At 33.0% G+C, this 72,089-nt stretch overlaps 1 protein-coding gene across 1 annotated transcript; it reads left to right on the forward strand.

Annotated features, from left to right (window-relative positions):
- Nucleotides 1–9,633: 9,633 nt before the first annotated feature.
- Nucleotides 9,634–24,606, forward strand: LOC147391265 (small G protein family protein / RhoGAP family protein). Its single transcript, XM_086457998.1, has 9 exons — nt 9,634–9,739; nt 10,035–10,309; nt 14,438–14,500; nt 14,589–14,607; nt 15,872–15,970; nt 16,184–16,261; nt 16,339–16,583; nt 23,087–23,249; nt 24,194–24,606. The coding sequence occupies exons 1-9, from the start codon at nt 9,679–9,681 to the stop codon at nt 24,328–24,330; spliced, it is 1,140 nt and encodes a 379-aa protein (XP_086314124.1). The 5' UTR covers nt 9,634–9,678; the 3' UTR covers nt 24,331–24,606.
- The last annotated feature ends 47,483 nt before the right edge of the window (nt 24,607–72,089 follow it).

Genomic DNA, 72,089 nt, shown 5'->3' on the forward strand with positions numbered 1-72,089 from the left:
GAAGAAGGTTATAGGTTTAATGGTGAAAAAAATGTTACTATTTTTTTTAAAGGGTCGTCTCAAAAACGTTTTTTCTCCTTTCAATGGTTACTTTGATCCTCTTTTATGGTGGTTCTACCATCAAACATGAGAGATGGAGAAATGTGAGTGATGGTGGAGGACATGGGTAGTTATGAGAAGTTGGAGAGAGGGAAATGGAGGACATGGGGAAGAGAGAGTTTGAGAAGAAAATATGTATCCACGTTTTTTTCTTTCTCTTTTTTATTTTTTTATTATTTTTTTTATTTTTGGAGAATGAGGGGTAGTGATCCCACGCTATTCGCCTTAATAATTTCTCATAGACCATTAAATTGATTGGTCAGTTGGAACTCAATTTTAATTCAATCGGATTTGAATTTCAATTTGATCGAGTAGATTTTTTTTTTTTGTTGATTGATTTAATTTTGAATTCGATTGGTCGATTTTAATTTTGAATTTGGTTGATCAATTTTAATTGATCGATTGGATTTTAATTTCAATGTTAATCGATGGATTGGATTTTGATTTAAAAGTTTGATGAATTTTAATTTTCACTTTGCTTAATCAATTGAATTTTAATTTGACTTTTGTTTGATTATGATTTGATTTTGAATTTTTTAAATTTGATTTTGATTTTATTTTGATTGGTTGATCGATTTGATTGATTTTAATGAATTTCAACTTGATTTTCAATTTAAATTTGAATTGAATTTAGATTGATTTTTGTCGATACTTTAATTTGATATTTAAGTTTCATGTTTAAATTTTGATTTGGATTTTGTATTTCAATTCAATTTTAAAATTTGATTTGGTTGATTCAATTTTAATTTAATTTTGATTGGTTGATCAATTCGACTTAATTTTACTTTTTAATTAATTAAATGATTTTTAACTTAATTTTAAACTTGATTTTGATTTTGTATTTTAATTGGTTTCTTGATTTTTAATTTAAACTTAATTTTTATTTTGAAATTTAATTTGATTTTCGATTTTAAATTTTTGTTAAATTTTAAATTTTAATTTGATCTTAGTTTAGTTTAATTTTCAAGTAGAATTTTATTTTGATTTTTGGTTTAAATTTGATTTGAATTTTAAAATGATTTCTTGGTTCAATTTTTGTTTGATTTTTTATTTGAATTTTATTTTCCTAGATATCAGAGTCTCTATGTTAGAGTTGGATATTAAGGGTCATTTTGGTGATTTTTTATAGATTTTTCTTAAATCTTTTGATTTTCATCGATTTGGGTCTTGTTAGACTCAAAATCATATTTTGAGTGTAATGGAGGTACTTTCGAGATTTTTTAGGGGTCCAAATTTTATGAGGGGTATTTTCGTCATTTTGATGATTTTTTACAGATTTTTATGAATTTTAGTATAAGGTTTTTTTTTTCAGTCACTGTGTAAGTATTTCTAAATTCCAAAGTTATATTTTTCTAATGTAGCGAAGTCTCTAAGTTGTCAAACTATGTAGCGAACCTAAGCGTACGTGCTAAACAAATCGAGTGTAAGGTGTAGCGATCCTAAGTGTGCGTAAATTTTTATATCGAGTCATGACGAGTAGGGGGGACGAAAAGACTAGAAACAAAATGAATCAAGCAGTACTCACAAGCCTTCGAGTTCTTTTATGTTCATCATTAGGAATCCACAACAGTCGGTGGACGAATTGTCGAATTGGGCAAATGCAAAAATGGGGTGTCTACAGGACACAAACGTCATTTTTGCATTTATTTTTATTTTTATTTTGATGATATCTTGACGCTCAAGAATCAAAATATCACAAACTTATACTTTATTTTTAATAATTTCCACAACAGTTCTAATGTTGTGATCATATTTTTCAAATTCTAACTCTAACAATCATCCCCCCTTTTTGATACAAACTTGACATGTAAATCAATGATGTTATAATTCTTTTGTTTAACCTCTTATTAATGTGTGTTTATAGCTAAATTATGCTTTTCGACTATTTTGAATCTATGGGCAAAGTCAAATTTTCTCAAAAGTTTGTGAATAGAAATCTATAAATCTCAATTAGTCAAATATTCTATAATTCAAATTTCAATTTTTCTTTGAGATCTGAATTGAATATTCAGGACATTACAATGATGAGGATGTCACGATTGCTAAAATTATTGTTGCTCCTAATGGTCATATTGTTATTAAGTCAACAGTTGGAGAGGTCTCATTTTCTCCTTAGTGCGTGATTTGGGGTTGGTAATCAACTAAACCACGCATGTGTATAACAAATGTAAGTAGGGGTATTTGTTTTGGCATGAGAAAATGTTAGCATGTAAGATTATGCTTAATAGTGATACATCTCTATATTGACTATTAATAGGTGGTGTAGATATGAGATGTTCATCATAGAATCTCAATATTACGTTATTTGGAGTCACCATCGTCTCTTTTAGAAATGGGTGTGAATGAGCACTTGAAATAATTTTGAAATTGATTTTCATTATAGTGACTCATACATGGAAAATGCAAGGATTACTTAAGATCTAAGTAGGGAGGTCCGATTAGAAGATGGGGAAGGTGTTAGGCACCCCATCCTCTCTGCCAAAGGTAGTTACCTTGAAACTTGACTATTTTTTTTTAAAACTTAAGAAGATAAATAAAAAAAATGCATGTTAGAGGTGATGTGTGCAATAAGTGAAAATATTCTTTTAGAAAAGGGTTTGATGTCAATGTAACATTGGAAACATCCTCTGGAGAAGGATGTCCCATATAGTTTACATTATTTTTCATGAGTATGAATATTGATTTGGACTTTTTAAAGAGATTTCATGATGGAGTTCTGTAAAACCTCGAGCTTTTATTCGTATAAAAAATATATATAGTGAAAGTTTGAGAAAAGCTTGAAAGTGGGAATTAGGGTAAAACTCTAGGATGTTTCTGATCATTTTTAATGGAATTCGACCTTACCATTGGATTTAAAATGATTGAAAAGCATACTTTAGCCTGTAAGCACGCTCAAATGCGAGTCCGAATAGAAAAGTTGTAAAATCTTCGATTTCTAAGTCGAACCAGGCTAAAATAATAACTTTTTGCTAGAGTAAGAATTGTTAAAATTTGATCATATCTTTAGGTTTGTAATGAAAAATTATAGAAAATGAACTATTTGCTTGTCATTTTTCAAGTTTAGGAAGTTGAATTATTGGAAAAAAATAAAAACGTCAATTTTAGGGTCCTATTAGGCTAAAATAGTAAATTTTTGCTAGAGATAAAATTTGTAGAATTTGACCACACCATTAGATCTGGAATAAAAAAATTAGACAAAATAGAGTATTTATTCGTTACTTTTGAAGTCCGGACGGTCAAGTTATTGTCAAACAAAACAATAGGCAAAATATCGATTTCATCCCAAAAATTTATATAAATAATTTTTAAATGAATTTATTATTCATCATCATGTAAAATCATCTAGAACTTGCCACGACTTTTTTTTTTTTAAATTTGATTTTTTTTCAAGTTTCAACCGTAGATTCACCGTAAACGGTCTATCTTCGACCTTCGATGTAAAATGGAAAAACTTCCGTAGCATCGTTTTCTACCAAACCCACTCAATTTTCCTTTATTTTTTCTTCTCTTTCGTCCCGTATCGTCAAAAATCAACCACATGTGATATGGGGGTTTTGATTCTTAAACCTCGGATTTCATCCATTTTGGGGCCAAACCTTCATTGACCACAAAAAGGAGAAATGACAACGATATCATGATCTTTGAAATCATCGGGCTAGATTCAAAAATCAGTCATCTTAACATTTGTCATGTCTCAATTTTAGTATTGATCGTCTCGATTTTCGCACTCACTTTAATTTTATTGCATAGAGATAGTAAGGACTCAATTTCTACTAGTAACTGTAGATTGTAAAAATCGCATTAGGATTTTAATGAAAACTTGCGATGTATTTTCAAAAATATAGAATTCATTTGGTTGTTTCAAATCACGTTAGAACTTGCATATTTGATATGTTTAATTATATTTTATAACAAATTTTACGTGGGTAAGATATTTCATTGGATTTTTTGTTAGCTAGTTGGGTTCTGTGCTTTACTCAGACCCCATGTTGATATAAGTTTTGTAATTTTTTAGTTTAATTGATAAAAATGAATTTTAAGATTTGAAAAATATTTTAATAATCAATGAACTCATATTGAGTTGATGAATGTCGAAAAATGAATATCGTATTCAGAAGAGTGAAAACTATAAAAATCGAAAAAAGAAAAAAATGGTATGAAACGGTAAAATGTCCAAGTCACACTCGATAGGTGATGTCTGCATTTTACATTGTGATGTTATGTGTGGATTGATGAATAGATATTCAAGGATAATGATACTGGTTGTATGTTTATTTACTTTCTGTTAGTGCGAGGCGCTGATTAATTTTCTATTTTATTATTTATTTTAGACCGTGTGCCATAGTTGCATGGTAAGAAACTGGATATCCATTCTCAACTCTGTAATGCTAATTTCTTATTTGTTTTCAAAAGAAAAATGATATATATATATATAGTTATTTCGTGAACTGTTAAAGAACGTGTGAATACCTAAAGGGATAGTCTGCCATATCATCCAAAGTGATATACTATCTTAGGATGTACGGTAGGGACAACCAAACTCATACGTGGTATGGGACGCGTATGAGAGTGGGTCACTACTGAAAGTCAGGTTTATTTCTCTCTATCTTTACCAGTAAACTTATAATGTAAATGTGGTCATATAGAAATAGATTATATGTTTGGGAATTACATGCACGCCTGATAGGCATAGACGAAGATGATTAGTTAGTGCTCACTAACAATCTATAATAGTTGAATGTTTTGACAGATTAAAAAGAGACTCATTGCTTACGGTTACGTCAAACGATCAGTCTGAGTTGAATAAATGGACAATCAAGTATGGTAAGTACACCGACCACAAAATCAAGAATTGAAAGCCAGTAAGGAATTGTAACATCATGTCCTGACTGGAAGTGATCTAGTCATGAATCACAACTCTTTAATTCTACTATTCCACCATTGTGTATTATGTATATGTTTCCTTATTTTGATATATAAAATGAAATGCATATTTAATATTTTCATTTGATCAATTAGATTTGTATAAAAAAATGTTATAGTGAGTATTGTTGATTGATGTAATGTCAGTTTTAAAATGTTTAGTTGCTCATCCCTAGCTATATGTACCAGTTAACGTAGTTTTTTCTGTAAAACTTTGCATATGTTAAAATGATTTAGTATGTTTATTTGTTCATGTTAAGAGAAGATTATTAGCAGAAATTGTTTGTTTTCTTACTGGATAACCATTGTTACTCATCATTTCATTCTTCATTTTTTTTAGTTTCAGATTCGAAGCTTGGCAAGACAAGTGTAGAGTACGAGTGAGGATTATCTGGTAGGTCAGATAGACAACTAGAGTCCTTTTCATGGTAAGCACTGGACTATACCTAGCGACGTCTGGTTGTCCAAGTAGTAATATAACTTTTGGTTTTGAGCGTTATGGATTTTGTTAAAGTAAAGAGTTTTTGTATAATTCTGCATATAAATTTCTTCTTCTGCATTCTGATTTATCATACGTTATTAAATGTATATTTGCTTCTGCTATTATTCTATTTTGTATGTATATATGCAAAATATCGTGTATGTCATTTATCAGGTGTAGGTATTTAACGCTTTGGAATGCTAACATAAACAAATGAGACCATGCCTTGAGATCTGACATGGGGCTTTGTGTTAGTGTTTGGTGGGATGTCACACAATTTATGAATTTTGCCACGTAGATTTAATAATTTTTTTAGTTCCTTAACGTGATTTAAAAATAATTTTTATTATTTGGGAAATTGTAGTTATAAGATTTATTCAACTAATTTTGCATAATATGATGATGACCTTTGACCATAGGATGATCTTGACTTTAGTACTCTTGAATTTGACCTTATATTGACTTTTGTCTTTACCCGCTGATCATAGGATAGTCTTGGATTATAATAGAGACCGATTACCTCTATCAGATAGGATCGATGTCCAACACCTTCCGAAACTCGTAGCTCGATCCCTTGTCCATATTTATTACTCGTGGATCGATCCAGATCCATGTAGAGTTATTTTTTATTTTTAGACCTAAACTAGGTGGCAACTCCCCAATTCCCAAAAAATCCCTCAATTTATTCACCAATACTTTTTTTTTAATTCTTGAAAAATATTCAAGGCGCTTTCAATTGTTATATATATGTTTTTAATTAAAATTTTCTATTTTGGTAGTTGGGAAGGTTTGGACCCAACCTCTGATTTCTTTCCTTTTTTTTTGAGTGGTTCGCTATCTTTAGATAAATCGTGTGCAAGTCTTCAGGAAGGTCTCCAACATGTCTAACACATGTCTTTCTAATAAAACTTGTTGAGAGAGTTTTAAGGGGCTCATTGTTAGTGATTAGGTGGGTTGCTACTTCTATTTAAGGAGTTTTAAGCACAAAAAAATACAACACATAGAATACTCAAAGAAAATTCTCTTCTGAGAGTTCAAAGCTCTATTGTCGTGCTTGTGAGAGGAGGTTGTTCTGTTGAAGCCTAGGGAAGGAAGATTGTATAAACCTCAAATCACCTGGGCATGGCGATATTTTTCTTCAAGATAGTTTGCATCACACGTGCCTCAAACTAAATTTTACTGCAATATCTATTATCTTCTGTTGGTATTTCTCTATAAATTTTAGTAGCGGTTGTTGGGTAGCTAGGTTGGTTATATTCAATCCGTATTATTTATATTCTTGACACTACATCTATCCAGATCAATTTGTTCTTTTAATTTTCTGATTGATTATTTGCTAAAAGCTTAATATTGCTCAACTCGAATTAATTACTACCATTTTATTGTTGTTGATAAAGGATAATATTTTCATCAATTATTCATCATCAAAGTCTTATCTCAAAGATCTAAAGTCCATTGATCAAATCACGTCTTTCCGTTCCACTTCATTCATGTGGGTAGTTTTGTAAATCTTGGCAACTCAATGGATGATTATGAAAGGTTTTAGTAAAGAATAAAATATGTTATAAATAATTTCATGTGGTAGAGCTGAGGTCTCAATGTCAGCAGCATGTGTAGTTTTCTTAGTTTTTATTATATCTAACCTATACTTGCATATTGAAGAAAATTTAAATGACTAAATATCAAGTGTTATTTATTAAGAATAATGATTTTCGAACTCAACTAACTCATTGATGTGCCATGTGCAAGAATTATAAATTTATTTCATCGAGATACACAACTGCACATGTTTATTAATGTTACTACATTTGGGATTGACATGATACAAAATATTAGTAAAGTCAAATACAAAATATCTGCAAAATATGATTATATAATTAACCCCAATAACTCAAATAAGGTGTAGACGATCACGATGAGGATGATTGTGATTGTTTGACCATTCCACCATAATCTCATCACCATCCAAATAGGAAGAGAAAAGAAGAGAATTTTTTTTTTTTTTTTTGTTGAAAGATTCCACCCTAGTATTATTATTAATAATTTTATTTTGAACTATTCCACCAAAAACTTAGCTTGTTGAGGTCATTGGACAACTAAATTTTGGAAATCCAACTTTCAACATCATATGATCCATAATTCAACGTGTTATTCTTATAGTGGATAAGTTAACAATTACATTCAAACAGAGCCAAGTCATAATAATACGGCCAACGTGGATAACTCCAAAAATATATCGGTTCTACGCACTCCATGGAACAGTTATTCGTTGTCCCTCTTTAGAACTAGCCAACAAAATCTGTTACCGAGTACAAGAAAAACCAGACACGTGGATTCATTTAATGAGTAAAGACTAACTGACCTAAGGTGGGCCCGTGCTCCCACATAGATTCTCTCTCTTTCTCTCTCTCTCTCTTGAATAGAGAAAGCGAGCGGTGGACTCTCCTCCATTTCTCTCCCATCTTCCGTTCGAGAAATAAAAAAAAGGGTAGGAAGATTTCAGATTTTTGATGAAATTTTGGATTATTGTTCTATATTGTGTGTTTTCTTTTTTTGCTAATTTTCTTCTTCTGTTTATTTATTTATTTTTAATTTTTTGGGTTGTGTTTTGATGATCAAACCGATTGATTCTTGCAAAATTGAATTTTTATTGATGGAGATTTAGTTTAGATTAAAGGAAAGATTTATTACGAGTTTCTGATATCTGTATAAGTTTTCCTTTTTAGGTATTTATGAGAGAAATTCTTTAGAATCTGAAATTAGGGTAAGAATTGACGCTCGTGGCTGAATTTCATGATTGGTTCTGCAAGAAATGATCTATTGTTGAATTTTGATTAGCCGTTTAGGTTGATTGAGATTGTGTTCTGTTGTTATGGAGATTTTGAGAATTTTAAGTCAAGAAATTTGAGTGAGCGGTTAAACATCTAATTTGTGATGGTAATAAATTGTCCTTTTTTTTTTTTTTTTTTTTTGATAATTTATAATATTTATACATTGAAGTCACACATCATGTATATATATAGGGTCCCGTTCAGCAACAAACATTTTGACAAACATTTTGGCAAAACATTTTTCAAAACATGGGTTAGAGGTTTTTGAATGGGCTGATTTTTGGTGAGGATGATCTCTACTGTGAGGAGATCATCCTCACAAAAAATCAGCCCATTCCAAAACTTCTAGCCCCAGTTTACAAGTTGAAAAATCGTGGACCGTCCATTTTTTGTAAACCATTTTTGATGGGGTTAGAAGTTTTGGAATGGGCTGATTTTTGGTGATGATGATCTCCTCACCGTAGAGATCATCCTCACCAAAAATCAGCCCATTCCAAAACCTCTAACCCATGTTTTGAAAAATGTTTTGCCAAAATGTTTGTTGCTGAACATTTCCCATATATATATGTCTATGTAAACATAAACATATATATGTCTATGTACCTCGATAAGTACATAATTCTTTTTTTGATACTCAAAAGGAAATGTACCCAATTCCAATGCCATTGTGTGTAACTGAATTGATGCAAATCAAGTAAACCCAAAATGAAATATTTCATGAACAATTTGATGGAAGCTTGATGAGAATCAGAATGGTACTCAGAAGCAAGGTTTAAAATCTCTTTTCAATCAAGAGAAAATTTGATATTGTATCGACCAACACAATGATATTTTTCAAAACATTCTGATACAATCCAATAAATTTTGAAATATTCCCAAACATTCAATGTTTCATGTCAGCTTCTGATATTTTGAACCATGTCAGAAGCATGCATCACAATCTTACCAATAACTGGAAAGAATAAATAATCAATAATCAGAAGAAGAAAAAAAAGCGATAGTATTGTTCCTATCCAAAGATAAAGATATATATATTTTTTAATTGAGAGTAATTTTTACAAAGTAATTCTAGAATAACTTTTACTATTCAATGTCTTTTACGGAGCTGAATCTATTCAAGACCTTTAAGATATTGCTTTCTAGCATTCCCATCTTAAATTTTTGGGTTTTGATTTTGATATATATGGACTAAACTAAAGTGAGTAAATTTATATTTTCTTTTTGTATTTTGGATTTGCTTCATTATAGTGCAGGTTTCTAATGCATGCGATATATTTTGTTTGTTGTATGTGGGAATAGGTTTCATTACGTATAGTTTGGGTTTATCCAACAAGAATTGTTTCCATGTCTTCTGCTTTCTCACCTCAGTGGAATGGGGAGGCAAGCGACTTCTTTTCTTCTTCGGGTAAGCTGTAAATTTCTCGCTGCAACTTCTTTGAAGCATTAGGAGTTGTGGATTAATGTCTATGTTATGAGTACGGTTTCGGAGGCCTATTCTCATTGGTCCATGTGTATTGAAGGCATCTCAATGTTGGTAAAATATGGGTATTTGGTTAATTCAGATGCCCTTCAATACATGTGGGCCAATGAGAATGTGGGATCTCTTAGAGGTCTCCAAAAACAAACTCCTATGTTATAATTTCTTTCCCTTTTTTTTTTTCCTCTCATCCTCTGAGTGTGTGGGAGAAGTTCTAATGCAGGGGTCAAACTTAAAGAAGCTGGGCAATCGGCTGGAACATTTGTAGGAGAAGCTGCAAAAGATGCAAAAGGAAATGTGGCCAATGTGGTAGGACGAGTTGGGTCATTGGTGAAGAGTCGGTGGTCCATTATTCAGGAGGCCACACAACGGCCAGGATCAAGAGATGCCGTGCAAGAACGCCTTATTTCTGCTGCTGCTTCTACAGGCACATTGCTGAGGAAGGGAATTTCTGAAACAAAGGACAAGGTTGTTGTAGGAAAGCTGAAAGTTGAAGAGGTAATCTTCCATAGAAGTAAAAATGGTGGATATTCTGTTACTTAATTGAATGATCAATAACTCCAAAAGTTACAACATAGTTAAATGTAGTTTTGCCAAGGGGTTTCTTTAATTTTCCTCAACAAGGCTTTGACATGTGCATATCTTGTGTATCTACAACTATTTTGCATTCTGGTAAGGTAGTTAAACTTTCTTGACTTGTTTGAAAATGTAAGAAATGATGAATTTTCAAATATCAAATTGAGTAAACTAATTATAAAGTTGTTATGATTTCCTATTAATTATTTGTTTAGTAAACTAGTAGAATTTGGTGTTTTACTTACTTTGCTAGTTGAATTTTATTAGAGCCTTTTTGGGGTAGTGGTTATGGTGGTTTGGGGTTGAGAGAGGGAGTCTTTGGAGGAAAGTGATTGCTTCTAAGTATGGGGAAACTGGTTTAGGATAGGAGAGTGAGGAGGCAAAGGGTACTTTGGTTGTAGTGTGTGGAAATGTATTTTGAAGGTTTCTCAGCAGTTCAATAAAGAGAGAAGATTTAAGGTGGGTAGAGTGGAGAAGGTGTGGTTTTGGGAAGATAGTTGGTGTGGGGATTCTCCTTTATCAATGTAGTTTCTTTCATTTTATGCGGTATCTTTGAAGCGGAACATGACTGTTAAGGAGTGTGCTACTCGTAACGGGATTGATCTTGGTTGGAACTTGGGTTTCGGGAGGAATTTCAATGATTGGGAGATTGCCGAGGTTGCCATTCTTCTAGATCTTCTCAATTCTCATCATCTGGCAACTAATGAGGAATCAATGAGGGAGGGGTGGAAGTAAGGATCGAAATTTCTCTGTGAAAACTTTCCATTGGGCTCTCTTGCCTTCTTGTCCTAAGAGCTTCTCGGCTTCGTCTTTTTGGTTGTCCTTGGTTTTGACCAATATTTCTTTTTTCACTTGGTTTGCCACTCTCAATAAGATCCTTTCCTGGGACAACTTAGTAAAAATGGGGTTTCAAGTCCAAATCTTTGCCATCTTTGTAAGTCTAGTAGAGAAATGGGTAATCACCTTTTCATTCATTGTGCTTTGTCTTCAGAAATCTGGGTTCAATTTCTCTCTCTAATCCAGATCGTATGGGTCTTTTTTTTGTTTGTGGAATCTATCTTTGTTGGGTGGAATTTTAATATCTTTTCGAGTAGAAGCAAGTATCTTTGGGTCACTCTGACCTTTGCCATATGTTGGGATCTATGGAAGGAAAGGAACAGAAGGATCTTTTAGGGAAAGGAACAATCGATTCGTGATGCGAGCTTGGGCATTCTGAGACTCCTCTTTCTTTGGAGCAAGTTGAACAAAGAGTCCAAGGGATTGTTTTTTGAGAATTTTGTTTTTAGATGGGATGCTTTATGTTCTTAGTTGGTCCCCATTGAGGGGTGGCCCTTTTGGGTCGTTGTTTTGTTTGGTTGTTTTTTTCGCCTTTGCTTTGTTATGCTTGTCTTAGTTTGTAGTTAGCTTTTTGGAGGATTTCTCATCCTCTTTCGTTTTAATGAAATCTAGTACTTATAATTTTTTTTTATTGGGATACATTATTAAATGTTTTCCAATTTTTTTTGTAAATTTAGCACCATGTTTCGCTAACTTGAATAGAATATAATCAAAATGAATGAAGAATTCACTTGGTTCTTCATTCCCTTTAGAGATGAAACTCCTTGCTCTTTGTGTGGTGAGGATCCAGACAAATAGATAGATTAAATGGAAGGATTCTACTTAATTTTCTATACTCTATCCCCTTTATCACACGTTGGTCTCTTGGTGTGGGAACATGTCATTTGTGAGGTGCTTGACCATTGATACTTAGTCTATGGTTATCTTCTGAAATAATTTATTTTTGATAGATAAGAAAAAGATAAGAAACAGTACAAAGGGGAAGGTCGAGATGACCCTCCTAAAAAGCAAATGAAAAATTAAAACAACCACCACCACCACTAAGGCAAGACAATGCTACAAATGATCTCCCACCAAGACAAGAAATCCTCAAAGAAAATCCCTTTGAACTCTTTTAAAGATTTTGCACCAAAAGAATAAGATCCCAAGAGTTGATCTAATTAACTCTTGTGGCGACTTTGCCTTCCCTTGGAAAATTCTAGCATTTCTTTCTAACCAAATGCACCAAAGAACTGTGAACGGTGTTAAATTCCAAATAAGCTTCTTTGCATGGCGAAAACCCAACCCCGACTGGAGCCATTCCTCAATGACTCCTCTAATAGAACCCGGCGCACAACACTCCACCCCAAACAAAGAAAAGATATGGTCCCACACTCTTGAAATAATTAGATATTAGAAAAATGATTCTAAAGAATCTTTTCAAACTAAATGGTATACAACTTATACTTTTATAAATCATGTAAAACTCTTTATCAAACGTGTTAACCATTATTTCATGTGCCATTTATTCAAAATCCCAACCATGATATTCTTCCTTAAATAAGAATGTGGATTCCTTGTTGAGCATTTTTCAGGTTTCATAGAATCAAATCAACCACCCAAAGCACCCAGAATTGTAGCTTAGATCGGTGTCGTGAATTAAATTGATTTACATGAATCCTAAGGAACCCATGAGCCCTCATGTCTAAGGACGATAAGTAAGTAGCACATGAGAATTACACATCACCATGATGAATTCTCTTACTCATCCATTCACGGCACATATCTCATTTATATATTCACATACAGGTCTAGTCTCTACTCCCATGACCGAGATAAGTCACTACATCTTATGGCTACCATGTGTGTGCCAGCCATATAAGTAGATGCCCAGCCTCACCCTCACCTGTGAACATTTAAAGGTTTACAACGAACTCGATAATCAAATCTCCCACATGCAGCCCAAAGTTAAATGTTTGATCCTCCTACAATGTTACCTCAGGATCTCGATTTCATCTCATGAAGTACTATGCATATTAGATAGACTTTTATCTTAAGGTTTTGGGTGGAGCTCTTCATAATGGTTTTCCAAATGGTGAATCCTGAAACTGTATCCAAGCACACAAACACACACACACATATATATATACATTCCTCGATTTTGGTCCAAGGAAACCAAATAGCCATGTCCATTCCATTTCGAAAACACGTGGCTATAACACCCAAATTTTATTGATTAAATTGGGGAGTGGTGGTGTTCATTTCATTATGTGGAAGTGCATAATAATATTTTTTGGCAAATTAAAATCTTTTAAGGAAAAAATATATATATCAAGGAATATAATAGGGAAAAATGTGGAATGGTGGTTCGGAAGAAAATTTTGGTCTTCAATGAGATTGTAACCCTTGATGGTAAGGAAGTGATATGCCTTTAAAATTTTCATGAAAATAATAAATATCGACATATGGAATAACACGAAGTGTGGAGTGGTGGTTTGGAAGAAAATTTTGGTCTTCAATGAGATTAACAATTGATGGTAAGGAAGAGGTATGATTCCTTTCCTTAGAAGCTATGTTAGTTGGACACTATAATACAGATTTCCTTCTTAAGCCAGATGCCTTGTTTCTTTAAATGTAAATGTCCTGTCCATGGGGTGCCCTAGGTCTTTGTCGCATATGGGTAACATAGCTTAGAACAAAGATATTAAAGAAAAAATCTGAAGGCTGACAACTAAAAGATCAAGCCTTCTGTTCTTTTTTGGGCTGTTTTCTTTAGTTTTCATTGGGATGGTTGGACATTTCCTTGATGTGTTGGATCTCTTCTAAAGCTGGTACATCTATGCCTTTTCCTCCCGAGGATGATATCTAAACCATTATGTGCTATATCGAAATCTTATAGGTATTAGTTAGAGAGTTTGGAGGTTTGTTGCTTTAGGTGTTTTTAGATGGAATATAATTGTAGTGGAGAGTATTAGACACTTTGGTCTTTTTATCTTCTTTTTTTTTCCCAATTTACTGCTTCTTTTTCTTATTAGTAGGTCCTCAACCTCCTATGCATGTAAATTTTACTTATAAAAAATGAATACTTAATAAAATTTCTCTATATATCTAGAAAACGAGGCTATATTCAAGCATGCTCGAATGTAAATTCTTGTAATTCTTTTCGACTTTCAGTTTTGTGAAGTTAAGATGGTGAAAGTTCATGTTATATCTTTCTGTGGTAATTTTCTTTAGGTGGCAAAGAAGACTGCACAAAGAAGCAAGAGTATTTTGACGAACATTGAGCGTTGGCAGAAGGTACATAATGCATTTTTTTTAAAGAAAATAATCAGTTTGTGCATGAAAATTGCACTTTTTAGTCTTGATATTTTCTTTTGTTTTGCAGGGAGTTGCAAGCACTGATGGTGAGATTTATATTCCTTCAACCATTTTGAATTACAATATTGAGGGTTTACAAGGATGGAAATTGTTGACTCCCAACTCAACCAGTAGTACGTAGGACTTTCTAAGGGGGTGGTGCGTGTGACCGTGGGATTAGTCTCACCCGAAGGGCGGGGATACCCATGATAAGCAAAAAAAATTTACGTTTTAAAATTATTTTTCACTGTTCATTTTCAAGTACATTTTAAGGTCAAGTACTGACTTTAAATTAGTTTAATAACATTCTTGTCCATTCATTTTTTTTACAGAGGTTTTGTTGATGATTATTTGTTAAAGGAAATAATATGTTATCTGGCTATACATTTACCTGTATTCTTTGTTTTGTACAAATTCTTTGGATTATATTAATCTCATTTACCTTTTTTGTATGGATCCTAGTTATGTTTTGAAATCTACGTCATGTTTAACAAGGTTCCAATGCACATCTGAACTTTTGGACTAAAATCTTGGTTCTATTGTCTAGATAGTTCTTGATCCTTACGAATGCAATATTACTGGATACCTCTTTTTCAAATTTCTTTGTGAAGTAAAACAGTCTTGTGATACTCAAATACACCATTAAGTTTGACAGAAATATAGTTGTCTGATAATTGTTCATCTTATAAATTCTTGTATTTATAAATTTAGTGGGCAGCTCTATGATTTATTGAAATGTTTTGTTTTACTTTGAGTACATTTTTTCCTTATGTTTATTTTGATAAAACCTTCTGATTTAAATTATTTTATTGTAACACCCATGTGAATAGATACATTTTTTTGTTGCTTCAATAGAGCACAACTTGGACAATAGATCAACTTTAGGTTTGGTGGCCTGTAAATAGGTGCTTTTGTGACGGAGCTCTGTTAAAGTGCTACTTCTAAGTTACCTTTTTGGTAAACATATTCTTATTTTCAATTTCAAAGAACTAGATAGATACCCTTATAATGGTATCTGAATGTTTCAACACTAATGTGATTCTTGAAGCTCTGGCTAATGAAGTGATTGAAACATTCATGGGAAAGTTTTCTTTTTTTCTTTTTCTTAAATGAATTATTAACGAAGGAGGTTAGAGCATAATCAGAGGCAGAGCAGCTTACTCAGTATTAATTAGAAGTAGAAACTGGTGATGCTTCTATTGGTGGAGACTGTTTATAAATTTGCATACCCTTAGTATATAAATTATCATGTCCAAACTTCCAGTTGCACCGAAAAGGCGATCCATTCTGACTTCAATTTTTTTTCTCTAGTATTTGGAGTTCCAGTTGAGATAATTGTACAACGTCAACAATCAAGCAGGCCCATTCCTCATGTTTTGGTCAAATGTGCAGATTACCTCATATTGTCAGGTAAATAACAAGAAATGGAAATAAAAATAGGTTATGTTTGGTTTGTGATGTAGTTTTCTGAAAATATTTGTTGCATCTGAAAACTATATTTTTTTTCACCCACAAAAATATTTTCCAGACAATTACATGCTGCAAACTTTATGCCACCATAGTATACAGTGTATCACTGAAAATAATCAATGGGTTGCTAATATTTGTTGTTATGCCTTTCAGGGTTGAACTCAGAATACTTGTTCAAATCTGAAGGAGACAGGAAAATTATTCAACAGTTGATTTCGTTATACAACCAAGGTATAACTTTTTGAACGCTTAATAAGCTTAGACATAATTATGAACATAATCATGTTTGTCGTCGTTGTATTTTACAGATTGGAATGCATCATTGCCAGAGGGTGTTAGCCCACTTGAGGTTGCAATTTTGGCTAAGTGTTACATTGCTAGCCTTCCTGAGCCACTCACCACGTTTGCGCTTTATCATGAAATTAGAGATGCTCGTTCCAGCATACAGGCAATGAGAAACATATTGAAGAAGCTTCCAAATGTAAACTACATGACACTGGAATTCATCACTGCATTGCTGCTTTGTGTGAGCCAGAAGTCGTCTCTTAACAAGGCAAGCACTTTTTGTCTCTTTTTAGCTAAAAGAATTAGTTGACTTGTGGGAAAACCCATCAACTATATCTGATAAATGCACGAGGGTATGCTGATCTTAAATAAAATGTTTACCCTATTCTGTCAAATACTTAATCCCAAAATATGGGATTGGTTTTGTTCAATTTTGTTTAAATCCATGTCTTACATTAATTCAGGGGTCCTAAATATACTCTCACTACGTCAATCAATCCATGTCCTTTTTGTTCTTCCGATCACTCGTTATGAACCTTCAGCTAGCTTGTTCCTTTTAACTGGGACTGCTGTTGATCTTTGTTGAACATGACCACACCATTTGAATCTACTTTCCCTTAGTTTATTATATATCATGGCTATTCATACATTGGTCACATATGCATTCATTTCTTCTTCTTTTTTTATGTCTTTCCACTCATCAATCCAACTTCCTTATCTCTTATACACTCAATCTTCTGAACATATTGTTCTCTAATTGCCCCAACATTCAGCTCCATGTAGCATAGTTGGTCTTACTACCATCTTATAAACTATTCTTTTTTGGTTTCATTGGGATGTGCAAACACATGGCACTCTAGAAACACCCCTCCACTTTAATTATCTATGGAGGGTATCATCCTCAAAGTCTCAATAGTTTGAAAGTTATTGTGGAAGCATAAGTTCAATATCTTTCTTTTGGTTCTCCAATCTAGTATTCTTGAAAGCACATTTTTATGTTTATGCTAGTTTTGAAAATGTGGATGTTTGTGTTTAATGTTAATCAATGTGATTTTCAATTTATCTTTTTATTGGAGAATGGTCAAGATTATTTTATTTATGCAGTGAATGGGATCTTTTGCTCTTTTGCGTATAAATATGAATGCATTACTTGCATGTGTATGAGAGCATGTGCGTGGAAGTTTACATTGATGTCTATGTCATGGATTTCTTGTCACATGACGAGAAGAATTATTTTATTACTTTCACTGATGACATATTGAGATATGCATATTTTTACCTATTGGAGACCAATGATAAATGTCTGACAAATTCAAGATAAACAAAGAAGTAGATAATAATCCTAATCTGAAGATTAAGTCTGTATGGTCAGGTAGAGGGGGAGAATATATGAAGAATGAGTTTTCTTAATTTTGTGTGAATCCTGTGATAGAGCAACAATTCACTGTAGGTTACACACCCCAACAAAATGGAGCTGTGGATAGAAAGAATGGGACACTTGAGGATATGGTTAACACAATGCTCACCAGTTCAGGGTTACCTATAAAGTTCTCTTTTTTTCTGTCCAAATTCGTAAGAGTGACACACAAGTTGGAAGGACATTTTATAAGATTTCCTAATGTTGGTTACTTTTGAGCAAGGGATCTACCTCATGATAGACTACTAGACAACAAAACTTCTAGGGTACGGTAGAAAGGTGTTCGTTGTATCTTGATTGGATGAAAGTAAGGCCATACAGATTCCTAAATTTTGAGTTGCCACCAACAAATGCAATAATTGAGTGTGTTTTTGATTGGTAGTAATTGAGTATGTTCATGCTAAGTTCTTTGAGAACATGTTTCCTTTGTAGTCTTGAAACTGAAGAGGGAGCAGTTCAATCTTTGTCTTTTTGAAAATAAAATGAATAAAGCCGAGAGGGAGTTCTCAAGCTAGGGTTCTAAAGGGTTTTGGGCCAGATTTTAATTTGTTTGCCATAAAGAATGACCTAGATATGAGGAAGTTATGCCCCTACATAATATTATCTTTCGGTGAGAAGCAATAGAGGATGGAATGCACTCAATAATGTCCAACAAGACTAGGGTCTTGGTAGATTTACCTTGTAAGAACTAGACCTATTCATGCAAGTGGATCTTCAGGAAGAAGTTGAAAGTTGTGGCAAGTGTTGAATATTGTGTCATTTGCCTTCGCTCCCGAGTGTCACGTGCTCAAGTATCGGGCCCCAGTTGGACTCGTGACCCTCTTATATTCATAGTTGCACCTTCCCCATCAGATTGGTCTTTTGGGATAAATGGTTTGTCAATATGGTATCAGAGTGGGTTCAAGTCTCCTTGAGGGAATTTTCCATCCTTATGGGTGAGGGGGAGTGTTGAGTGTTGTGTTATCCGCCTCCGCTTCCAGATGTGACGTGCTCATGTATCGTGTCCCAATTGGACCCGTGATCCTTTTATATTCATAGTTGCGCCTTCCCCATTATATCAGTCTTTTTAGGGTAAATGGTTTATCAACAGCAAGGCATTTGGACCAGTACAAGGGGAGACTTGCTAAAGGAGAGAAGGCCTTGTCTAATTTGACATGTTTGCACCAGTAACAAGGATGGCCTCAATTTGGTTTCTGATTTCATGGCCACTATACAATATGATGATTCATAAGATTATTATCCTGTAAGGGCAATTGCAGGAAAAGTCCATGTACAAGTTTGCAGGGGTGAGATAGAGCATCTGATCTTATGATTCTCTCATCATTAGCACTCTAACGATTACTTTGATTTTCTTGATATCAAGCATCTCGGAAGTTAGATAGAGACCTTTGTTATTAGACTAAAACGAGTTATTTAGTAATATGACAAGTCAATGGCGTCAAAATTTCAAGTGAATCGATCTTAGATAATCAACATAAATGGTTATTGGTTATAACGGGGAATAGGAAAAGTGGAAATGATCATCCCATATTGATATCATCCATCCTTCCCCAACAAATAACCACAGGGTCTTCAACATGTTCAAGGTTTATATTGTACTAGTCAAAATACAAGAATCAATGTTATTCTCATCTCCATCATCATTATCTTACATTTTTTGGGTAAAATGGTCACCATCATCTTCATCAAGGTCATATCCTCTTAGTAGTGCATCAAGCTCATCTTTCAATTTTTTTTCCGATTAAATCGAAAAAATCATGATTTAATTGTGAAGTATGTGATTTAATCTAAAAAACAGCAAAGGTCGTGTCTTATTGAAAAAGTCACAATTAAGTCGAGATTCAATCGGTGAAGGAAAAAGTCGTGATTTAGTATTAACTTTTCCAATAAATCGGAGAAATTGCTTACTATGGTTCGAATTTGCAAATCTCAACATTGGGAGGACAATCCAATTTTCCTAGACTGAACCATGAAAAAGAGTCAGAAAAGGGGGAGAATTCCAACTCCAAGAGACTCTTGTAGAATCGAAAATGGTCAGAGTGATTGAGGAAGAAGAGGAAATGTCAATGAAAGAGGAAGAAGGCAAAAAATTGGAGGGAAAAAGTAAAGCCTGAAATGTTTAAATGGTTAATAGACCATATAATCAACATCGATGTATCCCTTGGCCTATCAGAATCAACCAAGAATAGGAACCCAACGGTTATTCTTACGGTGGCAATTGGTGAAATGAAAGAGTTGGAGGTAGCATATCACCAATCAGATACAATGTCAGAATCAATGGAGGTGAACAAAGGGGATAAAGAGGGAAATCTTGAGGCCCACAAGGAAGATAGTTTTGTAGTGGGGATAGAAATGAGTGAGAAAACACATTTGGTGGGTAGCGTTAGTTAAATTAGGGACCCATTTTCTAAGTCCGAGAGGAGACCCAAGTTGATCAGGCTAGGGGCTAGGAATAAATGTGTCATTTCCCAGAGATTAATGGTTGTGTCAAAATAAGTAAAAATGGGATGCAGAATTTGTTTAAATGGGGATCAAAATTATTTCATGGAATCTCGAAGGATTATATGAGAGTAAAAAGAGCTTCAGTTAAGGAGATGATCAGATCGAGGGACCCTCATATTGTCTCAATTCAGGAATCAAAAGTGATGGAGGTGAATGAAAAAAAACATTAGAGAGGTGTGGAGCCCTGAGATTGGGTGGGTAGTCTTACCAGCTATAGGGTCATCAGGAGGTATCATAATGATGTGGAACAAAGCTTTTATCTTTGTATTGAATCATTTTATTGGGGCTTTCTGATCTCAATTCTTTGTCAATGTGCTTTGGAAAATTTTACTTGGGTGTTTTTAGGAGACTCTCTCTCCTTTCTTATTTCTTGTTGTAGCTGAAATTTTAAATTGTGTGCTGAGAAGGGCAGTGGACACAGGAGCAATATCTGGGTTCAAAGTGAGATTGGATGGGCCAATAGCCTCCTACTTAGTTTTCAGACAACACACTTATTTTCTTGGATGATTCGATGAATCAGATAAGATTCCTTAGGGTTGACTGATCTGTTTTGAGGTGATTTCCAGTTTTTAGCGAAAAATCTCAGAATGAACAAATTTTTTTTGCAGTGGATCATTTTGATAACATTTCCCGACGGAACATATCTCTTGGTCGTTTTGTGGATTCATTTCCCTCATATTTAGGTCTTCCACTCAGAGCAGTTTATAGGAGCAAATCTATATAGGACCCAGTCAAAGATAAAATATGGAGAAAAATCAAGTCTTGGAAATTGAAGTGTCTTTTAAAAGGAGGAATGCCATTGATCAAGAGTACCCTTTCGAGTTTCCCAATATCTTTTTATCTCTATTTTCCATCCCTAGAAGCATTGAAGTTCACATAGAGAGAATGTGTTGCAATTTTTTACAAATGGCGATAGGAAAGTTCATTTGATTTAATGGAATTAGATTTGTCTACTGAAAAAATATGGCAGACTTGGCATTAGGCATCTGAGGACAATGAATAATGTGTTTTTAGGGAAATGGCTTTGGATATTTGGGAATGAGGGTTCTAATTATGGAAAGAGGTTATTAAGGTTAAATACGGAGTCCATAGATGTGGATGGATGGGTGGCAGTGTTAACCACCAATGAGTGCTGTTTATGGAGAGGGATCTGCAAGATTACCCAGGAATTCCGCAATACAATTGCATTTAAAGGTGGTGGGAAAATAATATGGAGTAAGATTCTGGAAGGATTGCTAGTGTGGAATTCTTTCCCTTAGAGTTAAATACCCAAATCTAGTCAGTGTATCTCAGAAAGAAAGTCTCTTATTAAAGACTTCATGATTCAGTCTGGAGACTAAACTTCATGGGACTTTGGATTTGGAAGAAGGTTTAATGATTAGGAGATTCAAGAGGCTTCCTGCCTAATTGATTGCATTCCTCAGATTCAGATTGAACCTTTGGCGAAGGACATTGGAGTATGAGATGCTGGCCTTATATGAAGTTTTCTTTCAATTTCTTTTATAGTTCTTTGATCGCCATTTGTTCAAGTCCCTTTTCAAATATTGTCATTTAGGGTCCTAAGTTTCATCCTAGGTATCTTTCTTTATTTGGTCAACCATCCTTGGTAAAATTCTTGCAATGGACAACTCAATGAAAGGGCCTGTTCACTCAGCTAATTTCTGTTTTTTCTGTAAATTGAGTGGCAAATCTATTAGTCATCTCCTCATTCATTGTCCTTTTGCTAGCAAGATATGGATCCACTTATTATTATTATTCAAACCCTCTTGGTGTTTTTGTCTTCTCTTTCAGCTCTTTTCCAAAGTTGGGTGCTAAAAGACCCCTTAAGAAAAAAAAAATTCCTTTTGGTTTTTAACCTTGTTTGTTGTGTGTTGAGGAATCTGGTTGGAATGGAACAACACCATCTTCAAAGGGAAAGACCATACTTTTCAGGAGGTTCTCTTGTATATCATGGGTCTATTATTTTGTTGGAGCAGGCTGTTTTAGGAGTTTAAAGGAATATTATTAGAGGACTTCATTTTTAAATGGGATATCGTTTGTGATTATGAGAGGCTTTCAATCTTTGGCTTTTACTCTGCCTTGTTTTGTGTCTTACAGGTGGCTGCCTTGGCCACCATTTCCTTTTGCTTCTTATTTAAACAAAGAAGGTGGATCTGAAAACAAACATTTCTAAATGGAAAGCTGGAAAGAGTATATTTGCACGGAGCAACCACGTGGGTTACGCTATTCCTAGAAGTGAGAAGAATCAAATTCTTGCATGAACTTATATGAAGCAAGCTCTAAAATGGTGATATGACAAGTTCAGACATGTAATAGCTTCAGATGGGGTATTAAGTCAATGGAAGCAACATTTGCGTTTTCAGAAAATTTTGAGGAAACTCATGTGTGATATCTGCCTTTATGTTAAAAACATGCTCAACTTTGGGACAAATATTAAATGTTTCAATTGTACGAAAGAGGTTCTTGACCTCTGAATTTGACATGAACATGAGAGGCGGATCTCCTTGGCTAAAAACCAAGTAAATGACCATAACAATGTGATCTGTTGTTTTTTTATTGTTTCTGAGATCATTCAACCACATTATTCCTCATTGCATAAAATGTGGCAAATGATTTAGAAAATGAAGGTTACCAATTGGATGACTATGTTCATTTTACCAAACTGATCTCTCACAAACTATGCTATTTAGAAAGTTTGAGTATCAAAATTTATGCCTCCGTTCTCCATTCACATTTAAGTATTCAATTATGCAGAATTGTAAGTACCTTTTTTAAAACTTGATTGGCAAACATGTCGACTGATTAGTGGGTGGTCTAACTAGCATGTTTATTTATTGATAATCTCCATGCAGATGGATGCCTGTAGCCTTGCCGTGGAAATGGCTCCTCTCATTATTTGGGAGAAGGAGAAGAGACCGGAATTTTTTGGTCAGTTTTGCCCTTATTCATCCAAAGGTACTCCAAGGAAAACCATGGATTCACTACCTACTTACAGTGCATGGGACACACTTTCAGGTGAGTCAGTTTTCTAAATATTCAGGTATATTGTTAGGTGTGTGGCGTTGTGGCTGGGGATACCCATGATTTTATATTATTTAGTGTCCCTTGGATGAAGCACGAATGCTTTGACCATGGGTCTTGACCCAAACAGGTGTTGGCTATGGTTGTATAGTTTTCTCACTCCAGGGAGGAACCTATATGCATTATGTTATTAAAAAGAGGAAAAAAGGAGACTCCCTACAAACCAATAAAAAACAAGAGAGAGAGACCACTTGAACAAGAAATTTTCAACAAAAAAAAAAAAATTACTCCTCTAAATTCCTTAGAAGTCTTGCTCCAAGAGAAGATTAACACCAGAACGGACGTAAGGACCTCGTGCATGGGGTGCTCTAATCCTTCAGAGACCCTGCTATTTCACTTCAAGCAGATACCTGGACACACGGCTTATGGGGATAATGATTAAAGGATTCTTTTTTATTTTTATTTTTAATATCATTAATTTATTTATTTCCCATTATAGTCAACTATTCTTGTTTTGAGAACCATGACAAACAAGCACACACAAATAGTGAGCATGGAAAAAGTTTTTCCGATCCTTTATTGTGTCGTTTTGTTATTTCAAGTAGGCAGATTAAGAAAATCAGTTACACCATTTTTTTTCCTCAGGAGCAATATCATTATATTCCTTGAATGCATTTGTTATGTCACCCCTTTGTGCTTTTTCTTTTGGTTTTTGAAAAGTGGTGTTTGATGGATAATTATATGCATATGGGCTTACCATCTTCTCAACTTTCTTTTTCTTTCTTCTATCTTTTTCTATTTGGGTGAGTAAGCAGGACTTAAACCCACTTAGCGACCTCAAAGTTGCATTTCAATATGTCTACTGAACTATGAGTCGAAGTGTCGAACACCTGTTTCTTTACTTATTACTCATTCTTTTTCATTTTTTATTTCCATAGAAGAAGACGATGCATCCTCTGCCATCCCGCTAGACGATGGGTTGCCCACTGACTTCAGTGCTATCGAAGTTGTTCAGTGCCTCATCGAGCATCACAATGCAATTTTCACGGATGCAAATGAAACAGTGTGGAGATAATTTGGATTGTATATATTGTTTACTTGTTCCAAAACGTCTGGTGTAGCTTCTCAAGTTGGAATCTATTGGATTGAGTTGTGTAAACAAGTCTGGAAGAGGTCTGCAACTCTGCATTTTTTGGTATTGTTGGAGGTTCAGTGATGCTATTCTTGGCAGTTTCTACAATACAAGAAAATTAGTTTGTGGGTGTTTGGCTGTTTGTAATCAATGGGCTTGTTGTATTTCAATTGTGGACTTGGACCTTTCATAAATCTTGATAAAGAGGAGCTTTCTATCTCTCGTAATCATTGCCAAACTTTAGAATCTTTACACATTCAGTAAAAACAAGGTATAATTCATTTTTTCTTTTTACACATTTTCTTGATAATTCACCAATTTTCTAGATTAATAATTAATAAATTATTAACTAATTAATAATTAAATATTTAGATTTTGAATCTAAATTATTTTTTCACGTTTTCTTGGTTATTCACCAAGTTTTTTCAGATTTATTTGTAAATGTTTTGCTATTTTATGATCTTTAATTAATTTTTTTAATTAGAACTAATGTTAACAGTTATATGTTTTAAAATTTTCACACATTTTGTTGGCTACTCACTAACTATTTTTACCCAGGGCCTGGATTCTGATTTTACAAGGGGGGTGAGAAAATGATTTGTCTGTTTGGATGGAAAATCTCATCCATTTGGGCAAACCATTTTTTCACCCTGATTTGATTTGAATTGCAATCAAACATATCCTTACTTAAAAATTCTCCCTTACCAAAATAAAATAAAGGGGAAATTGTCCAGAAAAAAAAAAACCATGGGAATAAATATTTATGAAAAATGTAACAACCAATAAGAGCCCAAAAGGTCACTTGAAGTGGAATTTTTGCATGTGTGTGTGCGCGCGCGCGCGTGTGCATGTGCATATTTCGTCTTTTTCGGACAATAATACCCTCAATCCTAAAAAAAATCAAATTGTTTCAAATTTTGTGTCATCTTTTCCTTCCTCAAAGCTAACAAAATCGAAAAGACCCAACTTTTCTTCCTTTTTCTTTCTTCCTCAAGATCACTTAAAGGTATGTTTTTTCTTTCTTCTGTTTTTTAAATAAAATCTTCGATGTACTTGATCTCTTGTTAGATCATGATCTTGATCTTGATTTAACAAGAGATCATGATGTAAGATCTTCAGTACATCTTGATCTTGATCATGACTTTTTATTAAATTTTAAGATACACCTTAGATCTTGATCATGATCATAATCAAGTTCATGATTTATTTTTTATTAAATTTAGAGATACCCCTTAGATTTCTATTTTTTAACGTTTAGGGTTTTATATGAGCCTAATTCTAAATGTAAGATAAATAATTTAGGATTTGGGGTCCCAATAACAACTAAAGTTCAATCATATATATGTGAAGCGAATTTATGTATGTTGGCCATGCAAACAACCCGAATAGTTTATACCTTAATGTTCGAAGAAAATAACATGTCATATGTGTCGTTGAGAAATAATTATTTCTTTTATCATGAAATCAAACACATTGAATAAATGTCTTCCACACAAGAAATATTTGTATGGCCATCCTGAATGTGTATAAATAGATCGATAACATAGATAACGATGAGACATCATCATCAACAAATCGAAATAAAGTTATAAATAAAATCAATTAAGATTCCTTTCCACGGTTAGTTAAAATTGACAAATCAAATTCGGAGATTTGCACCCCTCCTGTGCGCATGTCGCATGCGCATTAAGGTTTTTTGACGAGTTGGCCCCAAACATAATAGGCAGTGTAGTCCCATAGTGCCTTGGGCCCCCATGTGCGCACGAGGTTCACTCTCTTTCTCATCCACATTCAATCAAGTGCGAGAGTGGGATCCTTTATTAGTTGAGCACCACTCTTGTATTTATTCGATGTGGGACTAAAATTTGGAAGAGTTGTCTTTATAATTCTCACAAACAAGAAAGCTAAGAGAATCTTTCACTTTCAACTTATACAAAAAAGGGAAAAACACTTTTAACTTATGTTTCAACAATTGTGGAAATCTCTACATTTCACAAATAATATTTAAGAGGTCTTGAGTTCAAACCTTGTTCCCAATAAAACATACAAAACATAATAATAGATTACATGATAAAACTATGAAATTTTCAACATTACTCTCTAAAGGATCATCGCTTATGAGATAGGATCCTAGTATGATTCGATCTCTTTTAGAAATCTCTATAAAATCCAGTGGAAGCACACGTTATGGGGGATCAATTTCAACAAAAAAAAACCCCGAAAAAATCTAGTAGAAGAAAGGAAAAAAAAAGAAGAAGAAAAGAGAAAAGAGAGAATAGAGGGTGAAAAACTCGCCTCGGAGGTCTTGAGTTCAAACCTTGTCCCCAATAAAACACACAAAACATAAGAATAGATTACACGGTGAAACTATGAATTTTTCAACATTACTCTATAAAGGATCATCGCCCATAAGGTAGGATCTTAGTATGATTCGATCTCTTTTAGAAATCTTTATAAAATCTAGTGGAAGCACACGTTATGGGGGATCGAATTCAACCAAAAAAAAAAAAATCCAAAAAATTCTAGTAGAAGAAGAAAAAAAAGGACGAAGAAGAAAAGAGAAAGGAAAGAATAGAGGGTGAAAAAGTCACCTCGGACCACTCATCGATCTCACGCATTGTTACCACCCCTATTAATACCCAACAACATCTCCTCTTTTTCGTTTTCTTTTTCTTCCCAGACCAAACTCCATTGAACCCCCATTAAAGCCAACATCTTATCTTCGTTTTTCACCCATTAAAGCCAACATCTTCTCTTCATTTTCCACCTATTAAGACCTGCACATTTTCTTCGTTTTTTCATCCACTAAAACTAGCACCTTCACTTCCATTCTTCAAGCCTCCCAATATGACAGGTCCTTGTCAAAGCTATTATAAATAAGTAGAAAAAATTCTTCTTAGGGCGAGAATGAACCACAATATTTGGATTTTTTTTCTAATGAACGCCCCTTTTTGCTGCATACTAGAATAGTTTAAATACATAAGGGAAAAAAACAACCTTCTCTTAAACTTACAACCTTAACTAATAAAAACAAGGACTCCAACAACTATTAGCAAATAAATAGTTAATACTGATTCAAATAGCAAAATAAAAACTAAATATTTCAGACTAAGTCTTCTAACAAAATTGTGCCAGCAAATAATCCTCAACAGCTCCTTGCATTGCATGTTTCTTATGTTAGGAACCTTGGATTCTTCTTAGGAACACGTTGCGATCTTCTTGGCTTATCAATACCCCCGTTTTTCACTGGAACCATGTCCTCAAGGTTCATGTTTATGAACCGATCTCGCAACTCTTTAGTAGCTTCCCACGTAACATCGTCTAGATGTACGCATTTCCATTTAACAAGTCTTTCTTCAACAAAATGTGATCTTTTTTTAACCCAACGTGTATCCAAGATGGTTTCAGGTTCCATGATAATTTCTTCACCATCATCAGTAAAAGGTAATTCAACCGTAGTATCGTTGGACTCACCCAATGTCTTTTTAAGCAGTGAAACATGGAAAATGGGATATCTTGTTGCACTTCATGTATTGTGGATTGCAGGCAGACCGCAAACATAGAACTTCCTTGCCGTAATTCCTTTGAAATAACTTTTAAGGATGCAGCTTGAATGGGTTGGGTATCTGTCCTTTGTAGCTTGTGAGTTTGATTTTCCCACTAGAACTCCATTGTAATTTTTTTCCAATTACATACAATTGTTCCCAATTGTTATAACCATTGTACGCCTAATACCAAGTCCAACCCTGTTAGTGGCAAAGAGTAGAGAGTAAGGGAGAAGGGGATACCTTGCAGTAACACATGCACATGCTCATACCTCCCTTGGCACTTCAATGGTTTTCCGTTGGCTACCCTTGACATTGAATGGCTCAGTTGGAACCACAGGTAAGTGCAGCATATCGACTACCTTCTCACTAATAAAGTTATGTGTGGAACCACTGTCAATGAGGACAACCACCTCATGATGCTCGATCTTAGTTGTAATTCGCATGGTTTTGGAAGTTGACCATCCAATTAGAACATGAAAGGATATTTCGGGTTCAGTTTATTCGTTCGCAACAGGTTTTTCTTTCTCCTCATCTGTGACATTTTTCTTGTTTGAGCTAAAGTTGAAGTAGGGGTTTTACGTAAGGAGTTAGGGCTTCAAAATTAGGGTTTATGGGAAGCTTTTTGACCTACTTCTCTTAGGATTTATTTTTGGATACGAAAATAGAGTGTAGAGGACCCCCATTTATAGATTTTTTTTAAGTGTTTGTTTAGATAGAATTAGTGTTTAATTAGAATTGTTTTAGGTAGAGTTATATTTTAGTTAGAATTATTTTAGGTAGAGTTATATTTTAGTTAGAATTCTATTAAATAGAGTTATTATTTAATTAGAATTGTTAAATATAATTATTATTTAATTAGAACTCTATTAGGATTTTGACTTTTGGTCTTATTTGATTGACTTTAAGATTTTGACTTTAGTCTTACTTGATTGACTTTAATATCTTAACTTTAGTATTACTTGATTGACCTTAATATCTTGATTTTATTCTTACTTGATTGACTTTAATTCTTTGGACCCCCAAATAGAGGGGTCCTTGAATAAATATCTTGGCAACCATCAACAATTTTGCTTGAGAGCCTGATTGATCAATTTTTTCGTTCAATTTTTTAAATTAATTTTATTAATGTTTCACTTTAATTATTTAATATTTTATTTATTAATTTTAAAATTTTTAATTATAAAAATTATAAAATTATCGTATTACGCTCGGATATGATTTTTTGTTTTTCAAGTCAGTTTTTGATGTTCTAGGATATTTTAGAATCGATTTTTCATAAGGAATTCAATGAAAATATTGGTTTGTGTCATTTATAAATTTTTTTGTGTAGAATGATCATGAACTTTATGAGGGGTATTTTCGTAATTTTGTCAAATTCTATTAAAATTGACGAAATAATTTATTTGATTTCGATTTGTTATTTTATGTATTTAAATGGATTTTCTAAGCATAACGTAGGCTCTAGGAATGTTTTACGGTTAGGGGTATTTTGGTAATTTGATTATTTTTTAATGATTTTTATCGTGAAGCTTCTTTTTATCTACAAAGTGATGATTTCTATGTTTCTGGGGTCATATTTTCCTAGCGTAGCGTGGTTTCTATAGTTTTGTCAGTTCGAGATACCTCATCCAAATTTCTGAAACATATCTAGTAGCAAATAAAGCAGTGGAATAATCATCCATCATTGGGAACCGTTGCAATCGGGTTGACGAGTTGATTAATCAGGCGGATGCAAAAATGGGGTGTCTACATATATTGGCTTATCAGGTTTTCAAGTTTTGTGGAACACTAGCATAAATAGAGGAAGTCATATCCAAATTCCGAAGTGCCACCTAGTACCTAGAAACTTGACCTTGGAATTTGTGTTAGCGTTTGGTGGGGCGCCATAGTTCTAATCAGTATTGAATGTGATTCCAAAAGCCAAACGATAATGAATACCACATAGAAGAGTCAAAATCAGTTTAATGATCTTTAAGCCAAGCTCAAATGATGTACCAAGTGAATTGAAATTTTGCATTTGAAACTTTTCCCACATATCTTAAGCTCAATTCTTTTGTGATATAAAGATACTTACAAAAGATTGTGTTATTTCAATGCCAAGGAAGTAGTACATCATGCCAAGATTAGACATATTGAACCTAGTCATCATCAATCAATTGAAATAATCAAATATAGCACTATCATTGTTAGTGTAAATCAAATCATCAACATATATTCATACAATAAGCAGTTACCCTCCAATTCCAGAATTTACAAATAGTATATGCTCATATGGACACTTTTGGAAACCTGATTTCGAAAAATAGACATCTATAAGACTATACCAAGTTTGGAAACCTAATTTTCTTCATATTTCTTATATAAATAACCTGGATGTTGATCAATATACGCATGTTCTTGCAATTCACCATGTGAAAATGCAAATTAATATCTAACTGGAAATGGGCCACAAGTTTTGTGCTACCAATACAAGTACTAAACTGATGGTAGTATGCCTTACAACTCGAGAAAAAACTTATTTATAATCAATTTTGAACCCCTATTTATAGCCTTTTACAACTAGGCGATCTTTGTATTTATCAACTTTGCCCTCCACATTCAATTTTGTTTTCTATACCTACTTAACATCAATCGACTTATGACCTTGAGGAAGGTCTGTCAATTCCCAAGTGTTGTTTTTCTCAATGGTCTTGATCTCTCCATCCATTATTTTTTATTATTTCGGTTCTCTAACCGTATCTTGAATTGCAACAGCATAACAATATGAAAACAAATAAAAATGAGTAAGTGGATCACCTGAATGATCAACTCTACTTACCTTTAAACTTTGCATCCATACTAGTCTCCTCATAAGGCATTGAGGTCTTGAACTTAATGAATGATTAGATTGTTCTATATTAGATAAAAAACTTGATAAATGTGTGGAAGATTCGTTTAGTGATTGTGGTATACCAACTATAACTTTGGGAGGACTTGGTAAGGTCATGGAAACAAGATGTGGTGGATGTGGTTCACCAACTATGATCTAAGGATGATTTTCCTCATTTTCATAATCAATATTCATAGGAATGTGTTGCCTTGTATTATTAATAGCCCATGTCCACGTCTTTTCTTCATCAAATATTACATCATGACTGAGGATGGTCTTCTCAATGACAGGATTATATAGTTTATAGGCTTTCATATGCTCACTAACTCCAAGAAATATACACTTTTCCCTTTTATCATCGAGCTTCTTTTGCTTCTTGTTTGGAATATGTGCATATGTTACCCAAGAATTCGCAAGTGATCGACACTCATTTTTACCACTCCAAGCTTCTTTCGATATTATATTTTTGAAAGCTTTGGTAGGAATCTAATTGAAGAGGTGAATACTCCATAAGGCTAGTAAGAAGCGTAGTCCTCAAAATACTCCATACCATATTTTAAATTGTATGATTCTTTTTCTCCACAACACCATTTTTTTGTGGGATATATGATGTTGTAAGCTACCTTTGGATGCCATGATTCTCGCAAAAAATTTAAAATTTTCTATGAGTTTTATTCTCTACCACGATCAAATCAAATAATTTTAACATTTATACCAACTTCTTTTTTGAATGAGGGCTCTAAATTTTGTAATACTGAAAGAGGTTTAGATTTTTCCTAAAATAAATAAACCCATGTTTTCTGGCTAAAGTCATCAGTAAAAGTAATAAAATACAGTTTATTACCATTAAAAATTGTGGATTTATGGGGTCATAAATATTGAAATGAACCAGCTCCAACACCTTTTTATCTCTCCATGTTTTTCCTTTCTGGGAAGACATCACAATATTGTTTTCCAACAACACGCCCTTCAAAAACTTGTGGATGATGATCAATTTGTGGAAGTCTGATCACTATATTTTTTTATGAAGAATCTTCAAACCATTGAAGTCCAAAAACCCATAGACAAAATGTTATAGCCATGCTAAAAATTTCATCATAGCAAAAAACCAAGGAAGGATATCATTATGGATGTATAAAGGAAACATTCAATTTGTTGTCATATGAACTTGAGCAGTTAACCTTTTAGCGGATCTTGAATTCTATAGGTTTCTTTCTTAATGATGATCTCATAATCCTTTTCTTTAGAGTTGCCCCACACTCAACAAATTGATTTTCAAACCTAGAACATAAAGAATATTTGAAATGGATTGTTTTGAATTGTTGAAAATCCGAATTTTAATATTTCCCTTGCCCATAATAGAAATTGTAGAATTATCGCCAAATTTGATAAAAGCACGGAAAAAATCATCCAATTCAGAGAATCTAGACTTGTTTCCACACATTTAGTTACTAAATCATGTGTCCAAGTACCATATGTTTTGATGAGTTTCTTCTTTTGTATTACAAACCATAAGTAGTGTAACTTCATCTTTTTTCAAAAATTTGATTTTTTTTACCCTCTTCTTTAGATACTTTTATCCGACATTCGTATTGATAAAAACATACTTACCACAACAGTAGCATTTAATTTTTTATTTGTCAAATGACTTTGATTCTTGGGTTCTTCCTTGACATCCTATGCCTTTGTCTTTGGAGTCAAGGGCATAATTATTTTCTGAATTATCATAGGTGGATCGATCATCACTACTACCTCTTCCCTTTCTTCAATCGAATCCATTAATTTTTTAAATTGGTTGTTAAACAGACTTGTAACCGCAATGATTGCTCCATTGCTACATATGGATTCACCGTTGCTCATGAACCATCAATAAATTCTCCAATTCATCAATTAAAAGTGCATTAAAATCTTTTGATTCTTCAATCAAATAAAAAACATAGTTAAACTTTGAGGTCATCGATAGTGATGTAATATTATCTATATTTTTTCTCCATTGAGTCTCATCTTATTCACAATTTACACTACGCTAGAGAAATATCAAGAAACAAATTCACTTGGTTGCATGCGAGAGTCTTAAATTCCAAGCAAGGCGCTTGTAGGTTTTCGTGTTTGATGTTTGTAGTTCATTAGTACTTCTGCATCATAAAATTCCAGATTTGTTTTGAAGTATCCTTGATAAGAATCATTTCCAAGATTGAATGATCAATATCTTGGAATAGATAGTTCTTTACCTTCAATCGTTGTTCATCAAGTCTACCTCTCTAGGAATCTGTTAGTGTTCTTAACACAACTTCCGTCAAGGGTTCTGATACACCAATTTCAATGAGATGCTAATATTTTTGAATCCCGAGAAATTCTCCATTAAAATGCTCTTATGTTCGTACTGACCTGTAACACCCCGTGTTTTTAACTCGTATCTCGAGGAGATCAGATAGTATTTATTCAAAGAATATTTTAAAAAGGAAACTTAGAGTAAAGTACTCATATTATGCTATGTTCGTTTTTGTCGAAAACTGACTTTGCCATTAGTTTCAAAACCATCGAAATATATACTTTAGCCTATAAGCAAGTTTGAATTCAAATTTGGGTGAAAAAGTTAATAAATCCTCAAATTTCACGTTAAGTAGGATCCGAAATAGTAAATTTTTGTTAGAGAGAGAATCAGGAAGATTCGACCATACTATTAGGTCCGTAACGAAAAATTATTCGAAATGGTATACTCGTTCGTCATTTTTCGAGTCCGGATAGTCAAGTTACGGTCGAAACTAGAAATAATAAGAAAATTACAAGTATGCCCTCGCCCTTGTTATAAAAGAAAACTTATTTTCTATTAACTCATTTTCTTCTTCTCCAAAGCACCAAAAACCCAGATTTTCTCAACCTAAGATTTTCTCCTCTCTTCTCCTCAAGATCCATTAAGAACGAAGGACCGTTGAACCTTGACGAAGAAGACAAAGTTGTCGGGTACGACGATAACTACAACATCACCCTCTTTGTTAATCCATTCACGTCCGTTTCCTTATCCTCCTTCAGAAATCAACGAGTAACTTAGGGTATTGTCACACTCGGAGCTTCACCTTGTTAGTAGAGGCTCGTCTTCTAGGATAGAAGTGGAGGAGAGTGCCGTCGTCGAAGGAGTTGTAAACCCTCGCTCACTTTGCATCAAACTCAGCTTAACACCAACTTTTTCACCACCAACTTTGATCCTTGTACGAGTTCATCACTTTTGGTGTCCAAAAACATGTAGGGGACTTTCGATTCCTATTGATAACCTTAGATTTCAAAATATGCATTTAGGTTATTTTTAACAAAACTTATTGTTTGCTTTTAAATCGTAGAAAGTTGTTGTTTGATTTCAAATTCATTGTAGAAGTAGACGTTTTGAATGTGTTTTATCAATTTTTAACCATAAACTCATGGCTAGGTTGAATGATTCGAAGAACGGAAGAAGAATCCGAAAAAAGGGATCAAAAACTCGAAGGTTCGAGTGAGGTTCAGGCTGTAGGCGGGAAGGGTCGGTGCCACCGACACCTGCCGAAGGCATTCTGTCGGTCCCACCGACAGAATGGAGCTTCTGCCACCGACGAAATCAAGATGCCATCGAAAATTTTGTTCTGTCGACAGATGCCGTTGGTCCCATCTACACCTGCCAATGAGTATTCTGTCGGTTCCACCGACAGAATTATGATTCTGCCACCGACTGAAACAGTTCTCTTCTGAACTGTGTTCTGACTCTTGGCTTGACTTTCCCATTGCCTATACACTATTTCTCACCCTTTATTTCATTAAAAATATTTAAGTAAATGTCCATTTACTTTAAGTTCTTTAATGAAATTTAGGTTTTATCCCTCATTTCAGAACAATGGGAATGGTTTCGAGATCCGAATTTCAAAAGATCAAAATTCAAATTTTAGTTTCAAGAACAAAACGTAGATTTTGACGTTTTCGACAAGTTTTCAAAATGTAATAACTTTCGCATTATTTTGAATTAGATTTCAAAAACTATATGGTGTCGAATCTCATGATCGAGACTTTCATTTCAAAAAATCTATTTTCAATTTCGAGAACTTTGAAAATTTGAGTTTCCGACACTTAGCCAAATTTTTACTAGCTTTCCTTGTTTTTAACAGCTTTGGTCCCATGCATCGTCGGGACCTTATTTTTGAATAAACTTTGATGGTTTTCAATGGAAAGATCAAAAGAATGATTTTGAAAGATTAGAAATGGATGGTTGATTTAAAAAGATGAAAAGTGAAAATGTTGAGAGAATGGGAAAAGGGAATGAACGGTAAAATGTCAGAATCACACCCGAGGGGTGATGTCTGCATTTTACATTGTATGTTGTATGTAGGTTGGTGAAAGGATATCCAGGTTATTAATGAAAAAGTTGCATATTTATTTACGATTATGTTAGCGTGTGCGCTGAGTATTGTTATTTATTTTTAGGCCGGGTGGCCACGGTTGCATGGTAGGAACTAGATATCCATTCTCAACCCTGTTTCGTTAATTTCTCTTTTGTTTTAAACGAAAAATCATATATATACGTAGCTATTTTGTGAGCTGTTAAAGGGTTTGTGAATGCCTGAAGGGATAGTGCGTCACATCATCCGGAGGGGTGCACTATCCTGGGATGTATGGTAGGGACCACCAAGCTCATACGTGGTATGGGACGCGTATGAGAGTGAAGTCAAAACTGGAATCCGGGTTCTTTCCTTTCTTATCTTTACCAGTGAACGTGTATTGTAAAGGTGGTCGTATACGAGTGGAGTGTCATTTGGGAATCACATGCACACCTAATAGGCATAGACGAAGATGATTGATCAGTGATCACTAACAATCTAGTAGTAGTCGAACGTTCTGACACATTAAAAAGAGACCCATTGCTTACGGTCACGTCAAACGGCCAGCATGAGCTGGATAAATGGTCACCAGTGTGGTAAGCACAGCGACCGATCACAAAATCAGGAACTAAAAGTCAGATTTATGTTGTAACATCATGTCCCGACTGGGAGCGATCCAGTCGTGAATCCCAACGCTCAAATTTCATTACTCCATCATTTGTATTATGTATCTGTTGTTATGTTTCGAACTATCAACTGAGAAGTATGTTTATTATTTCAATGTTACCAACTGTATTTGCATAAATGAAAAAATGTATAACGAGTATGGATGATTGATGCTATGTGTAGTTTTTAAAACTGTTTAGTTGCTCATCCCTGGCTATATGTACCAGTTAATCGTAGTTTCAATCGTAAAACTTGCATGTTTTGAAATAATGCAGTATGATTATTCGATCACGTTAGGTGAGGTTATTAGTAGGAATCGTTTGTGGACCTACTGGGTAACCATTGTTACTCACCCTTTCCTTCCATTTTTTTAGTTGCAGAGCCTGTGCTTGGGGAGGCGAGTGTTAAGCCATCCGCTGGGGAGCATCTGGTTGGTCAGATCGATGACCAGTGTCCCTTACCCGGTGAGCATCATGACTACATCTACTAGGAGTCTGTCCATCTTAGGAGAGGTATATGTTTTTGGGACCGAGTGCTAGGTCTATGTTAGAGTGAGAAAAATTTTGTAATCCTGTATAACTCTATTCCTTTTTGCGCAACTCTAACCTGGCTTTTTGTTGTTCATAAAACCTTCTGTCTTCCGTTTATTATTCATTGTAGATATCGTTGCTTTATACAGGATTGTTGAATTTATTTTATCAAGTTGAGTTTCGTGAAACGCTAACATAAACAGAGGAGACTATGTCGAAATTTCGAGGCGGCACCTAGTGCCTCGAGGCAGCCTTGGGATTTGTGTTAGCGTTTGGCGGGGCATCACAGACCATTCAAACGAACTACAACATGTTGCAAAAAATTATATAATGCCATTTAGAAATGAAATAGTGAGTAGATCAAAGTTTCGTCTCTATTGACATCTTCTACTTCACCTTTATATAGTCTAAGCTCTGATACAAAATATTAAACTAAAAAATAGATAAAGAAATAAGAAAAATAAAAATTGAAATGACTTGTTTTATTTATTGCTCTCAACTTTTTAACTAAAGATTAGTACATGGAACTAACAATCCACTAAATAAGTTAACTGGCTAATAAACTTATTCTCAGGTCATAACAGATCCTATCTATACTCTTAAAAACTTGGTCAACAACTAATTCTCTAAAGACTTGTTCTAGAGCTAAGAACTTATACTGAACTCAAAAAATTCTTACATAGACACAAATCTCATCTATGGAATAGGTGGAGACTCCTAAGCTGTACAAATTATTTGGTTTAGCTCTAGATTTTAGAATCTAGTCTTCTTGGGGACCTACGGGTCCTTCTGAGAAAAAAAAATCATTTGTTTCAACTTCTAGTTGTAGTTCCAACTTTTTTGTAAGAGTTGAAAACACATTCTAATGGAGCTTTCTTAGACTTGCTCCCCTTTCCTCTAGAAAGGGAATTTGCTTAAAAAAGTAATTGATTTTTGTCTATTTTCCCTCCTATTTTTAAAGAAATGATTATTATAGCCTCCCAATGAAACCTCTTCAATTAACATTACCAAGGCAAAAGACAACAACAACAACAACAACAACAAAATAAACACAAAAACAAATCTCCCAACATCATAAACTTTCTCAAGAAAACATAAAATTGCAAATTATAAAATAAGATTTTGAGTGAAGAGAAGAATGTAAAAAATGTTGGAGGAGTCAAAGTGACTCCTACCCTAACCATCATTCATTATAAAACCAAGTTTTTGAAGGAAGTGTCTCAACCATACGAGTTCACAAGACATGTGAGACATAGCTTTGTACTCACCCTTTACACTAGATCTAGCAACAATTTTATACTTCTTACTCTTTCATGTCCCAAGATTACCTCCCAAAAAATTACAATACCCAATGATGAATCTCCTATCAAAAGGAAAACCACGCCAATCTACATCTATATACCCTTTCACATGATTATGACCATTGGTCTTATATAAATAATCCACAATCAGGGGAGCCCTTCAAGTACCTAATAATATGTTATGCAACAACCCAATGAGGTACCTTAAGAGCTTTCATAAACTGGCTAATAGTACAAACTACAAAGGAGATTGTCCGATCTAGTAATAATGAGGTAATTCAATTTTCAAACAAATATCTTAAACCTACCTGGACCATCCTACAAGTCTTCCTCATCAGTAGTCAACTTTTACTTAGGATCTATGTGTGTATTAACAGGCTTGGACCCAAGTAAATCAATCTCATCGAGAAGGTCCAAAGTGCACTTTGTCTAGGAAAGAGTAACACCACTTTTTGAATGAACAACTTCAATATTGAGAAAATACTTCAATTTACGCCAAGTCTTTAGTGTGAAACTTCAAATGAAAAAATTGCCTTAACCCTTCAATTTCCCTTAGCATCATTCCCTATCAACACAATATCATTTACGTACATGGCTAATAGAATAAACTCACCAGTAGAACAAAAAATGCAATACTGAGTGATCTGTTTGACATCTCGGCATGAGAAACTCAAGTATTGCATCATTGACCTTTCCAAACCACTCTTGGAGACTGGTTGAAATCATAAAGTGCCTTTCGCAACTTGCATACCCTATCCATTTTCCCTGAACAACAAAACTAGGTGGTTGCTTCATATAAATCTCTCATATAAGTAATGATAAAGGAGAACATTATTCATATCTAATTGTTACAAAGACCACCCTGACATAACAACTAAAGAAATAATCATACGTGTTGAGATAAACAAATGATATTTCAAAAACTCATTGAGACACCAAAAGTGAGTTAAGATTAAGCTGGTTTATTTAATATTATTTGTTTAAATCCTAAACTTCCATCTTGATAGGAAGAAACGAACACAAATACTTTAGAGGAAATCATTTATGGCTAGGTTAACATGAAATGCCTGAAATAATGATCAAAAGAGTCATCTACATTTACTCAAAAAAATATCATATGCCCAAAATATACCAAAGAAGTAAGGAGAGAAAGTGTCCCTTTCTCTTACTTGTACAATCTCACAACATACTACAATGATCTAGTTTATATAGAAAAGCATGGGAGTTGATTTTGTTAAATTTAGAAGGAAAAAAAATTCTTACTTACTACCAAAAGATTTTGTTAATATTTTACAATTTAGAGTCTATGCCAATTATAGAAATAAAATTATATATCGTGTCAATTTCAACAGGCACGAAATCTTTAGATTTTTAAAATACTAGGGGCGGTAAAGCGTATGAAACATCTCATATGGCTTGGATATCCCACACAGTTAGTCCTCTTCACGCAACTTACTTTACATTCAAAAGGAAATATTCTCCTAAATAGAATAATAATAAGGATGGTCTTACTTACTATAGAGAAAACTTTTTGTAGGAGAAGGAAATATACTTGTAATCTTTAATTAATTTCCATTATCTTATTTAGCATTTTTAGAAATTTTCCTTTGTAATTATTTTTTTTTCTATTTCTTATGTATGCTATAATTTTTATATATTGGAAATTATTGAGTATAGTTGAGCATCTAAGCCACATTAACTTAAAAAACAGTCTATCTATTTTCTCAATTAACATAAATTTGTTTTGATTCTGACTTCATGTATGATATTAGAACTTTAAGGTCCTACAAACTTGTGAGTCAATTCTTTTTCTTTTCTCCTGCTACATTATTTTTAAAAACTGTATTTCTTTCTTTTTATTTTCTAAATGGCCATGAAAAATCAAATGATTACTCTTTTTTTAAATCAAAATTAGACTCTCATTCTCTGCTATGGAGAATATGATCTCTATAAAATTTAATGTCATTAATTTTCTTATGTGATAAAGTCAGTTTACAATCATTTTGAAAAGTCAAACTCTTCTTAGATATATTCATGGTACTTTATTTCCACCATCACCCCCTACTATTCTCGAAGAAGGTTTGGTTAAACCAAATCTTGATTTCCACAATGGAACATTACAAACAAACTCGTTATGAGTTTGATATATTCTTTGATCTCAAAAGATGCCATAAATGAAGTAATGGGTCAGTAAAGGGCCTGTGATGTGTGGAAAACTCTTCACAAGATTTTCCCTCATAGTTTGAAGACTAGAAGACTCTAACTTAGAGAGGAACTCCAACTTCTCAAAAAAGGGTCATCATCTATTTCTAAAAATGCTCGAAAATTCAAGAATATATGGGAGTTGTTATTGGTGATTTGTAGTCCAATCTCAAATACTGACAAGGTATATTGATTCTTAAAAGGATTAGGAGGTGATTATCATACATTTGTCAAAGTTAGTCTTACAAAAACCCATATTCCTATTTTTAGATAAGTAATTCCCTTTTTGTTATCTCATAAGTTGCTTTTGAAATATTTTGTGCTTGAGAACACCGTACAAAACTCTACCTTCATTACTCAAAGGAAAGTAAGGTTTGGAAACTAAGGAGGTAGTAGGCATAATCATAGTAGGAGATGTTCTCAAGAGGGAACATGCTCTCAAGAGGGAACACGCTCATAAATATTTCAACAATGAAGACTACCATTGACAATCTCACTCTAACAATTAAAGCTTTCAACCATCCCAACATAGTATTTTGGGAAAATCTCCTACTCCTAAAATCCAATTTTCTTTAGATATCGTTTGCCAAATCTATGGAAAAGGGGAGATTCAATAGTTGATTGCTATGGTCATTTTATATTCTTGTTAACCAAACAACTAAAATTCCAAAAGCTCTTGCCGCTTGGACAATTCAAAATCCATATGATATAAAATGATATTCAAAATAATGGTGTTGTAATGACCTAAAAATTTTACATGTATCTCGATAAAAGATTGTAAATTTTGATTTGGTAAATTTCGAGTTTATATAAAAGTATGGATTTTGATTTATAAATATTTAAAGAAATCTATCATCGTCAATAGATTTAAAAAGGGGCGAGAAACATACTTTAGCTTGTAAACACATCTTAAATAGAAATCGATCTAAAAAATATAAAATCATCGAATTTTATGTCAAGTGTTTACCCAAATAGGGAAATGCATTTTTAAGTATAATTTGTGAAATCTAGTCACACCATTAGTTTTGTATTGAAAAATTATCCAAAATAGATTATAAGTTTGTGAAAATCGAAGCTTGAGACATAGATTTTTTAAACAAAAGATGAATTTTTTTTTTAAATAACATTTACGTCTTTAAGTCACTATAAATACCAAACCTATTAGAAATTTACAAATTTTTCATTCTCTTCTCCAAAGACAAACTCTAACCCTAGCCTCCCTAAAGATAGAAGAATTGATTCAAAGACTAAAAAGTGAGATTCATCACTTGATAAAAGAGAAAAAAACTTTACTCTTGTTAAGGGTTTCGCATGACATCTAAGGAGATTGTGATTTCATCGTAAAGGTAAAAATGAAAGTGAACAAAGAGGGATATTGAAAGTTGATCTCAGAGTTATTGCATCGTAGAAGACGTTAAACAAATAGAAACTCTTCCCTTTAGTTGTTAAGTTTTTGTAGAAAATCATTTTACATTCAAAGTTAGATCTAGGTTTCAATCTAAGGGCACATTCTTAAAAAAAACAACTATGCATAATTAGATGATTTCAATCCTTAATCTTATTTTCAATTTGTAAATCTTGTGTTAAAAGTTAGAAAAATAATAGATCTATTAGTTTAATGATCATGAACAATTGAGAAAAGGATTGAAGATGAATTTAGGGTGAAACCGAAGAAGAAGATGAAAAATTATTACGCTTGATCGATCGACATCGATCACCCGATCTATCGCCCTAAGAATTCTCAAATTTGATCGTCTGACCTACCTCGATTGATTGACCCTTTGTTGAAATGCCTAGTTCAACTTGTTTTTCAGCATAGTTTTTCTCCACTAGCATGTGCACTTTTCAACACCTTATTTTCGTTAAAAATATTAAAGTAAATGTCATACTATAAAATAAAACTATTTTATTTACTGTATTTTTACTATATTGTAGAAAACCTATAAAGAGTAATTTATTGCTATATTTTTTTAAAACGATAGGTCAATCTCGGATAACACTTCATGTTCTATTCTTTTAAGTAGTATGTGATACCTTAGAGAGTAGTAGAGCTCATGAGATCCGAGAATTTCTCTTCTTCTTTCCTATGGAATATTTGTGTGTAAAGACGAACTTTATATAGTGTAGAAATAGTCTGAGGTTAGTAATCACTTTTAGTTTGAGGCCGTCAAACGAATGATCAACATAGTTGGTCTGAGTATTTGGATCTTAGTCAACGACTGATTCTGAATCGGATAAATGGTCACCCAAGTGTAGTAATAGCCACCGACCACAAAATCAGATTCTAACGATGGGATTACACATTGCGATAAGTTTGGAATATCGACAATTCATGCCGAGGATATTATATTGACATGTTCCTCAACTCTTTTATCTATTACATCGTTGTATTCTTATTATGTATTTTTTCTTTTATGTTGATAGATAGACATTTTATTTTAAAAGCATGATAAATTGATGATTGTTATAATTATTTATTATTTTTATTTAGACATTATCTGAATGTTATGTTATATTAAAGTTTACATTATTTTAACTGTCTAGTTTGATTATACATTGTATCTGTGATTAGTTGTTAGAATGTCATTTATCCTACTAAGTAACTCCTCCGTTACTCATCCTACCATTCATCATTTCAGATTTTTCAACTGTTGAGGAGTTTGTTTACAAAGAGTCATATGAAGAGGTCCTTGAGGAATAGTTTGTTGATGTCTTACCGTTGCCATCAATTTGAGAATTGTCATATGATTTTAGCGACTGTTATGATTATATATGAAAGATATGTATTAGTTTGGGAACTTTATTATTTAAAGCATTTATGAGATTGAGGATTTTAGATCATGACTATGCTTGATGATAGCTTCCGTTCACTCAGATTTTTGGATATTTGTCATTTTTCTATTGCATTATATTTGTTTAAATAGGAATTTTATTATCTATTGTTCTATGAGTAGTTTATTTACCATACTTCGATATTCTAACAAAGGAATCCTTAGGATTCGGGTTGGGATTTTAGGGCATGACAAGTGTTACAACTCATGTAACTAATGCTAAATGTAATTTTTTAAAGATCAATTCATATGATGGCAATGATCATGCATGGTGGGTAATGGAAACTTTATTCCTATATGTCATTCAAGTTCAATTCTTCTTCATACTCCTTTTAGACCTCTTGTCCTAAAAGATACTATTCTTACTCCAAACATTCAAAAAAAAATATATATGTTAATAAAATAGAAAACAAATATTTTGAACAAATTCTTAATCCAAACATTCAAAAAGATTATTTAATGTGTAGCAAAAATATTTAAAAGTGTTGAAGGTTTTCATTGACACATAAGAAAGTTTTTAGTGTTCATTAAGTTGTCTACTTTTTTATTAAGAGCAACAGATGACGTATTAAGGTAAAATGCGCTATTGTGAAATGTGATTGAAAGGTATTCGTAAGAAAAAATAATATGAAAAATAGATTTATAATTTACAAGATCATTAGTGTACATACAGATAATAAAGAAGATAGTATCACTGCAAAGCTAAAGATCTCGAAGAATTTGCTTGCTAGTGTTGTAAGTAACAAAGTCAAGGATTCACCAGCTTATGCACAAATGGAAATAGTGAAAGATTTTCTTCAAGGTTATGCAATTAACTTACCATATAAACAAGTGTGGAGCAGAATAAATGTGGCATCTCGCCAAACGCTAACACAAAACCCCATGTCAGATCTCGAGGCACTAGGTGGCACCTCGAAATTTCGTCATGGTCTCCTCTGTTTATGTTAGCATTCCAAGGAGTTCAACATGCACCTGATAAACGACATACAATCTTGCATATATACATACAAAATATAATAACTAGCGAAAGTCTACATATATCTAATAGCGTACAATATATCAGAGTATGGAATAAGGAATTAATATACAAGATTATACAAAACTCCTCGCTTTAACAAAAGTCTTAACGATCAAGACAAAATCCATAAAACTACCTGGATGAACTGACACCACTAAGGGGTATAGCCCCAATACTCACCAGGTAATGGACTCTGGTCGTCTATCTTACCTACTAGGTAGTCCTTGCTCATGTTCTACACCTGCCTTGCCAAGCTCCGGATCTTAAACTAAAAAAAATTGAGAAGGAAAAGGTAAGTAACAATGGTTACCTAGTAGGGAAGTAAACAATTTCTGTCAATAACTTCTCTTAACATGAACGAATAAACATACTGAATTATTTTAAAATATGTAAAGTTTTACACAGAAAACTATGATTAACTAGTACATATAGTCAGGGATGAGAAACTAAATATTTTAAAACTCACATTACATCATCAGCAATACTCACTATAACATTTTCTTTTTATACAAATCTAATTGACTAAATGGAAATATTAAACATGCATTTTATTTTATATGTCAAAATAAGACAACATATACATAATACACAATGGTGGAGTAGTGGAATTAGAGAGTTGGGATTCACTACTGAATCGTTCATAGTCATGATAAAATATTTCATAATAAAGTATTAGTTCCTGATTTTGTGACTGGTCGCTGTTTACCACACTTGTAGGACCATTTATCCAGTTTAGACTAACCATTTGACGTGACCGTAAGCAATGGGTCTTTTTTCGATGTGTCAGAACGTTCGACTACCATAGATTGTTAGTGATCACTGACTAATCATCTTCGTCTATGCCTATCAGGCGTGCATGTGATTCCTAAATATACAAACCATTCGTATACGACCACCTTCACATTACAAGTTCACTGGTAAAGATATAGAGAAATAAATCCGAATTCCAGTTGTGACTCTACTCTCATATGCGTCCTATACCACGTATGAGCCTGGTGGTCCCTACCGTACATCCCAGGATAGTACACCACTCCGGACGATATGACGTACTATCCCTTCAAGCATTCACAGACTCTTTAACAACTCACAAAATAACTACATATATATATATTATTTTCATTTGAAAATAAAAGAGAAAGTAACAATACAATGTTGATAATAGATATCCAGTTTCCTACCATGTAACTATCGCCACCTGGCCTAAAATAAATAATAGAACGGAAGAGTAAACAATACCTCGCGCTAACAGAAAGTAAATAAACATGCAACTAATAATATTATCCCTAGATATCCGTTCATCAACCTACACACAACACAACAACGTAAAATGTAGACATCACCCCTCGGGTGTGACTCTGACATTTTACTGTTTCATACCCTTTTTTTTCATTTTTCAATTTTTATAATTTTTAATCTTTCAAATAAAATATCCACTTTCTGATATTCATCAACTCAATATGAGTTCATTGAATATTAAATTATTTTTTCAACTATGAAATTTATATTTTTAATAACATCGAAAAAGTATAAAACTTAGATCAAAATGGGGTCTGAGTGGTGCATAGGACCCAATTGACGGAAATAACCCAATGAAATATCCTACCCACGTATAATTTGTTATAAAATATAATTAAACATATCAAATATGCAAGTTCTGACGTGAATTTCAAATAACCAATTGAATTTTATATTTTTGGAAACAGTTATAAATTTTTAATAAAATCTTAAATGCAATTTTTACAATATACGATTACTAATAGAAATTGAGAGTTCCTTACAATATCTAGACAACGGAATTGAAACACGTGAGCGAAAATCGAGATAATTGGCATAGAAATCGATGTTGTTCGAACTTCGAGATGGTTGATTTTCGAGTTTGACCCAGTGGTTTTGAAGATCTCGATGTTGTCATCCTTTCTCCTTTCTACGACGGTTTGACCCTGAAACGGATGAAATCCGAGGTCAAAGTTGCGAAACTCTCGTACATATATACAAATAATTTTTGATGATACGGGGTGAAAAAATCAAAAAAATAGAAGAAACTTGGGTGCATTTTGCAGAGAACGAGGCTGTAGACGTTTTTCCCTTCTACGTCGGCGGTCGAAGACTGATCGTTCGCGGCGAATCGGAGTTTGAAAATTGGAAAGAAAACCAATTTTTTTAAAAACTCGTTAGCTGGTTTTTGAACGACTTTGGAAGATGAATAGTGAAAAAAATTAAAAAATTTATTTATATAAATCTTGGGACGAAATCGGTATTTCGCCTATTGTTTCAATCGACGATAACTTGATCATTCGGACTCTAAAAGTGATGAATGAATACTCTATTTCATCTAATTTTTCATTTTGAATCTAATGATGTGGTCAATTTCTAAAAATTCTATCTCTAACAAAAATTTACCTTTTTAACCTGATGTGACTCTAAAATTGATGTTATTTTCGTTTTTGACGATAATTCGACTTTTTGATCTCCAAAAATGATAAATAAGTAGTCAATTTTCTATAATTTTTTTTTTTTGAACCAAATGATGTGATTAAATCTTAACAATTCTTTCTATAAATTTTTTTTATTATTTTAGTCTGATCCGACTCGATAATCGAGGATTTTGTAACTTTTGTGTTCGGATTCGCACTTGAACGTGCTTACAGGCTAAAGTATTTTTTTCAATCATTTTGAATATAATGGTGAGGTCAGATTTCATTAAAAATGATCAAATACATCATAAAATTTTACCCCTAAGTCCCACTTTTAGGATTTTCTCAAAATGTAGTGACTCTCATTTATTGAAAAAGGTATGGTCTACTTAGGATCTAAATAAGGAGGTCCGATTAAAGGATGGGAAAGGTATTAGGCACCCCATCCTCTCCACTAAAGTGGTTACCTTGAAACTTTACAATTTTTTTCGAAAAAACTTAAGAAAATAGGTATAAAGAATGCATGAAAATGCATACTAGAGGTGGTGTGTGCAACATGTGAAAATGTTTCCTTAGAAAAGATATTTGATGTCAATGTGAGACATTAGCGGCTTCCTATGGAAAATGATGACCCATATAGCTACATTATTTTTTATGAATTAAAATATTGGTTTAAAATTTTTCAAAAAGACTCCATGAAGGAATTTCCTTAATGCCACAACCTTAATGCATATATGCAAGACTAAAAACTTAGTATTTCATCTCAATAAGAGGGTGACACATTTCTTTATCATTGTCAAGCATAGGTGAGTGAATGTATTGTGTACAAATGATGCATAAGATATGTGATAGGGAAAAGAATGTTTCAACCCCCATCCTTTCGGTCGAACCTAAGTTCAACCTATTGAAGATGGAAGAAGGTATGCATTACATCCTTAAGGGATTTCCATAAACATAAAGTAAATGAAAGGTTAGGAGTAGAAGATGCAAATACTTGAAAACAAACCTAGTCTATACCCACCTTGTCTTTTGAGGTTCTTGAATGTGTTTGAGTCTTGAGAGATGCACTTGAAAGTTGAGTATTTTTGTTGAGGATAGATGGTTGGAAATGGTGAAGGTTGTTGGTTGAGAATTATGGTGCCATGCCAAACGCTAACACAAAGTCCCATGTCAAATCTCAAGACACTACGTGGCGTCTCAAAATTTCGGCATGATCTCCTATGTTTATGTTAGCATTCAAAAGCGATTAACCTGCACCTAATAATCGACATACATTATCCTGCATATATACATATAAAATATAATATAAATGACAACCTATATACATCTAATAACGTACAATAGATCAGAGTACGGAAGGATAAACAAAATATAATATTATACAAAATTTCTCACTCTAATAAAAGTCCTAACACTCAAGACAAAATCCATAAGACTACTTTGAGGAACTGACACCACTAGGGGGTATAGTCCCAGTACTCACCCGGTGACAGATTCTGGTTGTCTATCTGACCAACCAGATGATCATCACTCATTTTTTACACCTTTCTCGTCAAGTTCCGGATTTGAAATTAAAAAATGGGAAAGAAAGGGAAAGTAACAATGGTTATCCAGTAGGGAAGCAAACAAATTCTGCCAATAACCTTTCCTAACATTAACGAATAAACATACTGAATCATTTTAAAATATGAAAAGTTTTACAGAGAAATTATGATTAACTGGTACATATAGCCAGGGATAAACAATTAAACATTTTAAAACTCACATTACATCATCAGTAGTACTCACTATAACATTTTCTTTTTATACAAATCTAATTGACAAAATGAAAACATTAAACATGCATTTTATTTTATATGTCAAAATAAGGTAACATATATATAATACACAATGGTGGAGTAGTGGAATTAGAGAGTTGGGATTCACAACTGAATCGTTCCCAGTCAGGATAAAATATTTTATAATAAAGTATTAGTTCCTGATTTTGTGACTGGTCGCTGTTTACCATACTTGCTGGACTATTTATCCGGCTCAGACTGACCGTTTGACGTGACCGTAAGCAATGGGTCTATTTTCAAAGTGTCCGAACGTTCGCAACCATAGATTGTTAGTGATCACTGACTAATCATTTTCGTCTATGCCTATAAGGCGTGTATGTGATTCCTAAATATACAAACCATTCGTATATGATCACCTTTACATTACAAGTTCACTGGTAAAGATAGAGAGGAATAAATCCGGATTCCAGTTATGACTCCACTCTCATACACGTCCTATACCATGTATGAGCATGGTGATCCCTACCGTACATCCCAAGATAGTACACCACTCCGGATGATATGACGCACTATCCCTTCAAGCATTCACAGACTCTTTAACAGCTCACAAAATACCTACATATATATTATTTTCATTTGAAAATAGAAGAAAAATTAACAATACAAGGTTGAGAATAAATATCCAGTTTTCTACCATGCAATTGTGGCCACCCGATCGAAAATAAATAACAGAACGAAAAAGTAAACAGCGTCTCACGATAATAGAAAATAAATAAACATACAACTAGTAACATTATCACTGGATATCCATTCACCAACTTACACACAACACAATAATATAAAATGCAGACATCACCCTTCGGATGTGACTCTAACATTTTACCGTTTCATACCCTTTTTTTCTTTTTTTGATTTTTACAATTTTCAATCTCTCAAATAAAATATCCACTTTCTAATATTCATCAATTCAATATGACTTCATTGAATATTAAAGATTTTTTTTTCAGCTATGAAATTCATTTTTATCATTTAAATTGAAAATTTATAAAACTTATATCAAAATAGGGTCCGAACGGTGTACATGACTCAACTAGCGAAAATAACCCGATGAAATATCCTACCCACATATAATTTGTTATAAAATACAATTAAAGATATCAAATATGTAAGTTCTGATGTGAATTTGAAATAAAGAAATAAAATTCTATATTTTTGAAATCTATAACAAACTTTTTGATAAAATCCTAAATACAATTTTCACAATCTACGATTACTAATAAAAATTGAAAGTTTCTTACTATCTCTGTACGAAATGATTGAAGTGCGGCGTAGAAATCGAGATGAACGACAAGAAAATCAAGACGGATTGAACTTTGAAGCTGATTTTTTAATCTGACTTAGTAATTTTGAAGATCTTGATGACGTCGTCCTTTCTCCCTTCTACGACGGAAGACGGTTTGACCCCGAAATAAATGAAATCCGAGGTTAAAGTTACGATACGGTGTATATATATATATATACGACTGATTTTTTACGATATGGGGTGAAAAAGATGAGAAAATGGAAGGAACTTGTATAGATTTTATAGAGAACGAGGCTGTGGACATTTCTCCATTCTGCGTCGGTAGTCGAAGACGGACCATTTGCGACAAATCGGAGTTTAAAAATTTGGAAGAAAATCAATTTTTTTTTTAAAACTTGTTGGATGATTTTTTTGAATGACTTTGGAAGATGAATAATGTTTTTATAAAAGAAAAATTATTTATATAAATGTGGAACGAAATCGATATTTTTTCTATTGTTTCGTTCGACGATAATTTAATCGTCGGGACTCCAAAAGTGACGAATGAATACTCTATTTTATCTAATTTTTCATTCTAGATCTAATGGTGTGGTTAATTTGTATAAATTCTATTTCTAACAAAAATTTTCATTTCTGGTCCGATGTGACCTTAAAATTAACGTCGTTTTCATTTTTAACGATATTTCGACTTTTTGATCTCAAAAAATGATAAATAAATAGTCAATTTTCTATAATTTTTTGTTACAAATCCAATGGTATGATCGAATCTTAATAATTCTTTCTCTAGTAAAAAAATCATTATTTTAGTCTGGTCTAACTCGGTAATCAAGGATTTTACAAATTTTTTGTTGAAGCTCGCATTTAAGCGTGATTATAGGTTAAAGTATGTTTTTCGATCATTTTGAATCCAATGGTGAGGTCAGATTCCATTAAAATGATAAAAAAACATCCTAAATTTTTACCCATAAGTCCCATTTTCAAGATTTTCTCAAAATTCTATTATTTTTTTTTTCGAGATACAAATAAAAAACTTGGAGTTTTACAAGAATGGAGAAATAGGGAGAGCTCTTGAGTTGAAGATTGGATTGAGAAAAGGTTGGATAAATTAATAGAAATTTTGGTAGAGTTTGAAGTAGAGAAATAGGGGCTTGAAAGCATCAATTACTCATAGAAAATTGAGCTATTTATAGAATTTTTAGAGAACTTTTGATGATAAAGTAGTCCAACCCAAAAATAAAGAGAATTGACATGAGATTTAGGTTATTTCTTTTTTAATTTTTTATTTTTATGAGTGTAAGTGTGAAGTTTGTAAAGAAATCCTAAAAATATTTTTTAGTCTTTGATTTTTTGGTAAATAAAGGTGAAAAAATAAAAATACTTTTGGGAGAGTGAATATGGAAATGGCATATATAAAGGTAAAGTAGTAAGTAAAAAAACAAACCTTAGTTCATTTGTAAATAACTCATAAATCAAGGGTGGATGTATATTTTTGAAATAAATTAATAGGAGAGTTCCATGTATGTATTTGAAGATTTCCACCTTTTTAAGATATGATTGGATGTTATCTCAATTTTATAGATTATTACCAAAAATCAAAGTACATTTTTGGTTTAATCATACTTTTAATAAGGGTATTCTTGGATTTTCACAAATGGGAATTGACTCTCCAATTCGGTTAGAGAATTGGGCATTGGGGACTTATGAGAAATCAACATGTGTCATCTTTTGGGGGGATGTAAGAAAATGAGCTTAGCAATGGATTTTGGTATTAGGATTATGATGGACTTGGTTTTGGGTTATGGACTTAGGATAGGTTGGTTTGAGAATGGATTTAGTATGGAATTAGGATTGGGCTTAAGGTAGTTTAAGTTTAGGTATTTGGACTTAGGTTATGGATTTAGGATGACTTAGTTTGAGAATGAATTTAGTAAGAGATTAGGATATGGACTTGAATTGTAGACTTTGGGTAGTTTAAGTTTGGATATTTGGACTAGGCTCGAGTATAAATTTGGTGTGGGATTAGGATATGAGTAATGAGTTGATTAATGGAGAGTAGATATAGATTAGAGACAAGATTTTGGCATGCAAAACTATATGACATGATGCATGTATGCATGAAAATGGTGTCAAATGGCAATACGGGACCGTTGAAGGGTTTAAGTTTTTAATTCAATTCAATTTGAGAAAATTTGGATGATGGTGTAGATGAAGAGTAAGGTAGGTCTTTGGCCCCTGGGTCATGTAAGAAGGGCCTTAGGCCATTCATTGAAAGAAATGGGGAAAAGAGATTATATTCTTGAAGATTTGGATTTTGGGGCCCATTCCAATTTTTATGAATTTGGGGTATTTTGCATGGAGGATCCATCCAAATTTGGGTGTTTACACAATTATTATCGTATTGTAATAGGATAATGAAATCCAAGCCAAGGTCCATAGCGATTCATGTAGTGACAAAGGGTTTACATTTTCATCAATTATTTTTTGCAATCCATGCATTCCTCTTAGTTTTGAATTTAATTGTCATCCCATTTTATTTATGAATGAGACATTTTTTAAAGTAGAATTCAAAAGGACACTACTTGGAATAACAACTATCGATACTGGTAATGACATATTTTCTATATTTTTTATTGTTAGCTCAGAGACATGAAAATTGGAAATAGTTTTTATTGAATCTAAAAGTGGCACTGAATGATGAACGAGGTATCATATTAGTTTCAAACAGGAATAAAAATATACTTCGTGCTATAGGAGATACTTTTGGATCCATATTTCATTGACATTATTGTCGCTAGTTGGAATAAAATTTTATGCAACACTTAGTAAAAAATAACTTCTCGAAACTAGTTTGACAATCCTTGAAGAAACTTTTTAGTAAGAGATTTATTCACGATTGGAGATGGACCTCCAAAAAAGAGTGGATGATGAGATTAAGCTTATCTCACCTAAGACATATGATGGGGTGGTAACTCAATCACCTGAACATTAGGCGAATTGCAAGTTCTCATCCAAGAGTTATGACTTGCTTACATCAAATCATGAAGAATCATATAACAAATGAATTGTATAATCATGTGATATGCCAATTTTAGGAATTACTGATAAGATAGAACTAAAATGATGGATTTGATTAATAGGTGTCGTGAAGAACAATGGAGTACTTTAGTTTATTTGAAAATAAGCAAAAATACAACATGAAGCGAGAGTTTGGAAGCTTATCAAGTATCAAAATTTAAATTTGAGGTATGTGGAGGATTGATATACCATCGTGTGAATCTACAAGACATGACATGTTCATGTTATATTGGATGTTTAATGGCATTTCGTGCATACATGCATGTGTTCGTATTTTTGAAATTATATTGTTCAATGTATCCTTATGTAGATGAGTATTATGAAAGGCATACAAATATATGATTTATCACATCACATATGACCCATGTGGACACGTCACAAGCTAAAATTAAAAGATGATGGGATAGAAGACACCTTTTGGAGACCAACATACAACATCTACATCCACTAGGTGACCGAAGAAAAGATATATAGAGTCACAATAAATTGACAAAAGGCCAATGCTTTGCAAACTCTTCCATAAAGAAGGGCATAATCATCTTGCATGGTGATCTTCAGTTTAAACACATATATAGATACGTTTTAAGTTATGATATATTATTTGTTTTGAAGTCTAATTTTTAATAGTTTTTTTTTTTTTTTTTTTGAACTTATTTTTCTTGGGAATCATCTTGGTTATGTAAGATCTTTCTTAATAGTCTTTATTTTTTATAATGTTCCTTTTGGCCATTAAAATTGATTCTATTGGAATGTTGTTGGCACAAGTTTTTGAACTTGTCATTTTAAGTGATGAACACCTTACCTACATTGTCCTCCAATTGCATCCATCAAATTTTGATGAAGGTTTGGTGATGTGATACCCCTATGATTTTGAAAATTGGTGCATATGTCTACGATATTTAAGAAAGTATTTATATCTTATCCCAATTATTTAGGTTGGGGACATTAATCATATTTTTCCATTTAATTTCATGAGTTATATCTTCTTTACCTAAATACCTAATCCCAATTATTATGATCAATAGCATAATATATTTCATCATTCTGTTATGATTGTATGTTCAATGAAAGTATTTTCTATGCTAGGTTGTTATAAATTATTAAAATAAAATAATAAAGAAACTTTGTTATATTTGATTTAAGGGAAAATAATTTTTTAAAGAAAATAAATTATTGAAAAATTGTCAAAAGAAAGAAGTTTTGGTCAAAAATATTTATCAGCTTCTTTTGAACTTCAGAAATGTGAAATTGGATGCAAACAAGAGTGTATAGTTGAAGGAAGACATTTTTTTTTCAATAAAGTTTATTTTCATATTTTCCATGTTGTTCTCCATTCTAAAATAATACATCTTATAAGAGGAAGATCTAGACTTTACCACAAACATGTATGTATGGAAATGCTTTTATTAAAAGGACACAATATGATAAGGCAGGTCGGTTTCTATTACAAACAATTATGGACTCATCATCATCAAAGCCTTGTACCCAATATCTTGGGTTACCTATTCAAAAAACTCATGATCAAACGCAAAAATAAAAAAAAAATTGGATAAATGCTTTATCAAATACAGATCACTCACAATCATATACAATCGAAAAACCAATGTCTGAACTAGACAATATTAGGAAGATAGTGAGGCTTGTAGTCGAGAAAGATGGAACATAGTTTTGGGACTACTAAAACAAACAATGTGACAGAATCGAGAGTCCAAACGTCAACATAATGAATATCCATTTTATTAGTTATAATATGCTAACCATGTCAATCTAGTAGCATATTTTAATCATGAACTTTAGAAAAAGAAAGGCGTATGAACTTTTATGCCCACAAAAGTGAAGCAACATTGGCTAAGGTTTCCAAGATTAATTGCATTTAACTTATTCATCAAATTTTTACAATTATCCTGATTCATTTTCTATACTTATCTTATGCAACTCTACTCCTTTATCTGGGCTTGGGATCGACAATGTAGTATAAAGGAAACATTACAAATACAAATTTACCCTATTATACCCTAACCTCATATTTAAAAAAAAAATGATTGAATTGGCAAAAGAACTCACCCCCCCCCTCCTCAAAGAATGATCAAATCTAGAACTTAAACCAACTATTTCCAATTACTAAAATATTAAACCAAGTTTTAATTTGAGGATCATCTAGTATGCGTAATGTACAACTTGAGACACATGTCAATCATTAACTTGTGAACCTAACTCACTGAAACAAATAAAATATATATTTAGATGCCTTCAAGAGAACTATTGATAGTGATTCAATAGCAAGTTAACACCTTAATACTTTTCAAAGAATTTGAATACTATCATAGCACATCGTGAAATAAGAGTTTGATTTTTTTATTTATTTAGTGGTTTGGTACTGTTACGAGTAAGTTTTAAGGTATTTTCCATGCAGTAGAAGGTGGTTACTAACTTTTGTTTAATTTTTGGACTGTGCGATTTCACCAGAGAAATTTCCTTCTCAATTTTTTGGGGGATTTATGTGAGTCTTGATTGTACAAAATTCTCACTAGAAAGATTTTCTACCAATGGAAAATCGATAAAGAAAGTTATTGAAAAACCCCTGAATCCCGTGAACGAAAGGACTTAAAAGGAAAAATAATTGGGAGGAAAAGATGAAAAAAGTATAAAATAATTCTACTATGTTTTTTGTTATTTATTTATGGAACGGAAAACAATTATGGGGATTTCTTTAGACCTTAACTCAACGGAAGTAATTATGGAGCTCATTTTTGTCACACTCCGAGATAAAGACACCCGTCCTTCTTAATTCAATGGTTCCAATCTAGATTTTAGACATCAACTAACGAGATCCAAAGATTTTCATGATTCAGGCATACCTCAAGCCAACTATTGAACTCAAAGAATTGCATAGCTAGCCTAAAAATCAAGTCATACGAGCCAGAACAAATAAGGGAGCTCGGAGGTAAAAAAATCTGATCAACCAAAAGAGTATTTTAGAGTGAAATTTTGTTAACTCAGGTTAGAAAACCTCAAGTATAAAAGCCAAAATTTATAGCAATCAAAGCTTGATCACGCGTCGAATCTTCGCATTAAATGAGATATCCACAAGTACTTATCAAAATAGTGCTGATAGCGACATACTCTAACTCCTACCCGAAATAGTGAAATCAAATCAACTCAAAAATCAATTTAAAATCCAACTCAAGTATTAACATTAATGAGGCATGGGTGTGAAATTCAAAGATATAATCAACAACCCATAGCCAACTCACATCCTATTTGGCAATACACATGGACCAACCGTGTGGTGACACCTATCCCAGACTGAGGACTATAAGACCCCCTCTTAAAAACTAAGAGAGGGTTCACACGAAAAATAGGGAATTACTCTACAACACACGATTCACCATCTCCCTCCATCCCAAATTTTCCTTATTTACTCTATCTTTTACGATTTTTACTAACTTAATATTCGAAAAACCTTTGGTAGGTACCACACCAAGGCATCATCCTTCTTCCTTCAATCTTCAAAGAATCAGAAGCCTACCTTATCAACGCCATCTAAGAAGAAAAGTTGGAAGATCAAGTTCTCAAAGAATAAAGTTAAAGGATCGGAAATCAATTGATTTGTTCAAAGATCTCACATATCTCGAGGAGTGGAAGTCTTAAAAACTCACCATTCAACTATTTAAACTCAAACCTAAAAAAAAAAATATATCATCAACTTCATGGATTACATACCTCACACCCCAATAGTCCATATGTACATTCCAATAGATATGAATGAACAGTCAACCTCCATTAAAGCACCTTTACGGCACAACTTTCACTTCCAACTAGTAGATTTACATCATAACCTAATAGAGTAGGGAGACCGTGTGACAGACTTGTAATATAAAAATGCTTATCTAAGAGCACATCTCGAGGCTTAAGAAAATTACGAGACACAAGAGTAATGAACAATGCATCCAACTCCAAGAATAATAAGGAACTGAGTATTGGAGACAGTCTGTGGTGTCCTACCAAACGTTAACACAAAATCCCATGTCAGATCTTGAGGCACAAGGTGGCATCTCAAAATTTCGACATGGTCTCCTCTGTTTATGTTAGCATTCCAAGGCGTTCAACCTGCACCTAACAGACGACATACATTCTTCTGCATATAAACATACAAAATATAACACTAGCGAAAGTCTATATACATCTAATAACGTACGATAGATCAGAGTGTGGAAGAATAAGTTTATATACGGGATTATACTAAAATTTCTCACTCTAACAAAAGTCCTAACGCTCAATACAATTCTATAATACTCCTGGACAAATCGAGTATATCCCCAATACTCATCAGGTGACGGACTCTAGTTGTCTACCTAACCCACCACATGATCTCACTTGTGCTATATACCTGTCTCACCAAGCTTTGAATATGAAACTAAAAAATGGAGAAGAAAATGGTGAGTAACAATGATTATCCAGTAAGGAAGTAAACAATTTATGCCACTAGCTTCTCCTAACATTAACGAATAAACATACTAAATCATTTTAACATATGCAAAGTTTTACAAAAGAAACTACGATTAACTGGCACATATAACTAGGGATGAGCAACTAAACATTTTAAAACTCATCTTACTCCATCGACAATACTCACTATAACATTTTCTTTTTACATAAATTTAATTAATCAAACAGAAACATTAAACATACATTTCGTTTTATATATCAAAATAAGGCAACATATACATAATATACAATGGTGGAGTAATGGAATTAGAGAGTTGAGATTCACGACTAGATCGCTCCCAGTCGGGACATGATGTTTCATAATAAGTATTAGTTCCTGATTTTGTGGCTAGTCGCTGGTTACCACACTTATGGGACCATTTATTAGGTTCCGGCTGGCCGTTTGATGTGACCGTAAGCAATGGGTCTCTTTTCGATGTGTTAGAACGTTCAACTACTATAGATTATTAGTGATCACTGACTAATCATCTTCGTTTATGCCTATCAGGAGTTCATGTGATTCCCAAATATACAAACCATTCGTATACGACCACCTTTACACTACAAGTTCACTGGTAAAGATAGAGAGGAATAAACCCGAATTCCAATTGTGACTACTTTCATACGCGTCTCATACCACGTATGAGCCTGGTGGTCCCTACCGTACATCCCAAGATAGTACACCACTCTGGATGATATGACGCATTATCCCTTTAAGCATTCTCAGACTTTTTAACAACTCACAAAATAGCTACATATATATATATATTATTTTCATTTGAAAATAAAAGAGAAAGTAACAATACAAGGTTGAGAATAGATATCCAGTTTTCTACCATGCAACTGTGGCCACCTGGCCTAAAATAAAAAACAGATGAAAAAGTAAATAGTGTCTCGCGCTAACAGAAAGTAAATAAACATGCAACCAGTAACATTATCCCTAGATATTCGTTCACCAACCTATACACAACACAACAACATAAAATGCAGACATTACCCCTCGGGTGCTACTCTGATATTTTACCATTTTATACCCTTTTTCCCATTTTTCAATTTTTACAATTTTCAATCTTTCAAATAAAATATCCACTTTTTGATATTCATCAACTTAATATGAGTTCATTGAATATTAAATCATTTTTTCAACTATGAAATTTATATTTTTAATAACATCAAAAAAATATAAAACTTAGATCAAAATGAGGTTAGAACGGTGCATAGACCCAACTGACGGAAATAACCCAATGAAATATCCTACACATGTATAATTTGTTATAAAATACAATTAAATATATCAAATATGCAAGTTCTGACGTGAATTTGAAATAATCAATTGAATTTTAGATTTTTTAAAACAATCACAAATTTTTAATAAAATCCTAAGTGTAATTTTTACAATCTATGATTACTAATACAAATTGAGAGTTTCTTACAATCCCTAAGGGACAAATTGAAGCATGTGCACGAAAATCGAGGCAATCAGTATGGAAATCAAGGTAGTTTGAACTTCGAGATGACTGATTTTCGAATCTAACTCGGTGGTTTAGAAGATCTTGATGCCGTCGTCATTTCTCCCTTCTGCGATGGAGGACGGTTTGATCCTGAAACAGATGAAATCCATGGTCAAAGTTGTGAAATCCTCGTGTATATATATATATATACGGCTGCTTTTTGACAATATGGGGCGAAAAAGAAAAGAAAACAGAAGGAAATTGGATAGGTTTTATAGATGTAGAGGCTGTGAACCTTTTTCCCTTTTTCGGCGGAAACCAACGACGGCCTGTTCGCAGCGAATCTGAGTTTGAATATGGAAAAAAATAATTTTTTTTTTTTAAAAGTCGTGACTAGTTTTTGGACGACTTTGAAAGATGAATAGTAAAAAAAAATTAAAAACTTTATTTATATAAAGTCTTGGGACGAAATCGATATTTCACCTATTATTTCGATCGACGATAACTTGACCGTCCGGACTCCAAAAATGATGAATGAATACTCTATTTTGTCTAATTTTTCATTCTGGATCTAATGGTATGGTTAATTTCAATAAATTTTATCTCTAACAAAAATTTACATTTTTGACCCGATGTGACCTTAAAATTGACATCATTTTCGTTACGAACTCAATGGTATGATCGAATCTTAATGATTCTTACTCTAGCAAAAAGTCACTATTTTAGCCTAGTCCGACTCGATAATCAAGGATTTTGTAACTTTTTTGTTCGAATTCGTATTTGAGTATGCTTACAGGCTAAAGTATGTTTTTCGATCATTTTGAATCCAATGGTGAGGTTAGATTCCATTAAAAATGATCAAAAACATCCTAAAGTTTTATCCCTAAATCCTACTTTCAAGATTTTCTCAAAATTTTATTATTTATTTTTCCTCGTGATACAAATAAAAAACTCTGGATTTTACAAAGTCTTATAGCCAAAGGAACTCTTTCTCTCGATAAGCCACATAGGCTAAGGGCCTGATTGATTCAGCTGTCAGCTTTTGCTGTCAGAATCTGCTGTCAGAATCTGCTGCTAGAATCTGCTGTCAGAATCTGAAACACTGAAAAGCTTGCTTGATAGAGTTTTTTAAAAGTGCTGTGCTGTCAGAATCTGCTGTCAGAATCTGGAAATTACTGCTTGATACAGCTTCAAGAATTTGCTGTATTAGGGTAAAATGACCAAAATACCCTTAAGGTTGATAATGCACCCAGAATACATTAAAAATTACCAGAATACTCCTATAATTATATAATTACACTAAATATATATAAATATAATAAAAATATATAAAAATTAAAATAATAATTATTTTAATTTTAAAATGTCTATAAAAATTATAAAAAAATTTATAATTCTATAGAAATTTCGGCAGCATCTCCTCTTAAAAATGGACATATGAAATTTTCCTGACAAACAAAATACCTGCATAGTACGCAATCCAAAATTCATATTGTACATAAGCACTTACGAGTACCAAAAACCAATCAATTGACACATGTTAGGAGACAATGAATTACCTTTCAACCCCCCTTGAATAGAACCCACGGTTAGATATCAAACTAATTTCACAAAGACTCTAATAATTACAACTAAGAGAGTTTTGGTTATTTAATATAAAAAAATCCTAAAGGAATTACTTTAAAAAAGAAAGTAATTTAGACAAACATACACCTCTTCTTTTAAGTGAATATTTGAGATGCACCCTTGATTTTCAAATACCTTTAGATGTCTTTAACAAGGCCACTATTTATATATCTGAATCTATAATCAAGTCAAATTAATAAAAATATCTATCCTAAAAAGTAAATTTCACTAAGGTATGAAACATAGTAGCCCGTGAGGTTCGGCTATAAATTCTTTAAATTCAACATAGGGCATATAAATTGAATTCACCTTTACTATCCCCAAGAATTGCACTTATCACACGTTTCACCCCCAAAAAAAGATACAAAACTACAACATGTAAATCATCGTCCTCTATACAATAGTTGTCATACTTACTTTCCCTATAAGACAACATTATCAGCTCCAATATTTTAGTGGAACAAATATAAATGAAAGTCTTATAAAAAAAATTTCTTATACGCATCAAAAGAAAAATATAATAAAAGTTCATAGTTTCATAGTTCTCATTCCTAGCATGCTGTACAAGGTAACACCATAAGTAAATTAAATGAGAAGATAGAACCATCCCGCATAATGGCCAACTACAAAAAATAATACATGCATTATTTCTTTAGATATTTGAGGAGCATTTTCTTTGGGGCATCAAAAAAGATTTTTTTATCCATTATAAAATCCTAAAAAATATATGAATCTATGTATCTCTTGAAATTGAGGGGACTAAAACCTGATAATATATGAGTCTATTGTTCATTTGGGATTTCGGATCTTAGTGAGTTGAGTTGGAGATCGATAACTCCCCTTATAAATTTGATTATCGAATACCCAATAACATTATATTCAATTTTTAACAAATATATATATAAATTATTGAATATCCGAAAACATTCGAGACAATTTATTTTAAAAAAAAATTATAATCTATAACTCCCTTATCTTTCGAATCGATTTATAACAAGAACATAACCAGAAGAGATGATAATTCATCGATTCGAGAACCAAAAAAAGTGAAAGATATTAAATAAATACAGATGGAGAATAAAACTGAAACAAAATCGTCTCACTGGGGAGTTGCACTGATTCATAAATAAGAATTTGCGAAGTACAAAAAAAATAAAAATAAAAATAAAACCCAAATTCAGTGTTAGAATAACAGAGCGTTAGATCATCGAACAAAAATTCTATTTTGTGCTAGGGTTTAACAAGAATAGAACCAGACGAGACGATAATCCATGGATTCAAGAAAAATAAAAAAGCGAAATAAATTAAACAAACCGAGACGAAAACTGAAACAAAATCGTCTCACCAGGCACGAGATTCAGGACCGTAATTTTGCGGAAGAGAATTCCAGAAGTTCGAGTGACCCATCTTCGCAGAAGAAAAAATCCCAATTTCGAATATCTATTATCGAAGCGCAATTGAAACGGAGAAATCTATTGGCACCATGAATCAGTCGACTGGTCGTTGTCTTCAATGAGATCAGTCGACTGTAGAAATCGAAGGGTGGAATGATTGAGAAGTACCCATACCAAATCGAGGGTTTCTATGGCACAGAGAGAGAGAGAGAGAGAGAGAGAAAGAGAGGGAGAGACTTTAGGAGAAGACGACGACGTCGGTGTCCGAGGGTTCGGTCGAGAACGATGTTGCTGTGTGAGAGTTCTGTCGAAGAAGAGGGTTCTGTCGAAGAAGAGACGAAGAGAAATGAGTTAAAAAAAATGGAGGGCAATATCGTCTTTTCACATGAGACGTTTTTCGGTAATTCGCGTCTCCCGCAAACGCAAATTGAAGAAGCTCTGAAAACCCGCTTTTCACATTTGCGTTTATAAACGCAATTTGGTAACGCAAACTCGGAAACGCACAATGCAAATAATTGCGGTCCGTTTGATTCAGCTTCAAAACACCGCGTTTTGATGCAAACGCCGGTAAAATTGCGTTTTGAAGCGCAATCAATCGCCCCCTAAATAACGATGTAAACCACACCAGAGATGGTGAATACTCCTTTAAAAGATTACATAGATAACTTTTATCAAGCTCAAGGGCATCTAGGTGAGCAAACACCCTATCCCCAATTCCAAAAAGCTCGGTATAAGGAGGAGCCCACCACAACGAAGGAAATAAAGGTCAATGAGCATGAAGGAACTCAAAACTGAGATAATCAACTCAGTCGTATAGACAAAAATGCTATTGGAAGGAAAAAAGTTGTTAAACTCCTCAGGAAACAAAAAAAGTATTTTGATATGCTATTAGAACCTAAAAAAAATAAAATAACCAATCATACGAAACTCACGATCACGTAGAATCTCCAAGATGACGATCTTTCAAAAGGGAATGAAGCCCTCTTATGCAGAGCATTTTCTATCGGCCTAAAAGAAATTGCTCTGACGTGGTTCAGGCATGTACAAACGAGGTGTTGCCTCTAATTCATCAATTCCTCCTTTAACAATTTATTGGCCTATTATAGAAATCATATCATCTTCATTGCTGACTGAGTCTCTCAACCATGAAGTAAAAGAAAAATTAACTATCCAGGCACCGGCAATGGTAGTAAATCCACTAACTTCTTTTAAGGTTCCCAATTTTTAGATGAGAGCAAGCCTTAGTACCATCAAAATGAAGTCCGTCGTTAGGGCAAATCACTCCCTTATGAAACTTGAGGAATAAAGATTCTAATCATTTTCATTTAGTTCATTTAGATGTTTGGGGTCCTATAAGAATTACATCTTACCCTAGTTTTAAGTATTTTATTATATTTGTGGGTGATTTTTCAAGTGTGATTTGGTTGTTTATGATGAAAGATCGTACTATTTTTAAAGCCTTTTATATGAAAATTAAAACTCAATTTGGTTTCCCAATTTCTATTTTACGATTTGATGATGTTAAAGAATACTTTCTTTGTGATTTTGGTGTTTATCTTTATTTTCTTGGCATTATCTATTAGTCGTCTTGTATACATACACCTCAATAGAATGACATTTCTAAATAAAAGAATCGTTATCTTTTGGAAATTACTTGTGTTTCAAGGTTTCAAATGAATGTTTTCAAAATCTTTTGGAGTGTTGCCGTTCTTACTACTTGTTACCTCATTAATTGGATGCCAATACTTATTCTGGATGATAAATTTTTATGTAAGATTTTATTTCCTAATAGTCATTCTTTTCACCTTCCTCTACGTTTTTTGGTTGCATTTATTTTGTTCATCATTTGAGACTAGGAAGAGACAAGTTGGATCCAAAAAGTCTAATATGCATTTTTTTTTTTTTGGTATTCACATACACAGAAGGGTCATAAATACTATAGTCCTACTTAATACAAATATTTTGTATGTGCTAATATTACCTTCTTTGAATTAGTTCCTTATTTTTACGTTAACTCTTCTAATGACTTTACAATTAGTCCTATACCATTGTTTGTTCCTATTTCTTCAAGCATTCCATTGCTTGTTTCTATTGTTTCTCCTCTCTAGGTATACTCTAGAAGAAGGATCACTATGACAATCCTTGCTCTAGTTCCCTCATCATCTGAAGATCCAATTCCATCACCAATTCTTTCTAAAAAGAGTTGCATATTTCTCTTCATAAAGGTACTCATTCCTGTGTTAATAAGCATCCAAATGTTAATTTTTCCATATCATTCATTATCTTTTTTCTTATCTTCTTTTGTTTCTTCATGCCTTTTATTTCTATTCCTACAAGTTTTCAAGATGTTTATCTAATCCGGTTAGATGACAACAATAAAAGAGGAAATGATTGCTCTTCATAGTAATGATAAATTGACTATCATTTCTCTTCCACCTAGGAAGAAGATTGTTAGATGTAGATGGATGTATGTTGTTAAGTTTCAACCTGATAACAAAGTAGAGAGAATGAAGGCACGACTAGTTACGAAGGGTTGTACATAGACCTTTATTGTTAATTATGCAGAGATCTTCTCCCTAGTTGCTAAAATATTTATTATTGGGTTGAGCTCAAATTGAGGTTCTAGCAACCTGACTCAACCCAAACCTGATGCTATGTACTAATATATAAATTTTTTTCATATTAATTATATATTTTTTTATTAATTTATATAATATTATTATTTTAATTATTTCTCACCCCCCTCCCCCCCCCACACATATATATATTGTAGTAACTAAAAACTTTTTATTTTTATTTTTTTGTCTGTTTTGAATCCATTACTATTTATGATTATATATAATATGCATAGATTTCTCGAAAATTAAGAATAAAAAAATTAATGATATTAATATCAAAGATTAAGGAGTAAAGAGAAGCATTATCAAGATTTTTTTTTTTTAATCTTATTATTATGACTGTAGACAATATTTTTAATGTGGGCATTGATTTAGTTTTAGAATGGCTTGTCCAATTCAGTGATGGATTTGGAGGTTGTATACAATTTTATTTACTAGTTGTTTGGTTTTTTATATTGTATTTCTTATTTAAAATATACAATTTATTTGTTAAGCAAAATGAATTTAAGATTTTTCAACGAGCTCAACCCATCCAAAATCCACCCAAAATTACCTAACTTGAGCTAACTCAAGCTTGACCCAATTTTAGAATCTCAAACTCAAGTTGACCTTGGGTTAATGAACTGTAACCTTGTGGTTTGGTTGAGTTGAGCTCGGGTTGACAGTTCTACTACTTGGGTTGAGCTTGGGTTTACCCTCTAATCCGCCTAGGTTGTAGCCCTACTAAGCAGAAGTTGACAATTGATAAAGGAGACTTGTTGGATGATCCAAGTAGTTATAAGAAATTTGTTGGAAAATTGAATTACCTCACTATTACTAGACCGGATATCTCCTTCGTAGCTTATACTGTTAGCCAATTTATGGAAGCTTGTAGAATACTTTCTTAGGTTGCAGTGCAACATATTATCAAGTACTTGAAGGCCTCCCTTGATCATGGATTATTGTATAAGACCAATGGTCATAATCGTGTGGAGGGTATAGATGCAGATTGGCTTGCTTCTCCTTCTGATAGGAGATTCACCACTGGGTATTGTACCTTCTTGGGAGGTAATCTTCTGGCATGGAAAAGTAAAAAAAGCAAATAGTTGTCACTAGATCTAGTGTATAAGTCGATTACAAAGCCATATCTCACATGTCTTGTGAGTTAGTATGGTTGAGACACTTCCTTTAAGAGATTGATTTTATCATAAACATGGTTTAAAATTTTGTTTCATTTTATAGTATTATCCACAAAACGTTTAGAAGTTTTAGCTTGATGAGACGAAACAACCTCCAAATCGAAAAATATCAATGTTTTGATCCTTTTCTTATGTTTTTTCATGATCAACAGATCCACAAGAGAGATCTAGAGTTCAAAAATAAGATAGAGTGTGTGTGTGTGTGAGAGAGAGATAGAAGTATTTGGGTGACTTATCACCAAATCCATGTCAGATATTTATTCTTATCTTCTTCTTCTTCTCTTGTCTTTTGCATCTTCTTCTTCTCTCTAAAAGAAAAACTATGCCTTTCCATCTTCAAACAAAGCTTTCAAATAAATGATGTCTTTGATCTTAGTTTCATTTAGACTAGCCCCACATGTTTTGATAAATATTTGACATACCCATGTGTTTTCAAATTGATGAAATATCCCTTGACCGTGATCTACTGTGAAAGACATTCTTTATTTTAATGTTATTAATGGTTTGATGGTTTCAAAAGTTTCAAGAATATTTTGTAATGTTTCGATTTTTTAACAAATCAAAACACCAACACGAACAACATTTTAAACCATGAATATGAATGCATCTATGAGATTTTTTTGTGATAACCAGACAACCATACACATCATATACAATTTTGTGTTTCATGAGAAGACTAAATATAATGAAGTAGATTGCCACTTTGTTCGTGATAAATTGCTTAGTGGGGAAATTACTACTTTATTTGTGAAGTCAAAATATCAGCAACCTGATTTGTTTGAAAAATCATTGAGTTGTATTAGAATGGAGTATATTTGTAACAAATTAGGATATATGATATATATTTTCCAACTTGAGAGAGAGTGTTATGATTAATAAGTTATTAGTTATAAGAGTATCTGTGTAAGTTCATTTTATGTTAGATTTAATATATGGGCCAATGGTTAGAGTTGGAGTCACTTTGACTCCTCCCACGTTTATCCATTATTTTTTTCTCTCCCCAATCTCTTATTCTACATTCTCAATCATAGTAATTACATTTGCAGCAATACAATACAATTTCGCTTCAAATCCAATTATTTCTCTTGTAAGCATGTGAACAAATATTGTCTTTGTGCCTTCTGCACAAGAAAGACATACTTTATATATTTTGTAGATACGTGGTTCTCGATTACGATGACCACATCTACTAAGGTTTGGAGTCGCCACCATTCATGTTGTAAGTAGGTGTGAATGGTCACCCCATGTATATTTTTCGAAAAAATGACATTTTGGTATTTAGTGACTCACGATGGATAGGAACTAATCAAACCTTGAGATCGGAGTAAACGGATCGATTGGAGAAAAGGGAAAAATATTAGGCACCATTTTCTTCCTGCCAAATGAGGGTAACCTCAACTCAAATTGACCAATTTTTTTGGTAAAAAATACAAAATAAAATAAGTGACACGTGTCGATAACTTGTATCCTAAGTAAAGATTTATTTTTGATTTGATTATAAGATCATCCCATTGAAGGAGATGATTCTTATAGATCCTTAGCCTTGGGAATAACAGATTTTTAAAAGTGTTGGTGATGGCTATGGATCCATTCTCATGAGTTAAAAATGACCCAAAAATCGGTTGCCCCAAAATAATTTGATAGGTTAAATCAGTTTTGTTTTTTTTTAAGGTGGTTACAACCCTTATACTTTCGATCAAACCAAAGTTTGATCTACTGAAAATAAGGGAGAAGAAACATTAAATCTTAGGGGCTATCTAAAATAAAAATTAAATAGAGGTGAAAGGGGGTAGTAGAAAATGGATATGGAGAAGGTAAAGAGAAAGAGGGGGGTGTTCTTTTGACCCACCTTGAAGCTTCAATGTTGTTTTCTTTCTTTTTCTTCTTCTTCTTTGAGTCTTCTTTGAGTTCTTTGTAGAATATGAGAGTATTGATTTTAGAATATTAGTATGAGAGTAGAGAAGAGATGAGTGAAGAGTAGATTTTTTAGTGTGAGACTTGGTAAGGTTTTTTGTAGTGAGAGTTGGTAGGATTTTTGTGATGAGGGGTATTTATAGGTGTTGGGATGATACTTTAGGGATATAATGGGGTAAAGTATAAGAGAGTATAGAATGACACATGTTTTAAAGGTGGGGGTATGAAATTAGGAGTTGGGAAAAGGGTAATTATGTAATGGAGGTAAATGGGTTGTGTTTTGATCTAAATGGTTTGGATCTTACCCAAACCATTTAGGTGGAGTTTTGGTAAGGTGAGATAATGAGTATTTAAGATGATGGTTGATTGATTGAGTGGTGTTTGGTTTAAGAGAATGGAAGGTATAAGATAGTGGTTGAGTGTTTGGTGAGTTGAGGGAAGTTGGTTTTAATTAGGTTTTAGGAGGGTGACGGAGATGGTGACATGTGGTAAGATGTGTAGAGATTAAGGGTTTTGATGAATTGATGAGAGAGAATAAGTGTTTGATTTGAGATGATGGGTATAGGTTTAGGTTGTAGAGATGGGTTTATAAGGAATGATAATGATAGATTAGGGGGAGGTTTGATGATGATAGGTTAGGGGAAGGTATGGATTGGAGGTGTTTGATTTGAGAGAATAAGGGTTAGAGAATTATGAGGGTAGGTTAAGGGGGGGTATAGGTTGGAAGTATTTGATTTGAGAGAATGGAGGTTTATAGAGAGTAATGAGCATAGGTTAGGGGAGGGTGTAGGTTGATGTGATTTTTTAGAGAAAATGTGATGTGGATAGTTAATTTTTTAAAGAAAGGTGATGGGGTGGGTGGTTTAATGAGGGAGGTGAAAGGGGGTGATGACATGTGTCACCTTTTGATGATAAAAGAGTGATTGGTTGATGTGGGTTGTGGTTTATAGGTTAGAGTTGTGGGTTATGTAAAACCCCGAGTTTTAGATGCGTATCTCGAAAAAAATAATAGAATTTTGAGAAAATTTTGAAAGTGGGACTTAGGAGTAAAACTTTATAATGTTTCTAATCATTTTTAATAAAATCCGACCTCACCATTGGATTCAAAATGATTGAAAAACATACTTTAACCTATAAGCACGCTCAAATGCGAGTCTGAACATAAAAGTTACAAAATCCTAAATTATCGAGTCGGACTAGGCTAAAATAGTGACTTTTTGCTAGAGAAAGAATTATTAAGATTTGATTATACCATTGGGTTCGTAACAAAAAATTATTAAACATGGACTATTTATTTGTCATTTTTGAAAATCAGGAAGTCGAATTATTATAAAAAAACGAAAATGACGTCAATTTTATTGGTCACCTCAGGCTAAAAATGTAAATTTTGGTTAGAAATAGAATTTGTAGAAATTGACCATACCATTATATCCGAAACAAAAAATTAGATAAAATAGAGTATTCAATTGTCAATTTTGGAGTCCGGATGGTCAAGTTATCGTCGATAGAAACAATAGGCAAAATATTGATTTCGTCCCAAATTTTATATAAATAAAATTTTTAATTTTTTTTTATTCTTCGTCTTCTCCAACTCGTTCAAACCAGCCAACCTATTTTTTTTTTTTTTTTAATTTCGATTTTCAACCTCGGATTCGTTGCAAACCGTTCGTAGTCGAATTTCGTCGTAGAAGGGAAAAAGGTCCACAACCTCGACATCTACAAAATCCACCCAAGATCCCTTCATTTCATTTTTTTTTGCCTCATATCATCAAAAATCAATCGCATTCATATACGGGGATTTCAAAACTTCGACTTTGGATTTCATCGATTTCAGGGTCAAACCGTCCTCCATCGTAGAAGGGAGAAAGGACGACGACGTCGAGATCTTCGAAACCACCAGGCCAGATTCAAAAATCAGCTGTCTCGAAGTTTAAATTATCTCGATTTGCATGTCGTTCATCTCGATTTCCATGCACGCGCTTTGATCATTTCGCACGAAGCTTGTAAGGAACTCTAAATTTCTATTAGTAATCGTAAATTGTGAAAATTGCATTTAGGATTTTATTAAAAATTTGTGATGAGTTTCTAAAAATATAAAATTCAATCAATTATTTCAAATTCACGTTAGAACTTGCATATTTGATATGTTTAATTATATTTTTTTATAAATTATACGTAGGTAAGGATATTTCAACGGGCTATGTCTGTCAGTTGGGTCATGTGCACCGCTCAGACCCCACTTTGATCTAAGTGTTGTACTTTTTCAATATTATTGATAAAAATGAATTTTATAATTGAAAAAAAATAATTTAATATTCAATGAACTCAAATTGACTTTATGAATATCAAAAAGTTAATATTTTGTTTGAAAGATTGAAAATGGTAAAAATCAGAAAAAAAAAATGGTATGAAACGGTAAAATGTCAGAGTCACACCCGAGGGGTGATGTCTGCATTTTATATTGTTGTGTTGTGTGTAGGTTGGTGAACGGATATCCAGGGATAATGTTACTGGTTGCATGTTTATTTACTTTCTATTAGCGCGAGACGTTGTTTACTTTTTTATTTTGTTATTTATTTTAGGCCGATTGGCTACACTTGCATAGTAGGAAACTAGATATCCATTCTCAATCTTGCATTGTTAATTTTTCTTTTGTTTTCAAATGAAAATAATATATATATAGCTATTTTATGAGCTGTTAAAGAGTCTGTGAATGCCTGAAGGGATAATGCGTCATATCATCCGGAGTGGTGTATTATCCTGGGCTGTATGGTAGGGACCACAAAGTTCATACGTGGTATGGGACGCGTATGAGAGTGGAGTCACAACTAGAATCCGAGTTATTCATTTCTATCTTTACTAGTGAACTTATAATGTAAAGGTGGTCGTATATAAATGGTTTGTATATTTGGGAATCACATGCACGTCTGATAGACATAGACGAAGATGATTAGTCAGTGATCACAACAATCTATAGTAGTCGAACGTTCTGACACATCGAAAAGAGACCCATTGCTTACGGTTATGTCAAACGGCCAGCCTGAGCCGGATAAATGGTCAACCAAGTGTGGTAAGTGCAGCGACCGATCACAAAATCAAGAATTAAAAGTCAGAGAAGAATTGTAACATCATGTCCGGACTGGGAGCGATCCAGTCGTGAATCCCAACTCTCTAATTCCAATACTCCACCATTGTGTATTATGTATTTGTTATCTTATTTTGATATATAAAACGAAATGCATGTTTAATATTTTCATTTAATCAATTAGATTTGTATAAAAAAATAATGTTATAGTGAGTACTGTTGATCGATGCAATGTGAGTTTTAAAATGTTTAGTTGCTCATCCTTTGCTATATGTACTAGTTAATCATAATTTGTTTTGTAAAACTTTGTTTATTTTAAAATGATTCAGTACGTTTATTCATTCATGTTAGGAGAGGTTATTGGCAGAAATTGTTTTCTTCCTTACTAGGTAACTGAAAATGCCCTTGATCCACGGGGTGCGTGGATTCGCTTTTGACCTTTGATGTTTGGGAGTTGTCACCTAGTTATTACGGTCTAGGAACCAAATATCGACTCTAAACGGATAAAAATAACTAATCTACTTAAAAAATAATTGAGTTCGGGGATCACGTTACGAAGTTGGAAGGTGTTAGGCACCAACCTCGCCCGACAAACATCGGTTTCTACTAATTCCCAAATAGAACTACATTGCTAAAAAGACCTAATCAATAAAAAAAATATAATAATAATTACCTTTTCCGAACGCAATGGTTTTGTTCCCTCAGATCTCATAGAATAACTCCTTGTACAGTATTCATCGCTTCGTTTTGTCACCGGATCTGATTTCTGATCTCCAAGTTGAGGTATCTCTTTCTTAGATCTGATTCTTCGAATTTGTTTATGGGTTTCTGGGTATTTTTAAAGGGCTTCTAAGTATTTTTTGAGCAAAAGTTGAGGTATGGGTCTTAAGTAAGGAGTTAGGGCTTCAAAATTAGGGTTTATGGGAAGTTAAGGAAGTTTTTTGATCTAATTTTTCTAGGATTTATTATTTGATACGAAAATAGGGTGTGACGGCTCCTAATTAAAGATTTTTTAAGTGTTTGTTTAGATATAATTAGTATTTAATTAGAATTATTTTAGGTAGAGTTATATTTTAGTTAGAATTCTATTAAATAGAGTTATTATTTAATTAGAATTGTTAAATAGAATTATTATTTAATTAGAACTCTATTAGGATTTTGACTTTTGGTCTTATTTGATTGAATTTAAGATTTTGACTTTAGTCTTATTTTGTTGACTTTTAATATCTTGACTTTAGTCTTACTTGATTAACTTTAATTTTGACTTTAATCTTACTTGATTGACTTTAATATCTTGAATTTAGTCTTACTTGATTGACTTTAATTTTTTGGAGAACCCCCCTCTATTATATCTTTAATTCTTTGGACCCCCAAATGGAGGGGTCCTTGAATAAATATCTTGGCAACCATCAACAATTTTGTCGGAGATCCTGATTGATCGATTTTTTGGTTCAAATGTTTAAAATAATTTTATTAATATTTCACTTTAATTATTTAATATTTTATTTATTAATTTCAAAATTTTTAATTATAAAATTATCGTTTTGTCCTCGGAGAGGACTTCTTGTGTTTCAAGTCGATTTTTGATGTTCTAGGATGTTTTAGAATCGATTTTTCGTAAGGAATTCAATGAAAATATTGATTTGTGTCATTTATGAAATCTTTTGTGTGGAATGGTCGTGAACTTTATGAGGAGCATTTTCGTAATTTTGTCAAATTTTGTGAAAATTTGGCGAAATGATTTATTTGGTTTCGATTTGTTGTTTTATGTGTTTGAAAAGATTTTTCTAAGTGTAATGTAAGCTCTAGAGATATTTTAAGATTAGGGGTATTTTGATAATTTAATCATTTTTTAGTGATTTTATCGTGAAACTTCTTTTTGTATGAAAAATGATGATTTCTAAGCTTTTGGGATTATATTTTCTTATCGTAACGCGATTTCTACAGTTTTGTCAGTTCGAGATACCTCATCCGAATTTTTGAAACATATCTAGTAACAAGATAAAAGCATTGGAATAAACATCCATCATTGGGAATTGTTACGACCGGGTTGACGAGTTGATTAATCAGGCG

This window comes from Akebia trifoliata, chromosome 11, assembly GCF_017979445.1.
Source record: "Akebia trifoliata isolate Shusen 1 chromosome 11, ASM1797944v1, whole genome shotgun sequence".
In the NCBI taxonomy this organism is placed as follows: Eukaryota; Viridiplantae; Streptophyta; class Magnoliopsida; order Ranunculales; family Lardizabalaceae; genus Akebia; species Akebia trifoliata.

Bases quoted from the DNA above. Each gene is read 5' to 3' on its own strand.
- LOC147391265 (XM_086457998.1), top strand. From the start codon at position 9,679: ATGTCTTCTGCTTTCTCACCTCAGTGGAATGGGGAGGCAAGCGACTTC. The intron at 9,740-10,034 runs GTAAGCTGTAAA...GTTCTAATGCAG, and splicing joins CGACTTCTTTTCTTCTTCGG to GGGTCAAACTTAAAGAAGCT. The intron at 15,971-16,183 runs GTAAATAACAAG...TATGCCTTTCAG, and splicing joins AGATTACCTCATATTGTCAG to GGTTGAACTCAGAATACTTG.